Raw genomic sequence first — 72089 nt, 5'->3', positions numbered from 1 at the left:
ATAGAACTCTTCATTAGACTGTCGGCTAAATTTGAGTTCTTTCTCTTCCTCAGAACTTGTTCCGTGAACAAAGTTCGTATTTTTCTAATAATTTGGCTTTTCAAATTGTTTCTGATTTGTTTTTTCTTATAACCCAACCCAGCCTTCATGTTTTCTTTTTGTAACTAGGTTTGTTATAAAAAACCTTCTTACTCGTTCCAGCAAATCTTGAAATTTCAGATTTTTCAATTTCTATCAATTTAAACACTTTGTCAATCTTATCCGAAATCACATTTTGAATCGGGAGTTCAATATCTGAGAACAATTTCTCTGATTCAATCATGGTATAAGCCAATCCTTTTGAATCATCATTCACATGTGTCTCAAATTTTGAATTTTTTAGATAACTTTCATGAAAACTACCCTCATTTTCATCCTGTGACTCAGACTTATCTGTTTTAGTAGAATCATCTTGCAAGACACTTTCAACGACCTTACTTACCACCTCTGAATCACTAATATCATCAGATTTGGAATAGGTTACGTTTATATTATCTGGCAATTGATCAACCATGTTGAAAGCTTTTTCCACCTTCTTGTCATCATAGAATGTGATTTTTTCTTCAAACGGTGGTGGTACCTGATGATATTTTGAGCCAATTCCTTTCTTGTTTTTCTCAGAATCTTTATCATCCAGTTTTAGGTTGAAAATACGTTCAAGAACATATGATGAAGCATGATAACTATGCAATATGTTATTATCTTGTTCTAAATCAGCCATTTTACGTTTAAGCTCAGCAACTTCTTCAATATAAGAATTTACAACTTGTTGTTTTATTTTATATTGTCGCTTAAGCGTATCTAATGTTTTAGAACAATGTTTTAATCTCGATTGAACAAGTTTCATTTGACTTTTCAAATCTTCATATGACTCTTTTGTAATATGATATGCAAGTTTTATTGAATCATATTCTTTTTTCATTTCTTGAACTACATTTTCTTTTTTAAAACACTCTTCAGTCATTGCTGAACAATTTCGTTTCAAAATCTCATTTTCTTTTTTTTTAACTTTACATTTTTGTGTCAGCTTTTCATTATTATCGATCAAAACCTTTTCATTTTCAAACATTTCTTTACGTTTATCTTTGAATACTCTTTCAATTTTAGAAAATTCAATATCTCTTGTTTTGAATTTTTCATCTTTTACAATACTAGCACTACACGTTTTCATGCATTTCTTGCATTGTTCAACAGTTTTATGTAACACGTCAGAAGATTTAGTTGAAATATTTACCTTAGTAGTTGGCGCCTCGGCTTTTTCTGCTGTCTGCTTCTGATCAGCTTCTTTCTTCTGTGGATCCTCAGCAACAGCTTCACCAGCATCAGCTACACCAACCGACTTTTCCAGCTTCTCATCAGCTTTCATCTGTTTCTCTTCATCAATTTTCTCTTTCATCTTCAAATTCTCTTCATTCTGCTGTTTTTCAGTAACAGCTTCTTCTGCTAATTTCTGATTTTCTTCTCCAGCTGCTTCTTCTTCTATCACCTCTTCATCTTTTTCTTCTGCAGCCTTCTTCAAATATTCACCAAATTTTCAACATTCTTCTTCATTCTCTCTTCATCTCTCTGTCTCAGGCTCGCTGTCATGACATCCATGATTATCTTGTCCAGCTTTTTAACATAATTTTTTATCTTTTTCGATATTTGAATAGTATTCGCCGGACAGAGGAATTACTATAAGAACATCATTATAAACCACTTTGCTTGGATGGACAACCGGTTCTCCTTTGTTATTGATGTAACACTCTCGTTTCTTGTCCCATCTTCGATAATTCCTAGCTTCTTCATACTCTTGCTCCATTTCTTCGATTCTGTAATCTACAATACATCTTTCTCTGTATGTTTTCTCTTTCAGAATCTCTTCTTTTGTTCTCTCCTTCACTTCAGCAACTAAAGCATTCTCTTTCACTTCAGCAATCAATGTTATTTTATCATCTTCCGGTATATATTTGCTCTAATCGAAACCTTCATCATCATGAACCGCCCTGGGTTTAGAACTACCATCACGAATTGTTAACATCGCTTGTGATTTCTCTTTTGATGAACTTCCAGCAATTCGCTTTAGACTTTCTCCAGAAGTATACTCACCGGTTTTATGATAAATTGCCTTTTTATAGTAGTCATCATGGAAAGGATTACCATGATCAGCTACTTCTCGGTTAACACACTCCCTTTTGAAGTGACCCTTCTGCTTACATCGAAAACATGTGACTTTAGACTTGTCAAACCTAAGCTTTGTGCTTAGCAACCCTCCAAGATCCTGTCTTCCTATTATCTCCATAATATCAATCAGTTCCATCTCCTCTGGATCTATCTGGTCATAATCTTCTTTTGTTAACTCAGGATTTCCAATTCTCCCTGCTACCAGACTCTCGTACGATTCCAGAATCGATGCAAGAAAACTCATGTGTTGTTTAGCTGCATTGATGCTCATTATTGGAAAATTTTTCAGCTTTAAAGCAATGTTGCAGAGAATCTCATCAGGATATTCTGGGTTTGAAGCTGTTGAAGATGAATGATACCCTGGATTGTAACTTGGAGAACTTTTCTGTGAGTCTGTCGATGTTTCGACACTGAAAGCTGTACCGATTTTTGGTGACTGGCTAGTCTGCACTGAAGATACATTTCCTCTGTAATAAAGACCCACATTTTGCTTATACGAAGAGCTGCTCATTTTGCTTTGTTTTTGCAATTCAAGATCATGTCTCTCAATTTTCTCAATCAAACCATCCAAAGTAATCTCATCAAACAACACATCATTTTTCAGAATAAAAACAATGTCTACCACTGATCAGCACGTGGTAACGCTTTAATGATTTTGTCAATAATTTGTTCATGTGTTTTTACTATTCCAAACCTATCAAGCTCAATTTTATGGTGACAAAATCTTTCAATCATTTGTCTCACAGATTCACCTTTTATCCCATCAAATAAATCAAACTCTTTTTAAGCATTGATGTTTTATTGTTTTTAATTTGTTTTCCACCCTCAGCTTTCACTCTTAACGCTTCCCACACAGATTTTGATGAACCATCGTGATTAAGCAAAGCAAAAATGTCATCTCTGATCGATTATTGGATTAAAGTAATCATTCTTTGTTCATTAGAAAAATTCTTTTTGTGCTCAACTGATAGACTTTTAAGTGGAATTTCTTCAATTTTTGTCATTTATCGGCCTGCTATACCCAAATTCCATACAAAAGCAACTCTCATGTGCATATGCTTTAGCCCAGCTAATAAACCTTCCTTTCCACCAAGTGTAATCTTCAATACTATCAAGTTTTGGTGGTTTAGAGTTAGTTCCGTAAAAATTACCATGATGAATACTTTCAGTTATAGCTTTAGAAATGCTTTTTGGTGCAACAGTTGATGTTTTCGAAGACTCTGAAGTATAAGCTTTGTAGAACGTGTTATAGAACTCTTCAGCCATAATAACCTGCAATACACAATCAACACTTGATTAAATCTGAATATCAAACACCAAACACCCTGCGTTTGTACGAGGCTTAGATGTACGAAGCTATACTGTTGGGTTCGTACAAAGGTGGGTTCGTACAAAGCCAAGCTTTTCAACAAGCCACAAAATATTACACTACCTTCGTACGATGGTGGTATGTGGCTTCGTACTAAGTTACTATGCGAAGAACATGGTTACGTTTTTTAAGGCTTTTCACTGATTTGAATATGATTTCGTTGGAATTTTGATCTGAAACTTTGTAGGGTTGTTTAAAAATGTTTTTCACACAACATATTCAAAAATCAGCCGATATTAACAGTTAAAACTGTGTAGATCTGAGTTTAAAGTTTGAACACAATGTAGAAGAAGTGTAGAAGAAGATATCAGTAGAAAATGATGATTTTGCTCTGATTCTAGTGTAGAAACTTTAATCTTCGTGTCTCTGATGCTTGCAAACAATCACCCGCTCTGATACCACTTGTGTATTCAAACCCTGGATAGAATCTTCAACCGATGAATGCGTACCGACACGTGATATGTGCGGAATCCAATCACTTGTGTGGATGAGAACACGATAAAGTAATTATAACTGTTTTCCTTACTCATTTGACAACGTTTACACCGTGAAAACAAACCGGTAGAGCTTCGCCTCAAGAATGCTCAAAGATTACAAATGACAAAGACCAACCACCTATATATAGGCATGGGATCGCACAAAGCTGCCAAGCCTTCGTACGAAGCTACTGAATATTACCTTCGTACGAAGCCAGCTTCGTACGAAGGTAGCTTAGTATGAAGGTAGCTTCATATGAAGCTGCCATTTCCCACATGATCTTCATACTTTGATTTATTCAACACCCGTCTTGTCTCATTTGTTTTAGCTACATTACGTGATTGACGCAAGCAATAGACATATGCACTCACATGTACCATTCACCCCCACACCTGAATTGCACTGCATCAGAATCAAAGAGGTCCGGCTCAGTCTTTTTGAAAGTCAGTGTGCCCAAAAACTCTATATTATACTGATGGATTAATCGGAACCGAGTCTCTAAGAAGATGCGGAGTGGACCAGTGACGAGGGCATCATATCTTTCCCGATGCCCTACTGTTTCAAGTGTTTCATAGAAGACTTGTCTCGGAGGATCTTCATGCCAAGCTTGCAGAATTTCAAACCGATATTGGTACTCAAGCTCAGAGGATTTGAACCTGAGGTGTCACACCCCGATCTCCACGTGTCATCGGTGGGCCCGGTGTGGGGTACAGTGACGTAGTTGGCATCGTCATAGACAAACAACACAATATAATAATGCACAGCGGAAGCAGAATAGATACATTTCAACTTTAATTAAAATGACATAATAAACATCATAAGTAGTTGAAACGGATCCACAGGCGGATCAAATAAAAATAAGATAAAATTTGTTCAACAGTTTATTTGTCGTCCGAGCTTGCGAGACTATAGTGGACGCTCTTAGGAAACAGCCAGCCTAGTTCGTATAGTACCTGCACTTAACCTTTTGGGAAAAATACGTCAGTTTACACTGGTAAATACAAATCGACTGACTCATTTTGAAAATGATTGAAAATTGATTTAAATGCACAAGGCATAAATATTTTTATTAACTTGGGATAATTATGCAATATAAACTTGTGAACGAATTACATGCACTCGTATCTTTGGTGGCCCGGGATCTACTGTCCGGGCTAAAGATTAAATGACACACCACGTTAAAGAGTTATACACGCCGAGTGTACGCCTACACCCCGTGCTCTGGTCGGGGCCATCTCGTAAGATAATGCCAAGGATATCCGGGACACGGTCAATAACCCCCCAAAGCCTAAAGTAAGACAAGACTGTTTAAACGAGTCGCACAAGCTATTCAAGACTGTACACCCATAAGGCGCAGGACTTGTGCGCCCGATCAAGCGGTATTTTAAATACCGTACCCCAAGCCCGTATAGGGAAAATAAGTCAAAATGTATTTACCTGAGCAAGTATGTAACACAAACGGTAAGTGTGGTAGCTTTTACTGGGCCTCCTAATCTGGAACAAAGGTTTATAATAACCTATCAGATTCCTAACGGGTCTTTTATTTAAGCCTAAGCTTTGACCGGTTAGTTTTAAGGACGATACGGTACAAGCGCATGATTAAGCGAAAGACCGGATAGAATGTGATTTAGACCCGACAAGTTTGAATACTTGTATAATATGGGTATACTAAATACATTCTGGATTTTGAGATAAAAATGATAACGTTTGACCCGTTTCGGTCAATTTACGCAAACTAGTTACGTAAACCGAACCGAACGCATAAAGGGCGCTACGGGTAGCCAAAAGAGTCAAATGCAAGTTCCCTGAGATAATATGCTTTAAATATGATATAACATCAGTAAGTTATGTTCTATATTGCCCGAAATAAGTTTAAACTCAATTTATGCCTTATAAGGGCATTTTGGTCATTTAAAAGATATAAAAGAGTCAAATTAGAAATCTGAGTTTTGTGTCTGGTTTATACAGTAAATATACTTTATTTAACTTATTATAACAGTAGGGTATGACCCATATACCAAACTTAACATTTAAAATCAAACTATGCACCGTAGGGGTATTTTAGTAAATTCACAAGGGCTAAAACTGCCAAAACTGGAAACCTGAGTTCATATACTTATACTTACTGTTATTATATGAAAATATACCAATTACATCAGTAGGTATAAGTCTTATATGTTTAAAATGAGTATAACGCTTACTATGCGCTAAAAATGCTTAAAATGCGATTTAACGCCGTTTCCGGGTTTTCAAAATAAATCTGGGATTTTTATATTTCCAGAATACTTAAAATAATTTATTTAACATATAAAATCAGTAGGAAAAGGTTTCGGGTCAAAAGAGTGCATAAAACTCATTTTATGGCCTAAACGGTCAAAACCGACATAAACCGAAATAACTAAGCGATCTAAGATACGACCAGCCAAAAATTAAATAAAAATCATCTAAAATCCCAAAATATTATATAACATCAGTGGGTAAAAAGTTTTGTATCAAAACGTGGCCTGAAATGGGTTATATGCGAAAAGGGCCGTTTATGTAACTTAAGAACATAGTTTTACGCTAATGGCCATAACTCAAAATCTGGACCACCAACTGATCCGAAATTTTCGGTGCAAGTTTATATATTAGAAATAAAGATTTCTACTCTTTCACTTTTCCAAAAATCACGTTTTATATCAAAAAGGGCAAAATAGTCAACTTTATGCATAAATCGGAAACATGCAAATGAATCGGCTAAGTATAGACTCAAGCAACAAATTTCCAGAGAGTTTTACCAAAATAAAAATGGTCTAAAAATACTCTCCAATACAGATCTCAAACATGCATGTACGAATCCGAATCGATAGTCTACGAAATAGTCGTTTTACAAGACTTTCGGTTCCGATTCGTATTTATACTAAAGATTGTCGAGTTGATCATGGTAAAACACATTGTTATATTCATTAATAAGCTATTTATGATGATCAAACAGATTGCATGTCCTTTACATTACCATCTAAGCTTATTTTTGCAAAAACCATTTCTGTTGACTTTTTAAGAATGCCTTTGACTCGACAATTAGCATGCAATAAGTGGGAATCAGAGAATACCCTTTAGAGGGTTTGTTTCCCACATAAATACCAACATATTTGTGGTTTCAATTCGAGAAATGACTGAATAAAACTCGTTTAATCAGAAAGTCAAAGTATAAGAACATTCAGTTTGACTTTTACTAATAATCGATGCAAGAACGAATTAGAGACTGAATTAGAAGCTTACAAAGGTCCTATGGAAGCTTAGTTAACACTAGGAGTCGGCCTTGATGTTCAGATTAGCTCCAGAAGTCTGCCTTGAAGGTTCTTGAGAGTTGAGAGCTTCTTATTACTATCACAAGTTCTTGAGAAATGAATGAATGATCTGATTTTAAGTGGAAATCAGATGTTATAGTGAATTCTCAGTAGGCTAGGCATGCAAGGGCTCTCATTGGTGATTTATGGAGGTGATACCAGCTGGTTACCACTTCAAATTCGGACCAGAATTGCAATTTTCGCGAATTTATGTTACTGGCAGCCCCACGCGGCCCGCTTGGGTCAGTCCAGCCGGGTCGCCTGACCCCTGATCAGCCAAACTATTTTCCATTTTGACAGCTTTGGTCCCTGAACTTGTACGCGATGTTTCGGCTGCTTATTTTGACTCGTAAACCCCCAAACTTGGTTTTTAAGAACCTTAGGACATTTACCAACATGGTAATGTCCTCGGATAACTTTGCGCTCAACCAAAAAGCCATGAAATTCGACGTTGACGCTTTTAGCCCCTCAAGTACGGTTTTGGCCATAACTTTCTCATACGTTGACGAAACTTCATGAAATTTTTACCACATATTCTAGTGAGTATATTTTAGCATTATAAAGCTTCGGGTCTGCCAAAAGTTCACTCAGAGGTATAAATTAAACATGTTGACACTTTTGGCCCCTATAGTTTGTAATACCTCACTTTTGTGTAATTTCCGCGTCGTATGATCCATGAACTATACGTTTAAGGTTATAAACATTATGTAGGGTTATCATAGAGTCTAATTATCCATTGTTGACACTTTGGACCCTTACGTTCCATAGTTTTCACTGTTTGTCACTTTTAGTCCCTCTAAAGTATGTTTTCACATACCGGAACCTTATGACACGTGTCAAGACATTATTGGACGAAAATTTTCGAGGTGTTACATCCTCACCCCCTTAAAAGAAATCTCGACCCCGAGATTTACTGAAACAAATGGGGATATTTTTCCTTCATCGTGGATTCCACTTCCCACGTGTATTCGGGTCCTCTACGGGCATCCCATTTGACCTTAACAATAGGCACGTGCTTCCTTCGAAGCTTCTTCACCTGTCGATCCTCAATCGACAAAGGTTTTTCTACGAATTTCAAACTCTCATCTATGTGTATATCCGTATGCGGTATAACCAGTGATTTGTCAGCGAAACACTTCTTCAAATTACAGATGTGGAACACATTGTGAATAGCACTAAGCTCTTCAGGCAAGTTTAACTTATAAGCGACTGACCCGACACGTTCGATAATCTCGAAAGGTCCTATATATCTCGGGCTTAGCTTGCCTTTCTTTCCAAATCGCATCACACCCTTCCATGGCGATACTTTAAGCAATACTTTATCACCTACATCGAAGTGAAAGTCCTTGCGTTTAGGATCCGCATAACTTTTCTGCCTATCCCTGGCAGCTTTCAAACGATCGCGAATCTGAACGATCTTGTCTGTCGTCTCAAAGACGATATCTGGTCCTGACAGTTGGACTTCTCCAACTTCTGCCCAACAAATGGGCGATCTACACTTTCTATCGTATAGGGCCTCAAAAGGCGCAGCCTTTATGCTGGAATGGTAGCTATTGTTGTAGGAGAATTCAATTAGTGGTAGGTTCTTATCCCAACTACCACCTAAGTCGATCGCACATGCACGAAGCATGTCTTCCAAAGTTTGAATAGTACGCTCACTCTGACCATCGGTCTGAGGATGATAAGCCGTACTAAAATTCAAACGAGTGCCCAACGATTGCTGGAAACTCTTCCAAAAATGCGACGTATATCTAGTATCTCTATCGGAGATAACAGATATAGGTATACCATGTAACGCTACAATCTTATCGACGTATAATTGGGCTAACATATCTGAGCTATACGTCTCCTTGATGGGTAGAAAATGAGCTGACTTAGTCAGTCTATCTACTATGACCCATATGGTATCATTTCCCTTTTTCGTCTTCGGCAACTTGGTGATGAAATCCATTGTCACCATTTCCCATTTCCACTTGGGAATTTCAGGTTGCTGAAGCAAACCTGACGGCTTCTGATGCTCAGCCTTGACTTGCGCACAAGTCAAACATTTAGCTACATGCTCAGCTACTGACTTTTTCAAACCAATCCACCAGTAGTTTGCTTTCAAATCCTGGTACATCTTATCAGCTCCAGGATGAACGGAATATTTAGAGCTGTGGGTTTCCTGGAGGATAACGTCCCGAAGTCCTCCATAAACTGGAACCCATATTCGTCCGTTTAGTCGTAGCATTCCATCTTTGTCGTAGGATAACTGCTCCTCAGTTACTCCTAACTTTTCTGCAGGATAGTTAGCTTCCAGCACAACTTCCTTCTATGCAGCTAACACCCTTTCATTCAAATTATTTCTTATTTCAATGCGCTTGGCATTGATTCTGATTGGTTTCACCCTTTCCTTTCTGCTTAAGGCGTCGGCAACTACATTGGCCTTGCCTGGATGGTATCTTATCTCACAATCATAATCATTTAAAGTTTCCATCCATCGCCTTTGACGCATGTTCAATTCCTTCTGATTGAACAAATGCTGAAGACTCTTGTGATCCGAATAAATTATACACTTGGTTTCGTACAAGTAATGTCTCCATAGCTTCAAAGCAAATACAACTGCACCCAATTCCAAATCGTGGGTGGTGTAATTCTTCTCGTGCACCTTTAGCTGGCGAGAAGCGTAGGCAATGACTTTGCCTTTCTGCATGAGTACGCAACCCATGCCAGTATGTGATGCGTCACAATACACCACAAATTCCTCTATTCCATCAGGCAATGTCAACACTGGCGCATTGCTCAACTTCTTCTTCAGGATGTCGAAGGATTCCTGCTGCTTAGGGCCCCAATCAAACTTAATCTTCTTACAAGTCAACGATGTTAGGGGCGCAGCAATTCTTGAAAAGTTCTCGATAAATCGCCTATAGTATCCTGCCAATCCAAGGAAACTGCGAATCTCGGTAGGAGTCTTCGGCTCCTGCCAGTTCATGACTGCTTCTACTTTAGCGGGATCTACTTGGATACCACGCTCGCTTACTACATGTCCAAGAAACTGGACTTCTCGAAGCCAAAATTCACACTTTCGAAAATTTGGCATAAAGCTTCTCTTGATGCAGAAGTTTGAGAATACAACGAAGGTGTTTCTCATGGTCAGCTTGGCTCTTCGAGTAGATAAGGATGTCGTCAATAAAGACGATAACGAACTTATCTAAATAGGGTTTGCAGACACGATTCATGAGATCCATGAATGCGGCTGGTGCGTTGGTGAGTCCAAAAGGCATCACTAGGAACTCGTAATGTCCATAACGAGTCCTAAACGCTGTCTTGTGCACATCTTCGTCTTTGACCTTTAACTGATGATAACCTGACCTCAGGTCAATCTTAGAGAAATAGCTTGCTCCTTGCAGCTGATCGAACAGATCGTCGATCCTGGGTAACGGATACCTATTCTTGATAGTGACTTTGTTAAGCTCACGATAATCGATGCACAGACGCATCGAACCATCCTTCTTTTTAACGAACAAGATTGGCGCTCCCCAAGGAGACGAGCTAGGTCTAATAAAACCTTTAGCTAACAAATCTTCCAACTGCGACCTCAACTCCTTCATCTCCGTTGGTGCCAATCTGTATGGTGCTCTCGCTACAGGTGCTGCGCCTGGTATGATATCTATCCGAAACTCTACTTGTCTATCTGGTGGCAAACCAGGTAGCTCTTCAGGGAATACCTCAGGATATTCTGAGATAATAGGGATATCCTCAATCTTCGGCTTCGGCTCATCAATGGTAACTTGTGCCATATAAATGACACATCCTTTCTGCATGCATCTGGATGCCTTGAGCATGGACACTTGCTCAGGCAATCCATGCTGGGTGTCTCCTTGAATAGTAAGTGACTCACCAGACGGAGTCTTTACTATTACCTGCTTTCTGCTGCAGAGAATCTGGGCTTGGTTACTCGACAACCAATCCATGCCTATCACTATGTCGAATCCAGCTAACTTAAAGGGAAGCAAGGATAACGGGAAAGAATGATTCCTAATGGATATAACACATCCATCTAGAACAGTCGAGGCGGTTTCTATGGTTCCATCGGCTAATTCCACCTCATATTTCACACTTAAGGTTTTAACAGGAAGGTTCAACAATTTACAGAACTTATCATCTACAAACGACTTATCAGCTCCTGAATCAAACAAGACTCTAGCAAAAACATCATTTACAAGAAACGTACCTGTAATGACGTTGTCGTCAAGAACGGCTTCCTTGGCGTCCATTCTGAAGACTCTCGCATTAGTCTTCTTCCCATCATCAGCTTTCTTCGCATTCCTTGGGCAGTTTGGCCGAATGTGCCCTTTCTCGTTGCAACCAAAACAAGTTGCATCCTTCATTTTCTTGCAATCCACAGCTTTATGATCTGTGAACTTGCAGATCCCACAACGTTTCTCGAAAGACTGGGATTTTGCTTCCAAACGACACTTCCCAAAATGGTGTCTTTTGCAGTTCTTGCATCTGGGTTTTTCACCCGACTGATCTCCTTTCTTGAACCCCGACCCTTTCCTATGGTCGTTGTTTCCCTTGTGTCGTTTCTCAGATCTTCGTGAGGTGTCATCCTCACGTTTCCTTTTGTTCTCCTCTGTGCTCTTCATAGCTCTCAATCTGACAACATCTTGAGTGAGGGAGAGGGATATATCGGCTACTGATCTAAATGTAGTAGGCCTTGAAGCCTTGACGCTTGCCTTTATCTCCGGTGCCAGACCCCCAATAAATCGAGCAATCCTTCGCGGCTCCGGGGTCACCAGATAAGGCTCTAACCGAGATAAAGTGTTGAACGTAGTAAGATACGCTTGACAATCGAGATTCTTCATAACCAGAGATACGAAATCCGATTCAATTCTTTCGACCTCATGCTTCGGGCAGAAATTCTCCTTGATCAGGGCCACAAACTGTTCCCATGACAAACCGTACAGTGTGGCCTTACCGGCAGCTTGTAGGAGTGACTTCCACCATGCTAACGCATCTCCCTTGAACGACTGGGACACGTACTTCACGACGTCCCTATCAGCACACCCGCTGATATCAACCACAGTATCCATCTCATCGATCCACGTCATGCAATCTACTGCTCCTTTTTCCCCAGTAAAATCTCTGGGTTTGCAAGATACGAAATATTTGTACGTACAGGACTTGCTGTGCGTATCATGTTTCAGCTTGACTTCTTGCTTAGGAATACTGCTGTGGTTGGAGGAGTGGTTATCATCCTCATCTTTCTTCGGCTCACTCTTTTTAGAAGGTGGCTTACTATGAGCCTCAGAATGAGTCTTGGGCTTTACGTGCGTTACTGTTCGGGTCCTACTCCGAGTACCGCTAGATTCCCTGAATTGCCTATCCATAGCTTTGGCAACAGCGTTATCTATCAGTGCTTGCAATTCTTCACCAGTGACGTGAATCCTGGTATTATCTGGGTGTTCTCCAGAATGATTGTTGGTTTCCTCCGATTTGGCCATTGTAGCTTTAAGCTACAATAAAGGACAAGGTCTAATTTAGAACCTAACAGTATTATCGCTCTAGACGATTTATTAACCATGGTATTAATAACCATAATAGTTAATTTAATTTAATTTCATTCAAGGCTTTTATTAGCAACTATGTTATGGAATGAAATGTATATTGGCACAATAGGCCTAGTCACTTCGGATAATTACTAAATTATAAATTTAGATTTTTATAGGATTAGCATTGTATAATTAAACAAATAATCCTTTACTAGGCAGGGAGTCATAATCCACAACTGCCACTATATGACATAGTCATAACCCGTAGGTATCAAGTCATAAACAGACTTGTGTACAGATATTATCTGTAGATAATTTATTAAAAAGGGTGACATGTGTGATTTTACGAATCACGCTTAGTCAAGAATGTTAACATGTTTTCAGATGTTAACAGAGATTTGAATCTTTTCAACCAGGTTTTACCATATTGGCTAGGCCTGTAAATAAGGCATTCAAGCTAGGTTCTACCTTACTAAGATTCTTATTAAAATGGCAAATCAAATAAAAATTGATATTTTCCATTTATTTTAATATTATATTCATGCACATAGATAAAATGAGAAATTCAAATTAACCATTTCAAATTTTTAAATAAAGTAACTAGTACATCTTTGCCCTAAACGGGACTTTAATTCAAATAACATGAATAACATGCCCGCGCAGGGGCTAAACAAATAACAACAACAACAACAAACAAAATAAAATAAACCCACGCAGGGGTTAACAGAACAACATACCCACGCAGGGGTAGAATAAGGAAATATACCCACGCAGGGGTAGAATACCGGAATAGATGTCCACGCAGGGACATGAGTAAAAGAGCTAACAACAAAGGATTCAACGATCCTTCTTACTCTTACCTTTGAGCAAATCAAACATCTTCTTGAACATGCCATCGTTGCGTCGGCGATCGGCTCACATCTCATGTTGCAAATCACGTCGTACACTGTTTATTCCTTGCAGGATTTCCTGAACCTGCGGCGGCGACATCATAGGTGCCGGCGGTGGTGGCTGGTACTGCTGTGGCTGCGATGGCTGCTGGTAGCCCTGCGGTGGCAAACCAAAAGCTGATGGTCCCGTAGCCCAGGGACCTCCAAAAGTACTCTCCTGGTTGAGAGGGTTGTAGCCTGAGGCTAACCAATAGGGATCTCCCGTATAATCATAACCGAGAGGGAAAGTCGGCTCAAACGGGTTAAACTGCGCTGCGCTGGCGTAAGCCGGAATCGGCTCTCCGAAGTTCTGCGGCGGCAGAGGCGGAATCCGCGCAGAAGTGACCTCCGAAACGGGATGCGGAGACTCCCCCATCTTGGACTCCTCATGAAGAGGTGAGTAGCGGCTGCTACCAATGTGCGGAGGGGTACCAATGCGAATCCCTCCTCGCGTAGTCATACGCGCATTCCTCCGTGGCCTCTGAGGCGGAGGAGGCAAAACTGGTGGTGGTGGTGGCGACGGAGTGATCACGTCACGCCAGAGGGCCTCAGATAGGTCCTGCTGCAAGGGCGGCTGCTGAAGCTGCTGCTGCTGAGAGTGGTGCTGCGAGTGCACCGGTGAACCATGGCGAGACTGGAGCATCGGAGAGTTGTGGTGGCTGGGGGTGTAATACCAATCGTGCTGCCTGAACTTCTCCTCAAAGCTATCAACACCATTGTAGGGTGATCCCCTAAATGGTGACCCATCCGATATCTCGATAGGATGGTTGGGCGTACCTGACGGTGGCAGTGAAGGGTCAGTGTCCTCGTCAACCTCCATCTCGTGACCACCAGAGAAGTGGTCTTCCGGTCCTAGTGGGTTATGACCCACCGGCTCATCCAAGAAAGCGTCAGGGTTGTATAGGCCCTGATAAGCTGGTGCTGGGTAGTGGTGGGGTGACTGATGAAGAGGTATATAAGATCCATGGGAACCATGGGGCCCATTTTCAGAGTGGGGCCCAAATGATTGGGGTAGTGATGGCGAAGTGCTCGCAGATACCGAGTGCCTGGCTGGCTCGGCAAATGATCTCCAAAGATCGTTGGCTGTAGTGTTGTGCGAAGCTGATGGGGCTCGCCTGTGTGAGGGTCCTGCCTCATGGTCATGCGATGTGGCGAATCCTCCTCGTCCTCGCATACGTGGCGGCATGATGATCCTGTCAAAAATCAAACAAGTTGCACAACAAAATATATAAGACAAAGCTAATAATAAAAATAATGATAAAATAAACGAAATGTCGAACATTTCCTAAGTTCATTGTCTAGACTCGAAAATCGAGGATTGTGCAATTGTGTAACTGAGATTAAACACAAAAGACTAGTGTTTAATTCACTCAGCGTTGGCTCTGATACCAACCTGTCACACCCCGATCTCCACGTGTCACCGGTGGGCCCTGTGTGGGGTACAGTGACGTAGTTGGCATCGTCATAGACAAACAACACAATATAATAATGCACAGCGGAAGCAGAATAGATACATTTCAACTTTAATTAAAATCACATAATAAACATCATAAGTAGTTGAAACGGATCCACAGGCGGATCAAATAAAAATAAGATAAAATTTGTTCAACAGTTTATTTGTCGTCCGAGCTTGCGAGACTATAGTGGACGCTCTTAGGAAACAGCCAGCCTAGTTCGTATAGTACCTGCACTTAACCTTTTGGGAAAAATACGTCAGTTTACACTGGTAAATACAAATCGACTGACTCATTTTGAAAATGATTGAAAATTGATTTAAATGCACAAGGCATAAATATTTTTATTAACTTGGGATAATTATGCAATATAAACTTGTGAACGAATTACATGCACTCGTATCTTTGGTGGCCCGGGATCTACTGTCCGGGCTAAAGATTAAATGACACACCACATTAAAGAGTTATACACGCCGAGTGTACGCCTACACCCCGTGCTCTGGTCGGGGCCATCTCGTAAGATAATGCCAAGGATATCCGGGACACGGTCAATAACCCCCCAAAGCCTAAAGTAAGACAAGACTGTTTAAACGAGTCGCACAAGCTATTCAAGACTGTACACCCATAAGGCGCAGGACTTGTGCGCCCGATCAAGCGGTATTTTAAATACCGTACCCCAAGCCCGTATAGGGAAAATAAGTCAAAATGTATTTACCTGAGCAAGTATGTAACACAAACGGTAAGTGTGGTAGCTTTTACTGGGCCTCCTAATCTGGAACAAAGGTTTATAATAACCTATCAGATTCCTAACGGGTCTTTTATTTAAGCCTAAGCTTTGACCGGTTAGTTTTAAGGACGATACGGTACAAGCGCATGATTAAGCGAAAGACCGGATAGAATGTGATTTAGACCCGACAAGTTTGAATACTTGTATAATATGGGTATACTAAATACATTCTGGATTTTGAGATAAAAATGATAACGTTTGACCCGTTTCGGTCAATTTACGCAAACTAGTTACGTAAACCGAACCGAACGCATAAAGGGCGCTACGGGTAGCCAAAAGAGTCAAATGCAAGTTCCCTGAGATAATATGCTTTAAATATGATATAACATCAGTAAGTTATGTTCTATATTGCCCGAAATAAGTTTAAACTCAATTTATGCCTTATAAGGGCATTTTGGTCATTTAAAAGATTATAAAAGAGTCAAATTAGAAATCTGAGTTTTGGGTCTGGTTTATACAGTAAATATACTTTATTTAACTTATTATAACAGTAGGGTATGACCCATATACCAAACTTAACATTTAAAATCAAACTATGCACCGTAGGGGTATTTTAGTAAATTCACAAGGGCTAAAACTGCCAAAACTGGAAACTTGAGTTCATATACTTATACTTACTGTTATTATATGAAAATATACCAATTACATCAGTAGGTATAAGTCTTATATGTTTAAAATGAGTATAACGCTTACTATGCGCTAAAAATGCTTAAAATGCGATTTAACGCCGTTTCCGGGTTTTCAAAATAAATCTGGGATTTTTATATTTCCAGAATACTTAAAATAATTTATTTAACATATAAAATCAGTAGGAAAAGGTTTCGGGTCAAAAGAGTGCATAAAACTCATTTTATGGCCTAAACGGTCAAAACCGACATAAACCGAAATAACTAAGCGATCTAAGATACGACCAGCCAAAAATTAAATAAAAATCATCTAAAATCCCAAAATATTATATAACATCAGTGGGTAAAAAGTTTTGTATCAAAACGTTGCCTGAAATGGGTTATATGCGAAAAGGGCCGTTTATGTAACTTAAGAACATAGTTTTACGCTAATGGCCATAACTCAAAATCTGGACCACCAACTGATCCGAAATTTTCGGTGCAAGTTTATATATTAGAAATAAAGATTTCTACTCTTTCACTTTTCCAAAAATCACGTTTTATATCAAAAAGGGCAAAATAGTCAACTTTATGCATAAATCGGAAACATGCAAATGAATCGGCTAAGTATAGACTCAAGCAACAAAATTCCAGAGAGTTTTACCAAAATAAAAATGGTCCAAAAATACTCTCCAATACAGATCTCAAACATGCATGTACGAATCCGAATCGATAGTCTACGAAATAGTCGTTTTACAAGACTTTCGGTTCCGATTCGTATTTATACTAAAGATTGTCGAGTTGATCATGGTAAAACACATTCTTATATCTATTAATAAGCTATTTATGATGATCAAACAGATTGCATGTCCTTTACATTACCATCTAAGCTTATTTTTGCAAAAACCATTTCTGTTGACTTTTTAAGAATGCCTTTGACTCGACAATTAGCATGCAATAAGTGGGAATCAGAGAATACCCTTTAGAGGGTTTGTTTCCCACATAAATACCAACATATTTGTGGTTTCAATTCGAGAAATGACTGAATAAAACTCGTTTAATCAGAAAGTCAAAGTATAAGAACATTCAGTTTGACTTTATCTAATAATCGATGCAAGAACGAATTAGAGACTGAATTAGAAGCTTACAAAGGTCCTATGGAAGCTTAGTTAACACTAGGAGTCGGCCTTGATGTTCAGATTAGCTCCAGAAGTCTGCCTTGAAGGTTCTTGAGAGTTGAGAGCTTCTTGTTACTATCACAAGTTCTTGAGAAATGAATGAATGATCTGATTTTAAGTGGAAATCCGATGTTATAGTGAATTCTCAGTAGGCTAGGCATGCAAGGGCTCTCATTGGTGATTTATGGAGGTGATACCAGCTGGTTACCACTTCAAATTCGGACCAGAATTGCAATTTTCGCGAATTTATGTTACTGGCAGCCCCACGTGACCCGCTTGGGTCAGTCCAGGCGGGTCGCCTGACCCCTGATCAGCCAAACTATTTTCCATTTTGACAGCTTTGGTCCCTGAACTTGTACGCGATGTTTCGGCTGCTTATTTTGACTCGTAAACCCCCAAACTTGGTTTTTAAGAACCTTAGGACATTTACCAACTGGTAATGTCGTCGGATAACTTTGCGCTCAACCGAAAAGCCATGAAATTCGACGTTGACGCTTTTAGCCCCTCAAGTACGGTTTTGGCCATAACTTTCTCATACGTTGACGAAACTTCATGAAATTTTTACCACATATTCTAGTGAGTATATTTTAGCATTATAAAGCTTCGGGTCTGCCAAAAGTTCACTCAGAGGTATAAATTAAACATGTTAACACTTTTGGCCCCTATAGTTTGTAATACCTCACTTTTGTGTAATTTCCGCGTCGTATGATCCATGAACTATCCGTTTAAGGTTATAAACATTATGTAGGGTTATCATAGAGTCTAATTATCCATTGTTGACACTTTGGACCCTTACGTTCCATAGTTTTCACTGTTTGTCACTTTTAGTCCCTCTAAAGTATGTTTTCACATACCAGAACCTTATGACACGTGTCAAGACATTATTGGACGAAAATTTTCGAGGTGTTACATGAGGACCTTGTGCCGTGCCATCCCTGCAAGAAAGAACCAGTAACACAATTGATACATTGAAAATTATGTGAAAAATTGAAATCAGGTGGTCTAGACACGGCCCCGTGTCAAATCGTCTGTTTCTTCAAAAATTAAGGTTTTCAAGCCGGCTTCGAAAAATTCAAAATTTTTGGTCCATTAGGTGCGGTTTGCCCCGAAAATCAAACCCCAACTATCAATTTTGCATAAAACACTCGTTTACCCTTTCGATTTTAAGTTTTTTGGTCAAGAACAAGGGTTTGAGTATAACTATTTGAACAATCCGATTTCCCCAACAACGTTCAGTGATTTACTTCTCAAAATACTAGTACTACCTACTACTAACAAGATCTAAACAAAAACTCGATATTGGCACGGGTCTAGTTCAAGAACCCTAGATTAAACCTGAATTTTTGATGTTATACTACATGAAAATCGTTAAACTAACTAACTATGATGTTAGAATCATACCTCATAGTCGGATTTGGTCAGTCGATCGTTGAACTCTGGCGGAAAATGGTCAGGAACCGGAGTCTCTAGAGAAACGGGTCGTGTTTTGTGTTGAAAAAGTGAAGACAGTGCCTTATATAGTCTATCTGTACATCGGCCATGACCCCATGCTGATGTAGCATGGCCCCGTGCCGTGTTTTATTAAAACTTATGTGTCTGGGCACTTGGGCACGGGGGCGTGCTAGGTGGGCACGACCCCGTGTTCAAAGTGCCAGTAACTTTATTTTATTTATTGTGCACGTGTGTGTGATCGTTTTTCCATGGTTCCTTTTGTACTTACTTGTTTCTCGTCAAATCTTCAAGGATGATGCTTACCAATTGCTCCTACAAGATGATTAAAAAGAAAAACATGCATATTTATAATTAACATTTGATCGCTTTTCGATCACGTATCTACCTCTTGAAGATCCATTTCAACTTCCTCATCCTCAATGAAGCCTCGGTAAAACTTAAGCCTTTGTGCGTTTACCTTGAAAGGTTCTCCATTTGGAGGCTTAATTTGTACCGCTCCATGTGGAAAGATTTGGGTGATAGAAAAAGGTCCCGTCCACCTTGACTTAAGTTTTCCCAAAAATAATCGAAGCCTCGAGTTAAACAATAGCACTTGATCCCCCTCCCGAAATTATTTAGGTTTGCTTACTTTATCGTGTATATTTTTCATGCGTTCCTTATAAATTTCGGAGTTATAGTATGTTTGATTTCTCAATTCATCTAATTCGTTTAACTGATAGAATCGATTTTTACCGGAAGTTTCTTGGTCTAGGTTTACGTTTTTAACGCCCAGTAGGCCTTGTGTGCAATTTCTACCGGGAGGTGACAATTTTTCCCATAGACGAGCTTATATGGGGTGGTGCCTCTTGGTGTTTTGTATGCGGTTCGGAAAGACCATAAATCATCGTCTAGTTTATGTGACACATGTGCCTCCACGGCCATCAAAAAAAATACCAAATCAATGAAATATTGTGTTTCATAGTTGAGATTTGTAAAAATATGTGTATCGTTTGCACATATCAATTCTTGTTCGATTTCGACTCTAAATCGCTTTCTGGAAAGTTATACGCGCACTGATGCATAAATATAACCAGTTTAATGCAACAAACACTCCAGAATAGTGACATAGGCTTAACATACCTTAAATAACCTTTACATAACTCTGAAATAAGTTTTGGAAGGTTTGGTAAGCCGAAATCAAGTTTATTCGCTTACAGGGACTAAATTCGACAAACTGCGAAAGTATGCCGATTTATACTGTAACGGACATTCCGAAACATGACCATAGGTTAAACATGCCCTAAATATCATTTACATAGCTTAGAAATAGGCTTTAAGGGGTCCGGTATGCTAAAATATAATTTTTGGTCATTCAGGGACTAAAAGCATCAAAAAGTGCATAAGTTTGCATTTTCGCGCATAACTTACGTTCTGAATACATCCGGACATCCAAAAATTTATGTAATCATTAAAATATTTTATTTTAGTGTTTGGCATGATAAAACTTCATTCGTTTCGCAATTTGGATCGTTTTCGCGTCTGTTACGACTTCCGTCGTAATTAACTGAACAACGTAACCGTACGGCCAAACGAACTGACATCCGACATATTTTTGAGCATATTTTAAGTTCCCTATACTTTAACTTCATATTTTTGAGCATATTTTAACGAGGCTTAAATGTGTTAAAACGCATCAAAAATCAAGTTCGGAGACTCATGGGCCTGTTCTGCGAATTGTTGAAACTTACTGCCAGCAAATAGGTGCCATACGGACTGTATGGGGACCTTTACGGTCCGTAAGCTGATCCCAGACCAGCAGAAACCATTTTTCTTAAAACCCAGCTACTCCTTTGTTTTGCACATGGTTTCTTTTATCTTGTGGGCTAGTTTTGGATGCCCCTAGGTTTGTAAAACAATGGGCACACATGGAGGGTTGAGATCGAAACTCAGATTTCAAGAAACGATCCTAACGGTTCTACGAAATCTATAAATACCCCCCATGAATTCACTTCCAATCCACACTTGATCAGATTTGTTCTCTAAGTTGAAGTGTAAACACTTCATACCTGAGAATATCTAGATCAAAACTTCCATTCTTGGACCTTTTGTAAGTATTCTTTCGTTCTTTTACGCGTTTTTATCGTGAAAGTCAAACTTTGTTTGACTTTCTGCATTGACCAGTTTATGGTCAACACGAAGTTCGTTTAAACTTCGCAACGTGAGCGTAATCACGATGGTTATAGTCCCTAGTGACTATACCTACTGATTACCACGTTGTTTAGGTGTAGTGATGAGTCATAGTTTCGGCCAAAATGCGTATTCTTGCGTATTTTGTAACCAAACTACTTTAGGGTATCAAAACCGTTTGTTTTGATACCAAACCTGTTTTCAAACCTCGTTAAACATGTTTTGACATGTTTAACTCGTCACTATTAGATTTGTGTTTATATAGGGTCGTAAAGGTAAGCGATCTAAACAATCGCTTATACTTTCGAACCCGACCCGTTTGGTCGATCATTAGGATCCGACCAAACACATTAGGTGACCATAGTTGTTTAGGGAATACCCTTCCGAGGTTATACCTTATGGTCACTTCGTTTAAATACTTGTATGATAGGTAGTTTATATGCCTTAGGCAAATGACCAAAATGCCCTTTTTATGCATAAATTCATTTTAAGCGTATGTAACATAAATTTTGACATCTAAACTGATTAGGCAACATTTTTAGACTTGTTAAGGCATATATTACTTATCATAGGACTAGTTAGGCGGTCCGAACGCGTTTTACGCGAACGACGTGTTAAAGTAACGTAAGCTACCTAAACGGGTCGTAATGGGTCGTAAGCACCTCGGTTAGGTTTCATTTTAGTATGTAGGCGCTGTTAAACCATATCATATGAGTTCCAATACTCATTTAGTTTACGAAACCTCATACTATCCAATCTCCCGATTTAGGTCCAGTTATTTATGTAGTTATCTATATAGGGTGCCGTTTAATTCCGTGATCCCTCTAGCTTTGCTTGGTTGTTGTTCAAGACTTCTAAGCACCCTCAAGTGAGTACATAGTCCCCTCTTTTAGGTTTTCAAATGTTTTGGGGTGAAACACATGTGCCTACTTGTTACTTTCGTGTTTTCCATGTTTTCATATCATATACTTGATATGTTCATTAGTACACTATTAGTACATGATTTCATTTTGTTTTTGCTACGTATGTCCATTTAGTGCATACTAAGTACATTATTTTACATTACATTTCATGCTATGTATGTCCATCTAGAGCACACATAGTACATTGTTTTACATTGCATCTCTGTTGCATATGTTCTCGTAACATATGAACACATTGTTTTACATTTCAACCTTGTATGTTCACTTAGCATACTAGATCATTATTTTCATAAAACATGCTTACATTTGGTGTATCATTTTGTTTGTTTAACGGAACTAAATTACATTCATTAACAACGATCATGCCGCTCAGTAGTATGTAGTGGTACCATAGGACTTGACAAATCCCGTTCTTAAAATCCTAGGTTTGTTTGGGTGGAAGGAATGACCGAATCCGAAAACATTTTTTTGATAACCTTCACTCTAAGGTTATCCTTCTGTCTCAAGGCTTGAATGTAGGCGTTTAACATTACCGCATAGATGTTGTATCAGTAAAGGATGCATTATCTTACAAAACATAACTTTTGATTATATTTTTATCAAATACATTGTTTTGTACATTTCTTTCTTATAGGGTTGAATAAATGCTTTTAATCAATAAATGCTTTTATTCACTCTACATAACATTTGTTTACACATTACATGATTTACATATGATGGTTTTCACATAAACATTTGACATTTGACTATACATAAACATTTTACAATGATGGTTTGTTTGGGGTAAGTGTTTTAAGTAACGAGACGTGTGTAATATGATAAAAGCATGGTGGATACGCCGCTGGTACTTCCTATAGATAAGTGCTTTTATGGTAATACATATCATAGCGTTATTTAAACCATTTCAATTTTGACATAATACATTTTACACTTATAACACATCTTCATGAAACATTGTTTTACAAAACAACATATTTTATACAAACTCATTTTACTTGGTTATTCATATAACCTTACATTTTTCTTTACATCGCTTTTCAAATGACTTACAAAAGAAAACATTTTACAAGGATCATGACTAACTTTTCTTAAACATTATTCTTTAAACTTATAAGTCATGAATCCTAAATCAATAAAACCTATGTATTTCACATGCATTTTTATGTTGGCGTACCTATTTTCACATGTGTTTCAGGAAATGATGCATAGGATTGATCAAGATACACTTAGGCGGACTTGGGCCTTAGTGACATTAAAAGATGCAAGACTAGTTAATTATGTTATATTTCTTTGTTGTTAAGACATTGTAACTCTTTTAATCTATAAAGCAAGATTTCAAATTTCTATGTGTTATGAAACAATGATTCTGTTACAACACTCCCCAACGTTTCCGCCACGATTTGTTGTTTTACGTAGTCGAGGTGTGACAGAAGAGTTGGTATCGAAGCTCATGGTTATAGGGAATTAGGTTATTAGTAATGCTTTGACCTAGTCTATAACCTTCCTAGGACCCTAACACAAGATTCTTGTGTTTAGATCATAAAACAATACCGTCACCTATCCTTAGGAGACGACCACAAAAGGAACATAAATTTCAAAACCGCTTTGAAAACTAATCATCTGTTCTAGGATGATTGATTACTAGGTTTTGAACCCTCTAAGTATTCAAAATCTCGTCAAAGTTTGGGTCTTATAATGTGAAAACGTGCAAACTGGAAGGGTGAATGCCTGTACCCTGAGTTTTCTGTCTAAGGCTAGAGTGTTAGTACAAATCCGCAGTATCGGACCAGTCACTCTTACCTGGGAACTCTTGGGGTGAGTGTTCACTTATAGGCGAGCATGTCTTCAGTGATACATTAATATGACCTATTTACTTTGATTAGTCACCATCTCATTTGTTTGCCTTAGGTAACAAACAAATGATCGCAATTTCTATGCGTTGTCACTTTGTTTTGATTTTCCAATAACATTTCACTTGTTTCTTCTTATTCCTTTCATTTCTCCTAGAATGTCTCTTCATCACAACGACGCTCAAATGTCCAAGCAGACCGCCAAATTTGCCCAGCGAATAGGCGAAGTAGTCCTGAAGACTTTCAAATTTGCTACGGCCATGTATCGACTCCAGAATGAAGCCACACAAGAGTCATCAAAGGAAATAGAAGCCAAGCCTTCACCAAAACTGAAGAAACGTAAAGCTTCAAAGAATTTTCGAGTCGTTGCATCAAATCAAGCAGGACCTAGCCAGGTGGCAACACCACCTGCTAAGAAGCAATACAAGGGAACGACACCGTTATGCAACTAATGTAATGGGCATCACCAAGCTCACTTACAGTGTCGTCTGTGTGTATCATGTGGGCGAATTGGTCACCTGGCAAGTGCTTGTCGAACTAACCCGAACCAAGGTGGTCCAAATCAACCACAAGCCAACCCTGTCCAAGCTCGCTTTCCACCTGGATCGTGCTACAACTGTGGCAAGATGGGTCATTTCGTGAATAAATGCCCAAAGCTTGCTAATGCAAATCCAACCCACAGATGAGCAGTTGGCTAATTCGAAGATGTTGCTGTCTTATGCTTTTGTCTCTTCTATTTTCTTGTAATGTGAAACAATCTGTTTTGTTTATAAATAAATTGTTGTTCACAATTCTGATATACAAGTGTAGTTACATGTGTGTATGGCATTCCCCTATGATACCTACGACAAGGAACTGCGTTCTTATAAACTACTCTTGTGGTTCTCCCATTCAAGTGATCGCTCATAATTTCCTCAAAATTCTTAAGTACTCATTTCGTTCTAAGAAACGAAGTACAAGAAATAAAGCGAAATTTATGAATAATCGTGATCTTTGCACATCTGTGCCTTTGAATCCTTGGTTAGATAACTAAGGGTATTTTCAAATCTCATACCCATTACGTTCTGATTTTTCAACATGCATAACATAAGTTTTCAAAACAACCTTCATGATTTCAAAAACATTTTATAGATAGTCGAAAACATTTTTAATATAGTGTATTTACTTAACATATCAAATGCATGATTTCAAAAACATTGTCTATGTTTTCAAAAACAACCTCCATGATTTCAAAAACATTGTCTATGTTTTCAAAAACAACCTTCATGATTTCAAAAACATTGTCTATGTTTTCAAAAACAACCTTCATGATTTCAAAATGTTTCATATAGTTTGAAAACAATATTAACACAGTATAATTACTTATATCAAGTGCATGATTTCAAAAGCCTCATTCATGTTTTCAAAAACCTTATACATAATTTCAAAATGCATCTCGCATGATTTTAAAACATTTAATAAATATATTTATCTAATACACCTACTTTATAATTTCAAAAGTATTATGTAAGATTTCAAAAACATTAAACATATTCCTAAAAGAAACCCCATGCATAGTTTTCAAAAAAAAATTTCTCATACATTGACTTAACTTTCAAATTCTGCTTCATATGTCGCCTTGACATATCTAGCATCTCAAGTTTATAAGCATTTTTACTTCATGTTTTGACTTACGCACATCCAGTGCAAGGTTTCAAAACATCTTCAACTTCTAAAATCCATATGGGATCTTTTTATCTTTACAAATAGATCCTTGTGGATAATTATCATTCAAATCAGAGTCGTTAATTGGATTCCTTGTATGCCTTAATTCGAACATTTTGATTCCTTATAATCGAAATCGAATTTTTAAAATCTTTCTATCTTTATAGTTAGATTCTTGAAATATTTAAAGCACCAATTGATTTGCGTGAAGTGTGTTATATTTTTGATATATAATTAAGCCCTTTTTACACTTTTAGCCAAGTTTTAAATTTATAAAACACGATATTCACTAACACTAAACACACATATGGGCAAGTGCACCCATCGTGGACGTAGTATAGTGTTGGTAAGATACCGAGGTCGTCCAAGGACACAAGAGCTTTTAATACCGGTTTATCCTCAACGTCTAATCAAATCAAAAAGGTTAGAAAAATGTTTTAAACTAAGAAAAATAAAAACTAACTAAATGCTGAAAATAAAAATAAAAAAATAAAAACAGATAGACAAGATGAATCACTTGGATCTGACACGTGTATTAGTATAACCTTTGATTATTTTCGCACTTTTGCACTTGTTTAAGAGATTATCTTAGTTATTGTAGTAGGCCCCTCTTTTGAAGGCGACGTTACCCTCAACCCAGTAGTTTGAGTCAGCAAGGATACAATCCTAAAGGGTCGGATTATTGAAAGATAATGAATTAAGTTATTAATGCAAATTGTGGTAGGCCCCGCTTTTGGCGGTGACGTTACCCTCGGCTAAGTAGTCTGAGTCAGCAGGGATACAGTCCTAAATAGCCGGGTTATAGTATTAATAGTAGTTAACTTATGAGGGGGTCAAAGAGTTTGGATCCCCGCCATCCAATACCTATGGGCATTGAAGGAGATCCTACTAAATTTGACCCAGGTCCCAAGCAGGACCTCTAAACGCTGAACAAGGGCAAGACCCTTACCAAACCGTTCCCTTAACCCCCGACCAGGTAGCCAACATACCTCCATATAGACCGTGGAGATATGAATGGTGAAAATCTTTTATTTTATATAGACAGTAAAATAATGCCAAGACACCACGGACAAACGATAAGGAAAGATCACCTTCAACATAAGTAACTAGTTATTAAAGTCATTAATACAAAACCAAATAAAAAGTGCAAAAGATTAAAAATAAAAAGTATTATACTAAACACTTGTCTTCACCAAGTGATGTAAGAGACTTAGGCAAACATGGCCTTGATTGTCAAGAACTCTTACGATCAATCTTGGATCCCGAGACGACTCACACACTCTACGATGGACAATGGATGATGGTGGTGGATGATGGTGTTATGGTGGTGGTGGGTGGTGGATGAGGTGTGAGAGAGGTGGTGTGCCAAGGGATGAGAGAGAATGAAGCCAAGCTCCTCTATTTATAGGCTGAACAGAAGGCTGGACACGGCCCCGTGCTCGCTGGACACGGCCCTGTGCCCGCCTGACACTCTCTCTCCTCATTAATTGTAATTGCGAATTACAATTAATGCGCCTGCTGTACTTTCACCACGCCCCCGTGCTCGCTGGACACGGCCCCGTGGTGGGCAATGGAAGCTTCTACTGGTTTGTCTTTTCTGCTGCTTCCTGGGCACGCCCCCGTGTTCGCTGGACACGGGGCGTGTTCAGACTCTGTTTCTTCTCCTTTGCCTTGGGAGGTGCCGTTGAGGGTCCGGGCAATCCACTTTTGTTCCTTTTTCTTGTATTTATGGTAGAATTAGCTGTCTTTTTGCTTCTTTTGTGATTTTGAGCTCATTTCATCCTGAAAATACAAAAGGAAGACAAAAACACTCTTTTTCCAACATTAGTACTAAAAAAGGGTTAGTTTTATGCCTTAATTGATGTGATTTATATGTTGCATTTTACACACATCAAATACCCCCACGCTTGAACTTTTGCTTGTCCTCAAGCAAAACTCTTTAAATGTGGCTTACACTCCCAAATGGAATAGGTAGAAGAGAAGTTTTTTTTTAGCTTGTCCTAGAGTGTCGGGAATCCAAGGTTTTTATAGGCTTTATTTTTATTTATTTACAATCCTATTCGTTATGATTTATTTTGAACTTTTCATAAGATAAATTACTTATTTGGGCATAGCATGCCTTATTAAAATTCCATTTATATACAAGTTCACATACCTCACGGGAGATCACTCAACACTCGGCCGAAGGTGTATATTTTAGTGAATCACTCGAGAGCGGCACGGAACTTACGTCTTTCCATAGGCTTGCCAAGCAATCAATCCTCCTCCTTTTTAACTTTTTACCTTTGTAAATATCAAGAGGACTTTTTGGGTGAAGGCTTGGGTTTAAAGGTGGGTGGTTGGTTAGTGGTTAGTAAAAAGGGCGAAAATCGTAACAAGCGTCGGTTTTCGTGAAGTACCTTATTTTTAGTGACTTTTTATTTTTGAAGTATTTCTCCAAACAAGCTTTTTATAGCTTTTGTTTGTTTTTGACTTCATCATCATATTTTTTTTTCCGTCACATAAAAAGGCGATTTTTACGAAAAAGGGAACTTGTTACTAAAAAAAAAATAAATAAAAAGGTTTTTGGTGGGTAAAAAGGGTTTTGGGGTAATGAAATGAAAGGTTTAGGTTCAAAGGGGCTATCTAGGGGGATTTTGGGTAGGTAAAAAAATGAAAAATAATGGTTTTGAAAGAAAAGAAAAAAAATGGTTAGTCCTAATGCCTCCATCATTTACTTACTTGGGTTTAAGTTGGTAAGGACCGGGAATGTATCGTCGTGGCAAGTTCTAGATTTGTAAGGACCGAGCGGCTATTCACACAAGAAACGAAAAATGAGCATTTAATCTAAATATGTGTATTTTTATGCTCAATAAAGGCTCAAAACTCACTTTTGTGGGAATGGGTTTTTAATGTGACCAAGCATATATAATCGAATTTTAAACTAGACTTGTTATACCGTTTCATAATTTTCTTATGTTGGTTCCTTTTTTATCACGACGCTATCGGTTGTAAACTTGTAAAAATATAACCTTTTTAGAACTTGTTATTCCCAACTTAAACTAAGACAAGTAAAAAAAAATAAAAAAAAAAGTTTTTGAAAAAATTTGGGGTGTTTAGCGGTTCCAATAGAGTTTTGTGTAAGGCTTGTGTTTAGGATTTTGCAAAATTTCAAGGTTTTAGCATCCCCCCCACACTTAAATTACACATTGTCCTCAATGTGTCCAAAAATAATATTTTTGGTTGATTAGAATGTATAAAAGTGTGTTAAAAAGTAAAGATTTATGTTACTGGCAGTCTGGACACGGCCCCGTGTTCAGCGAACACGGCCCCGTGGTGAACTGCCAGTAACGAAAACTTACAGAAGGTGAACACGGGGGCGTGTCGGGTGAACACGGCCACGTGTCGGGCAAAAAATTGCAGGTCAGTAGCCAAACAGCAGATCTGGGAGATGGACACGGGGGCGTGTCGGCTGGACACGTCCCCGTGTGGACAGTCTGTTAGCCCGAAAAATAGGTTTTTCTCCCGGTTTCTCCATCCTGGGGCTGCAAGTGCTAGTGTTTAGCACTCTAACCCTTGCTTTGCACCTGTTTAATCATTCAATACCAACCAACCAAGCACAAACCATCCTAATTTACCATTGTCAAGCATTATCCAAACATAAAGTAAAAACAAAATAAAGATAAAAAGTGGTTAGGGAAAGTAAATTGTTCGACAAATGGCACGCAGGCCATGAATTGTTTGATAGATAAGAAGGGCATTCAAACCTGTGGGCTCATCACCAGCCAGCCCCTTGTTCCTCCAAGCCTCCTACTCCATGTCTTCATCACTACCATCACCTCCACCCCCTTGCCTCGCCATGTACTCCCGGATGCTACCGATATCATCTTGTATATCGTTAATGTTGCGTTCGATAGCTCTAACCCGGTGGTGTGTGTTGTTGGCGAGGTTGTAGGTGTTCCTTGAGCACATGAGGTTTTCCTGCAAAAGATCATGTAAACTTTCAAAGTTAGGAAAACCACCTCCTTGAGAGGAGGATTGGCCCGCATCGCCTTGGGGTGGATACTGAAAATGGGGATGTGGTGCATGAAGAACTAGAGCCTCCTGCGGGTTCCATGCATAGCCTTGCGTTCTCTGAAAGCTCACCGTCCCGTCCTCCGCTTCATAAAGCAAGTTCATGGATCGGCAAATGTGATAATCGACCCGTCCCGACCATGGACTCCTTTCGAAGGACCTTGGAATATTCGTGAAGTGCTTGAAGAGACGGTACACCCATCCTCCGAAGAAGATTGGTGTAGGAGCAGAAGCAAGGCGGTTCAAGTGCATGTTTCGCAGTAGGAGGTAAGGAACATCGAGAGGCTTCTGGTTGTGGATGCAGTGAAGGACAACAAAATCTTTCAACCCAACAACACCACTACTGTTGTGGCATTGGTTCAGCGAGTACGATAGGAGCCTGTGGATGTATCGGTATAGCGGGTCCCTCAGTTTGGTACTTTTGGTGCTGCTCGGGTTGTAGATTCCTTCACCTATTTGAGCCCATGCGGCTTGGCGTTCAGTTGCATCCAAGTCTCGTAACCCTCCGGTATTCTCTTCATTCCCCGCTTCTTCATCTTTGTATAGCCCAATGATAGATCCAAACTGTGCCATGGAGGTTCTATACGTGGTCCCTCCACATCGAAATTCGACCGCCTCGTGGTCAAACGGTTCGCTTCTCGAGTTGAAAATGAAGGTGCTATAGAACTCCATCGTGCATTGATGGACCGACCGTAGTCGGGTGGTCAATGCGACATGCAGTGGACCCCTCACAATGTTGTTGAAGCGGTCAAGTTGGTTCACCATGGTTAGCAAATCTGTACACGCCCGCCTTGGGTACTCTTCCGGTCGTGTTTGTAGAACCTCGTACCGTGCCCTAGCATCCAGTTCATTTGCGCCAAACCTTGTGAATTTCGACATCTGAAAAGAATACATAAAAAGTTAGTACGAAACAAGGAAAATCAGAGTGAAACTGCAAACAGTGGGCTGGACACGGCCCCGTGTTCAGCGGACACGGCCCCGTGTTCAGCGGACACGGCCCCGTGTCCAGGCGTCTGTAACCCAAAAATTCCATTTTTCGTCCCGGTTTCGAAAACCTGGAAATTTTTAGCCCAATAGTAGCGGTTTCCCCCGAAAATGAAACCCTAAGTGTCATTTTTCCCAAAACAAACCGTTTACCCTTTCAATTTCGTGTTTTTCGGTTCAAGAACAAGGGTTTGGGGTTTTATTTGGAAATCGGACAAATCTATCAACAATACTTGCCTAGTTACTTTCTACTACACTAATCTAAACTACTACTAACAAATTTCATCAAAAATTTTGAGTTCGATCCGGATGAACATGAAGAACCCTAGATTTTTCCCAATTTTTGATGTTTTAACTACATGCAAGTAACTAATCTAACTACTAATGAAGATAGAATCATACCTTGACGTTGTTAGATTCGGTGGTGACGTAGAAAAACTGCAGAAAATCGCCTCGAACCAGAGAGTTTTCGGATAAACGGGGCGTGTGGAATGGTGTAACTGATAGGAAAAGAGGGTTTTATCCCGAGCGGCGCCTCGACACGGCCCCGTGTCCAGCGGACACGGCCCCGTGCCGGGCAAAGTTTTTGAAAATTATATTTTTTTTATGTGCTCGTGTGCATGCCCCTTATTTCCGAAAAACGGTTAGAAGATTTACCGGTTTTTTAAACGTACACTTACCTGTAACATGTCGGGTATGAGTTTATTCGTTAACCGTTTGAAGTGAGATCTCCTCTTCCTCATCCTCAATGGATCCTCTGTAGAGTTTCAGCCGTTGGCCATTGACTTTAAATGGTGTCCCATTTCGAGTTTTAATTTCTACTGCACCGTGTGGAAAAACATGGGTGACGGAAAAAGGTCCTGACCACCTAGATTTTAACTTACCAGGAAATAATCGAAGTTGTGAATTAAACAATAGAACTTGGTCTCCATCCCGAAATTCATTAGATTTAATATATTTATCATGCAAATTTTTCATTCTTTCCTTATAAATTTCGGAGTTAGAATATGCATAATTCCTAAGCTCGTCTAATTCGTTTATTTGACAAAATCGATTTTTACCGGCATTTTCCAAATCTAAGTTTACGTTTTTTATTGCCCAGTAGGCTTTGTGAGCTATTTCTACTGGCAAGTGACAGCTTTTTCCATAGACGAGTTTATATGGGGTTGTGCCTATAGTGGTTTTATAAGCAGTTCGAAAAGCCCATAAAGCGTCGTCTAATTTATCGGCCCATTCTTTTTTATTTATTCCTACGGTTTTTTCAAGTATTCGCTTTAAACCTCGATTAGTCACTTCGGCTTGCCCATTTGTTTGAGGATGATATGCTGTTGAGACCCGGTGATAGACCCCATACCTTGTTAATATTTTTTCGAGTTGATGATTGCAAAAATGGGTACCTCTATCACTTATCAAAGCTTTTGGTGTCCCGAAACGAGAGAACAGCTTTTTCAGAAATTTTACCACTACTCTTCCATCATTTGTTGGAAGAGCCTCGGCCTCTGCCCATTTAGACAAGTAATCGACTGCCACAAGTATATATTTGTTTCCCTTTGAAGGTGGGAAAGGTCCCATGAAATCGAGTCCCCACACATCAAAGATTTCACAGACGAGAATGCCATTTTGAGGCATTTCGTTTTTGGAAGAAATATTACCTGATCTTTGGCATGCATCACATGTCTTTACAAGGTTTTGTGCATCCTTGTAAATGGTTGGCCAGTAAAATCCTGAATCAAATACCTTTCGTGCGGTACTTGCGGCACCATGATGTCCTCCGTATGGACCTTCATGACAATGATGGAGAATTCTTCGTGCTTCATTACCATAGACACACCTTCGGATGAGCTGGTCGGCACACATTTTGAAAAGATAGGGGTCTTCCCAAAAGTAATGCTTTACATCAGCAAAGAATTTCTTTCTTTGATGATGTGGCCATCCTTTGGTGACTACACCGCTAGCTAAGAAATTAGCGTAGTCGGCATACCATGGTTCTTGTCTACTCTCCATCATTTCCAAGGATTCCGTGGGAAATTTCTCGTTGATTTGCTCGTCCCTGGTTGTCTCCAAAGCTGGGTCTTCTAAGCGTGAGAGATGATCTGCAGCAGTGTTTTCTGCTCCTCTTTTGTCCTTGATTTCAATGTCGAATTCTTGGAGGAGTAGAATCCATCTTATCAAACGGGGTTTTGCGTCTTGCTTCTTGAAGAGGTACCTGATGGCTGCATGGTCTGTATAGACTATTGTTTTAGAAAGAACAAGATAAGAACGAAATTTATCAAAAGCAAACACCACCGCTAGTAATTCTTTTTCTGTAGTTGTATAATTTTCTTGCGCATCATGAGAGTTTTACTAGCATAATAAATTGGGTGGAAATGTTTTTCTTTTCTTTGTCCCAAGACTGCTCCAACAGCGAAGTCACTTGCATCGCACATGATTTCGAAAGGAAATTTCCAATCTGGCGCTATCATGATAGGTGCATTGACTAGCATTTCCTTGAGGGTTAGAAATGCTTGATTGCATTCCTTGTCAAAGATGAAGGGTGCATCTTTTTCAAGTAATTTTGTTAGAGGCCTTGAAATTTTTGAAAAGTCTTTGATAAACCTTCTATAAAATCCGGCATGTCCTAGGAAACTTCTGATTGCTCGCACGGAGGATGGAGGAGGTAATCGAGAAATAGTCTCTATTTTTGCTCGATCAACTTCCATTCCTTCGCTTGAGATTTTGTGACCGAGTACTATTCCCTCTGTTACCATGAAATGGCATTTTTCCCAGTTAAGGGCGAGGTTAGTTTCCTCACATCGGGATAGCATTCGTTCAAGATTATCGAGGCATTGGTCATATGAGTCTCCAAAGATGGAAAAGTCATCCATGAAGACTTCCATTGTCTTTTCGATCATATCATGGAAAATGGCGACCATACAACGTTGGAATGTTGCAGGCGTATTACATAGACCGAATGGCATGCGTCGATATGCAAAAGTTCCGTAGGGACATGTGAAAGTTGTTTTCTCTTGGTCTTCTGGTGCTATCGGTATTTGAAAGTAACCTGAAAAACCATCTAAGAAACAATAAAATTTATGACCGGATAATCTTTCTAACATTTGATCAATGAAGGGCAAAGGAAAGTGGTCTTTCCTAGTCGCTTCATTTAATCGCCTATAATCTATACAGACTCTCCATCCTGTGACGGTTCTCGTTGGTATTAATTCATTTTTCTCGTTAGTTATTACCGTCATACCTCCTTTCTTTGGGACTACTTGAACGGGACTTACCCACGGGCTATCGGAGATAGGGTAGATTAGTCCGGCGTCGAGTAATTTGATGACTTCATTCTTAACCACTTCTTGAACATTGGGGTTCACTCTTCGTTGTGGTTGAATTATCGTCTTGTAGTCATCATTCATTAAAATTTTGTGCGTGCATATGGAAGGGCTTATTCCTTTAATATCTACAAGCTTCCAAGCGATCGCGTTTTTGTGTTTTTTAAGTAGGTTAACTAATTTCTCTTTTTCTATATTACTTAATTTAGATGAAATAATTACGGGTAAACTACCTTCTTTGCCTAGAAAAGCATATTCCAAACCTTTAGGAAGTTCTTTGAGCTCAATGGGTGGGTCTTTAGAAGACACCTTATTTTGTGGCTCGTCTAGATCAAGAACCTTAAAAGTTTGTTCTATGGCTATCTCTTCCTCGACAAAGTGGTCCTCTTCGTTGGTTGTATCGGGTGGTTCAGCTTCATCTTCAATTAGGGGGTCATTGTTGCCAAAAGGATATTTCATTGAGCGCTCAAGATCTATGCTCCTTTTGAATGCCCCTAATTGAAGAGGTAGATTGTTGAATTTCCGGTTTTTCAAAGCTCTATGAGTTTGTACAAAAGGTTTTCCCAAGACTAAGGGGGCGTCATCTAGGATGACGAAGTCGGTTGGGATTACCATTTGATTCGTTTGAACCAACACATCTTCAACTACACCGATTGATTTTATTACTTTCCGATTGGATAGAAAAATGGGTATTTGAAGTGGAGTAAAATCACTAACACTTAATTTCTCAAAAATATAGTTAGGCATTATGTTAACGCAAAGATCCTTATCGATGGTGATATTACTAATAAATGAATTTTGAAAGAAACATGGAACCGGTGTAATGTTAATTTCAAAAGGGTCTTCTTTTATTAGCGAGGTTTGATCATTAGTTAACTTAACACTTACTAAGTCTTTGATTTTAGCACTAGTGTTTAACTCTTTTAAAAACTTGGCATGAGGGGTTATTAAACAATGATTTTCGAAAGTAGGTGACAAGAGGTTAATTTTTTCAAAATTAGACTCTTCTTGAATTTTAGCGTTATCGGACTCACCATTTTCGTTGTTTACCTCATGTGTCGGTTTTTCACTTTCTTGTTCTTCCATTTTTACATTTTCAACTATCTCTACGTTATTATCATTTTTTAGCTCTTCTCTTGCGCGGGATTCCTCTTCCCTTGCGCGAGATTCTTTTATGCAACGTTCGATAGTTTTAATGTGTTCTAATATCCTATTGGTCACTTCGGTGAGATTGAAAGAATTTGGATCCTCAAAGCTTGAATCCGGTTGTTCGATCCTTGGTTCCTCATAGTACTCATATGAAGTAGATGGTTCACACCATTGTTCTTCATTGTAAGTATATGAAGGATAAGGGTCGAAACTTTGTTCTTCATAGTACTCATATGAGGTGGGTTGTTCACGCCATGGTTCCTCATAATAAGAGTATGAAGGTGGTGGCTCATATGTTGAATCTTCAAAGCATGAGTATGAAGGCTCATACCTTGGTTCATCAAAATATGAGTATGAGGGAGGAGGTTCATACCTTTGGTCTTCATAGGATGTGTATGAAGTTGATGGCTCGTACCTGGGCTCCTCATAGTAGTTGTATGAATTGGATGGTTGATATGAAGTATTATATTGAACCGAGCGTGCGTTACGACAATTAGTGCAATAATTACCCCTATAATCATCCTCATCATAGGTGTAGTTGTAACATCTTGAGTATTGATCCATAAGAATCACTCAACAGACCACAACTGAGTCTCGGGACCAGAAAATAAAAATAAGACTGAAACAGAAGCTGGACACGGCCCCGTGTTGAGTGGACACGGCCCCGTGTTCAGGGACTGTATCTGGGCGTTTTAATTAGATTTACTGGTCACGTTGAGCACGGGGGCGTGTTCAGCGAGCACGGCCCCGTGTTCAGACTCTGTATCTGGGTATCTACTCTAAAAATATGCAGCACGGGGGCGTGTTCAGCAAGCACGACCCCGTGTTCAGGCTACTGTAAATGCAAAACTAAACTAAAATGCAGAAAAATGCGCGCGTTTTAAAAAGGTTTTGAAAAACTGATTAGGCCGTCGATTTTAAGCTTTCTTAAAATCCTTGTGTCCCCGGAAACGGCGCCAAAAACTTGATGTGCGTGAAGTGTGTTATATTTTTGATATATAATTAAGCCCTTTTTACACTTTTAGCCAAGTTTTAAATTTATAAAACACGATATTCACTAACACTAAACACACATATGGGCAAGTGCACCCATCGTGGACGTAGTATAGTGTTGGTAAGATACCGAGGTCGTCCAAGGACACAAGAGCTTTTAATACCGGTTTATCCTCAACGTCTAATCAAATCAAAAAGGTTAGAAAAATGTTTTAAACTAAGAAAAATAAAAACTAACTAAATGCTGAAAATAAAAATAAAAAAATAAAAACAGATAGACAAGATGAATCACTTGGATCTGACACGTGTATTAGTATAACCTTTGATTATTTTCGCACTTTTGCACTTGTTTAAGAGATTATCTTAGTTATTGTAGTAGGCCCCTCTTTTGAAGGCGACGTTACCCTCAACCCAGTAGTTTGAGTCAGCAAGGATACAATCCTAAAGGGTCGGATTATTGAAAGATAATGAATTAAGTTATTAATGCAAATTGTGGTAGGCCCCGCTTTTGGCGGTGACGTTACCCTCGGCTAAGTAGTCTGAGTCAGCAGGGATACAGTCCTAAATAGCCGGGTTATAGTATTAATAGTAGTTAACTTATGAGGGGGTCAAAGAGTTTGGATCCCCGCCATCCAATACCTATGGGCATTGAAGGAGATCCTACTAAATTTGACCCAGGTCCCAAGCAGGACCTCTAAACGCTGAACAAGGGCAAGACCCTTACCAAACCGTTCCCTTAACCCCCGACCAGGTAGCCAACATACCTCCATATAGACCGTGGAGATATGAATGGTGAAAATCTTTTATTTTATATAGACAGTAAAATAATGCCAAGACACCACGGACAAACGATAAGGAAAGATCACCTTCAACATAAGTAACTAGTTATTAAAGTCATTAATACAAAACCAAATAAAAAGTGCAAAAGATTAAAAATAAAAAGTATTATACTAAACACTTGTCTTCACCAAGTGATGTAAGAGACTTAGGCAAACATGGCCTTGATTGTCAAGAACTCTTACGATCAATCTTGGATCCCGAGACGACTCACACACTCTACGATGGACAATGGATGATGGTGGTGGATGATGGTGTTATGGTGGTGGTGGGTGGTGGATGAGGTGTGAGAGAGGTGGTGTGCCAAGGGATGAGAGAGAATGAAGCCAAGCTCCTCTATTTATAGGCTGAACAGAAGGCTGGACACGCCCCCGTGCTCGCTGGACACGGCCCCGTGCCCGCCTGACACTCTCTCTCCTCATTAATTGTAATTGCGAATTACAATTAATGCGCCTGCTGTACTTTCACCACGCCCCCGTGCTCGCTGGACACGGCCCCGTGGTGGGCAATGGAAGCTTCTACTGGTTTGTCTTTTCTGCTCCTTCCTGGGCACGCCCCCGTGTTCGCTGGACACGGGGCGTGTTCAGACTCTGTTTCTTCTCCTTTGCCTTGGGAGGTGCCGTTGAGGGTCCGGGCAATCCACTTTTGTTCCTTTTTCTTGTATTTATGGTAGAATTAGCTGTCTTTTTGCTTCTTTTGTGATTTTGAGCTCATTTCATCCTGAAAATACAAAAGGAAGACAAAAACACTCTTTTTCCAACATTAGTACTAAAAAAGGGTTAGTTTTATGCCTTAATTGATGTGATTTATATGTTGCATTTTACACACATCACCAATCAAAATCCACTAATTGGATACCTGGTGTACTTTAAATACACATGCACGGTTAGCAGAACAAATTAACAAAATGATAACAAATTTAAAATCAAGTTAAACAATTATGTGATTATGTGTTTATGCATTTTTGTGTTCTTGTTTTCATTATCCAAATCCACGTAAAATCTTCCATATCTTTATGTGAAAGATTCACAGTAGGATATCCAAAGGTACTATCTTAAATCCTTAATGGGCTTCTACATAATCGTTAAGACCCTTGGATTATATAGTACCATTCCATCTTTCAAAGAGACCCCTTGAGTGGTCTAAGTCAAAAGATTGATTCAGAATCTCTGGTTAAGAATGACATGTGGTGATATAGCTGAACAGACTCCTTGGTAATCTATTTAAATCATTTATTGATTTAATTAAAAGGATCCTATGGTGGTCTAGTCACAATCGTCAAAAGCTCGTTCATTATTTTCTTCATCTACACATTATAAGATGCACTACGTGACTATGCAAGGAATTACATAATTATGGATGCATACATAATTACAAAGTTCAGTGCACGGAAACCACAGTAAGACTTATCATGTGTAAGAACCTATAGTGGCAACAATAACAAAACGCGAACTACGTAATGAAGGTACGGTGGACGCACCAATAAAACTTTATATACTTGTATATAAGTGTCCCTCTCACATTGCAAGCATGATGTTATTTAAAGTTACTAGAAGTTAAGGACTCTAACCAGTGTTGTTTGATCTTTTTAACTTCATGTTTCAAGCCCTCAGAAGTTTCCTCTAAAATAAATTTCAGGACGAAATTTCCTAAAGTAGGGGAGACTGTGACACCTGTACCTCCACGGCCATCAAACAAATACCAAATCAATGAAATATTGTGTTTCATACTTGATATTTTTAAAAATATGTGTATCGTTTGCACATATCAATTCTTGTTCGATTTCGGGCTCTAAATCGCTTTCTGGAAGGTTATACGCGCACTGATGCATAAATATAACCAGTTTGATGCAACAAACACTCCGGAATAGTGACATAGGCTTAACATACCTTAAATAACCTTTACATAACTCAGAAATAAGTTTTGGAAGGTTTGGTGTGCCGAAATCAAGTTTATTCGCTTACAGGGACTAAATTCGACAAACTGCGAAAGTATGCCAATTTATACTATAACGGACATTTCGGAACATGACCATAAGTTAAACATGCCCAAAATATCCTTTACATAGCTTAGAAATATGCTTTAAGGGGACCGGTATGCAAAAATAAACTTTTTGGTCATTCAGGGACTAAAAGCATCAAAAAGTGCATAAGTTTGCATTTTCGCGCATAACTTACGTTCTGAATACATCCGGACATCCAAAAATTTATGTAATCATTAAAATATTTTATTTTAGTGTTTGGCATGATAAAACTTCATTCGTTTCGCAATTTGGATCGTTTTCGCGTCCATTACGACTTCCGTCGTAATTAACCGAACAACGTAACCGTACGGCCAAATGAACTGACATCCGACATATTTTTGAGAGTATTTTAAGTTCCCTATACTTTAACCTCATATTTGAGCTTTAAAATGAGGTTAACGGGGCTTAAACGTGTCAAAACGCATCAAAAATCAAGTTCGGAGACTCAGGGGCCTGTTCTGCCAATTGTTGAAACTTACTGCCAGCAAATAGGTGCCATATGGACCGTATGGGTACCTTTACAGTCCGTAAGCTGCTCCTAGACCAGCAGAAACCATTTTTCTTAAAACCCAGCTACTCCTTTGTTTTGCACATGGTTTCTTTCATCTTGTGGGCTGGTTTTAGATGCCCCTAGGTTTGTAAAACAATGGGCACACATGGAGGGTTGAGATCGAAGCTCGGATTTCAAGAAACGATCCTAACGGTTCTACGAAATCTACAAATACCCCCCATGAATTCACTTCCAATCCACACTTGATCAGATTTGTTCTCTAAGTTGAAGTGTAAACACTTCATACCTGAGGATATCTAGATCAAAACTTCCATTCTTGGACCTTTTGTAAGTATTCTTTCGTTCTTTTACGTGTTTTTATCGTGAAAGTCAAACTTTGTTTGACTTTCTGCATTGACCAGTTTATGGTCAACACGAAGTTCGTTTTAACTTCGCAACGTGAGCGTAATCATGATGGTTATAGTCCCTAGTGACTATACCTACTGATTACCATGTTGTTTAGGTGTAGTGACGAGTCGTAGTTTCGGCCAAAATGCGTATTCTTGCGTATTTTGTAACCAAACTACTTTAGGGTATCAAAACTATTTGTTTTGATACCAAACCTGTTTTCAAACCTCGTTAAACATGTTTTGACATGTTTAACTCGTCACTATTAGATTTGTGCTTATATAGGGTCGTAAAGGTAAGCGATCTAAACAATCGCTTATACTTTCGAACCCGACACGTTTGGTCGATCATTAGGATCCGACCAAACACATTAGGTGACCATAGTTGTATAGGGAATAACCTTCCGAGGTTATACCTTATGGTCACTTCGTTTAAGTAGTTGTATGATAGGTAGTTTATATGCCTTAGGAAAATGACCAAAGTGCCCTTTTATGCATAAATTCATTTTAAGCGTATGTAACATAAATTTTGACATCTAAACTGATTAGGCAACATTATTAGACTTGTTAAGGCATATATTACTTATCATAGGACTAGTTAGGCGGTCCGAACGCGTTTTACATGAACGACGCGTTAAAGTAACGTAAGCTACCTAAACGGGTCGTAATGGGTCGTAAGCACTTAGGTTAGGTTTCATTTTAGTATGTAGGCTTTGTTAAACCATATCATATGAGTTCCAATACTCATTTGGTTTACGTTTAGGTCCGGTTATTTATGTAGTTATCTATATAGGGTGCCGTTTGATTCTGTGATCCCTCTAGCTTTGCTTGGTTGTTGTTCAAGACTTCTAAGCACCCTCAAGTGAGTACATAGTCCCCTCTTTTACGTTTTCAAATGTTTTGGGGTGAAACACATGTGCCTACTTGTTACTTTCGTGTTTTCCATGTTTTCATATCATATACTTGCTATGTTCATTAGTACACTATTAGTACATGATTTCATTATGTTTTTGCTACGTATGTCCACTTATTGCATTATTAGTACATTATTTTACATTACATTTCATGCTATGTATGTCCATCTAGTGCATTCTTTGTACATTATTTTACATTACATTACATTTTATGCTATGTATGCCCATTTAGAGCATACTTAGTACATTGTTTTACATTGCATCTCTGTTGCATATGTTCTCGTAACATATGGACACATTGTTTTACGTTTCTACCTTGTATGTTCACTTAGCATACTAGGTACATTATTTTCATAAAACATTCTTACATTTGGTATATCATTTGGTTTGTTTAACGGAACTAAATTACATTCATTAACACCAATCATGCTGCTCGGTAGTAGGTAGTGGTACCATAGGACTTGACAAATCCCGTTCCTAAAATCCTAGGTTTGTTTGGGTGGAAGGAATGACCGAATCTGAAAACATTTTTTTGATAACCTTCACTCTAAGGTTATCTTTCTGTCTCAAGGCTTGAATGTAGGCGTTTAACATTACCACATAGATGTTGTATCAGTAAAGCATGCATTATCTTACAAAACATAACTTTTGATTATATTTTTATCAAATTCATTATTTTGTACATTTCTTTCTTATAGGATTGAATAAATACTTTTAATCAATAAATGCTTTTAATCAATAAATGCTTTTAATCAATAAATGCTTTTATTCACTCTACATAACATTTGTTTACACATTACATGATTTACATATGATGGTTTTCACATAAATATTTGACATTTGACTATACATAAACATTTTACATTGATGGTTTGTTTGGGGTAAGTGATTTAAGTAACGAGACGTGTGTCATATGATAAAAGCATGGTGGATACGCCGCTGGTACTTCCTATATATAAGTGCTTTTATGGTAATACATAGCGTAGCGTTATTTAAACCATTTCAATTTTGACATAATACGTTTTACACTTATAACACATCTTCATGAAACATTGTTTTACAAAACAACTTATTTTATACAAACTCATTTTACTTGGTTATTCATATAACCTTAAATTTTTCTTTACTTCCTTTTCAAATGACTTATAAAAGAAAACATTTTACAAGGATCATGACTAACTTTTCTTAAACGTTATTCTTTTAACTTATAAGTCATGAATCCTAAATCAATAAAACCTATGTATCTCACATGTATTTCTATGCTGACGTACCTATTTTCACATGTGTTTCAGGAAATGATGCATAGGATTGATCAAGATACACTTAGGCGGACTTGGGCCTTAGTGACATTAAAAGATGCCAGACTAGTTAATTATGTTATATTTCTTTGTTGTTAAGACATTGTAACTCTTTTAATCAATAAAGCAAGATTTCAAATTTCCATATGTTATGAAACAATGATTCTGTTACAACACTCCCTGACGTTTCCGCCACGATTTGTTGTTTTTCATGGTCGGGGTGTGATTGTCAATTTGCCCAATCTTTTTTATTTTGACCTACGGTTTTTTCTAAGATTCTTTTTAGCCCTCGATTTGTTACTTCGGCTTGATTGTTGGTTTCAAAGATGGTAGGCGGTTGAAAGACGGTGATAGACCCCATATTTTGTTAAAATTTTATTTAATTGATGATTGCAAAAATGGGTACCTCTAGCACTAATGAGTGCTTTTGGAGTACCGAAATGAGAGAATAATCATTTAAGAATTTTACCACAACTCTCCCATCATTAGTTGGAAGAGCTTCGGCCTCGGCCCATTTGGACTTGTAATCAACCGCTACAAGAATGTATTTGTTCCTTTCGACGGTGGGAAAGGCCCCATAAAATCCATACCCCAAACATCAAAAATTTCACAAATAAGAATGCCATTTTGAGGCATTTCGTTTCTTGATAAGATATTACCTGTTCGTTGGCATGTATCACATGTTTTAATTAAATGGTATGCATCCTTATGGATGGTTGGCCAATAAAGTCCCGAATCGAGTACCTTTCGTGCGGTGTTTGTGACTCCATGATGTCCTCCATATGATCCATCATGACAATAGCGAAGAATTTTTCTTGCTTCTTAACCATGGACGCATCTTCGGATGAGTTGATCGGCACATATGTTAAAAAGATATAGGTCTTCCCAAAAATAGTGTTTTACATCGGTAAAGAATTTTTTTTGTTTGTTGATGTAACCAACCTTTGACTAGAATGCCACTAGCGAGGTAATTAGCATAGTCGGCATACCATGGTTCTTCTGGATATTCGACCATCTCCAAGGATTCAGTGGGGAACTTTTCATACATGTGTTCTTCCTGAGTTAGCTCCAAAGCAGGATCTTCTAAGCGAGATAGATGATCGGCGGCGGTGTTTTCTGCTCCTCGTTTATCTTTATTACAATGTCGAATTCTTGAAGGAGAAGAATCCACCGGAGCAAACGTGGTTTGGCATCTTGTTTTTTGAAGAGGTATCGAATGGCGGCATGGTTCGTATAGACTATTATTTTAGAAAGAACAAGATAGGAACGAAATTTATCAAAAGAAAATACTACGGCTAGTAAGTATTTTTTGGTTGTTGTATAATTTTCTTGAGCATCGTTAAGAGTTTTACTTGCATAGTCTATTAGGTGAAAGTGTTTTTCTTTTCGTTGTCCTAAGATGGCCCCAATAACAACCCTAAAAATGACCCAAAAACACCCTCGTAATCGAAAAACCGAACTCGTGTATCGTTATTCAAGTTGAAAAAGGAAAAAAATAATAACTCAGTGTCTGTCGCGGCCCACGACAGACTTAAGAAAACCCTTCGCAGGGACACGTTTAGGGACACGTGTTGTCCACGTGTCAGCCTACATCCATGACCAGTCAAAGCTAAGCCTAGCTATAGGGCTATGGGGGCCCGTGACGGGCTTAGCCCTTGAGCTCCGCGGGGCGTGACGGGACCAGAAATCAGGTATAAACAGAGCAGTCATCGCACAATTCAAATTCGCTCAATTCTTTCTTTCTCTCAACATATATGAACGGAAATAATACCCCAAAATCACAAAGCTCTGCCCCGTTGTAAGTGTTTTAACCCCTGATCACTAATTCAATACCCTGTCCGATTGATCTTGAACCCAACAACAGATGCCAAAGCGCTGCCTGATAAAGGCTATGCTTTGTAAACTACGTTGGGGTTCTGATCTCGTGACATATTGATAAAGTTGAATTGGGTTATTATAGTAATACGTGTGCATTGTATATATTTATTAGGAACTCAAGAAAATTATCTGAAAATATTTCAAGGAAGCTTATAGTAAAACATAAGTTTACAATGTGAGTCATTCTCCTTTTTATCACACTTTTGTGATACACTTATATTTAAAATGCTTTTCAAAACCCTAAATGTTTATCAGTTATACTTACAGTGATTAAGTTTTTATATTCTACAATTTCTGCCAGTATGTGGGGTTTTGTATACACTACTATTCAAGCATTGCTATTGGACAAAGAGTTAGCCAATAGTAATATGACCACTGTCATTGTAACTGCCAACGTGACAAATACTGAATAAGTTATGGTATATATAAACAAATGTAAAAACCCTTGATGCTGTAAAGTTATAACAATGTGTCTTTTTATAAAATGGAATGTACTCGCCAGTATTTCTTGCTGATAAAATAATTTTAAAACGCGTTTCAGGTAACTTGATGTGAAGCTATTAGAAGCCAGCTATGTAGCACTGAAGGCTTAAAGAAAGTGGCTATAAGGTACCTAAATAAAAGAAGAAATTTATGTTTTCAACAACTAGGGTTTATCCCTGTAAATACATTATAAATGAAATATAGGTTTTAGCCCATTTGTTTAATATAAAAAGTTTGGACTTTTGCAAACTCTGAAATTATTCCCTAACTACGATCCTGATGTTTTAATTCCGCTGCAAAATTTATAAACACCGATACCATCAGTCAGGCTCGCGGCACCCGCTCCCAGGGTAGAGTCGAGGCCTGCGACAGAAGGTGGTATCAGAGCCACTGGTTTAAGCCATTTAGGTGTTCTCTTAATGCCTAAATTTTAACAATTTTGTTAGGAAATTATGTAACTAACTTATGTGTTCTTCTGTGTAAATAAATCTTAATATGTATATTATGATTTTATGTTATTTTGACAATTTTTGGGTTCATAGTATGAGTGATCAAAATACATCTGACGCCTATCGTCACCTGTCCCACTCTCCAATGGATGAGGGACCATCTGAGCCAACCTCCGGATATGTAGCTGATTCCGAAGAACCTTTTGTTTTTAGAGCCAAATCTGAGGAAGCCTTTCCACCAAAGAAAAGGGGATGGTTTAATAAAGAGAAAAAGGAGAAACCAACAAGCCACAATAACCATAGCTGAGGGAACTGCCCAGATTCCAGTAGATAGACCTTTGTGGGAAGAACTAGATAGGAGACTAGCCAATCTTGATATGTTTAGAACAACAGAAAATGAGCTTGTCCTTAACCGTATAGCAGCACCAGAACCACAGCTATTACCCTTATACCCCGAGCAACCCATAGCACCCGTACCAATGTACCCAAAACCAACTCAAGAAAACCTACTGCTAATACCAGCTAGAAATACCCATGTTACCAGCGCCAAACCCTCTAGAACAATGGTGGACAAATGACTGGTCATTTCAAGATATAATGAATGACCCCTATCCCTACATGCCATACGGAGAACCCGAATCAGCTTACAACGAACCCATACCAGCCCAAATGCCACCCATAAGTCATGAAAACGTAGCAGAACTTCGCTACTATTGTGAAGATTTGATTCAGTAAGGAAACATGATACGCCGAGAGAGAAATGCAATACTAAAGAACCATTGCCTACTACACTATATATATATATATATATATATATATATATATATATATATATATATATATATATATATATAGGACAAATTGGTTCTCGCGGTTCTCACAATAAAGGTGGTTCTCGCATGAACCTTACCCTATATATATATATATATATGAAAAAGAGTAGAACGTCACAATGTTCGACGATTTTGGTTCAATATGCTTTAGTATCTATTGTTTAGTTTATTCTGTGATATTAACACCTGATAAAGTTTACAATTCAGATGTCAAACGAAGTAAATCAGGAATTCCAGAATAATAATGATAACGGGAACCAAGTGGATAAAAGTGCTATAGAACCCATAGTAGCTCAAGGAATCATAGATGCCATGCCATTTATTATCGACTCTCTTAATAAAAAGGCAGAAAATAATAATACCATAATAGTTAGTAAACGTACTCATGATGAGCCAAGTCACAGTGTGAATGGAGATAACAGACTTCTCATCAAAGCCCCAATTCCAAAAAGAATGAGAACCATCTCATACGGTTGTTCTTACAAAGAATTCTTATCATGCAAACCAATAGAATTCTCAGGCAACAGAAGGACCCAAGAAGAATGCTAGAGCATGCGTACTGACAGCCGAAGAAGTTAAGATGATTCCTGATGTAATTACCGGTACGTTTTTAGTTAATGATGCTTATGCGAAAGTATTATTTGACTCTGGTGCAAACCAAAGTTTTATAAATACTTCTTTCTGCAAATTTCTCAACCAACCATTAACTAAACTTCGCCAAGACTGTACGGTGGAGACGGCAAATGGAAATTCTATCATAATAAGTGAAATCCTTCGGAAAGGAAAGATAGAAATTTTAAGTCATAAATTTACAGCTAACATGTTACCAATGGATCTAGCCGGATTTGACGTGGTATTAGGAATGGATTGGTTGGTAGCCAATCGTGCACGAATTTTGTGTAAGGCTTCGCATGGTTGTACTTTCCTGTTTTAGCAAGCCTTGTTGTACTTTTCATTTTTAGACACTTGTACTCTCGTTGTATTCTATTTCGTTTCAATTTGTAATCCGAGACAGTTGATCATAATGAAAACACAATTATTTTTTTTATCATCTTTATGCTATTCATGTTAGACTTATGAGAAAACTTGTAACCATAATTCATATTTTTAACGGTATATTATATATGATTCTTGGTTCCTAGTTACACTTTGATGCTTGACACTCGAAAAATCAATTAAAACACGTAAAATAACCAAAATTGGAAAATAAAATATTGAAATAAGTCCATTTGTGCTAAGTTCATTTGTGCTAAGTCCATTTGTGCTAAGTCTGTTTGTACTATGTCCATCTGCGCTAAGTCCATCCACGCTAAGCTCATCCATCCGAATTATTCGGAAACCATAATTTCTCCCAAATCCTATAAATAGGCATACTACTCCACTCCTAAACTCGCCCAACTCTTTGCAAACACTCTCAAGCCCACATTGTGACCAGAATATGCTGTAAGAATCTTTCCCTCACTTCCAATACGTTCCCTTTCGTTTTCTTGTAATTTCTTTAACTTTTTACAAGACCCTTTGATTCAACCCATCTCGAAGATGGTTTCCACTCGTTTTGCCTAGGCAAACTGCTGTGGAACATCACTCATACGAGATTGGATCAAGTTACAAAAACCTAAAACATTCTACATTTGAATTATAATTTTCTTTTCGAAAATCATACGATCTTGACGGAATCTGGAACCCGTCAGACCCTCAACTCATTTCATGGTTAAGGGAGTGCATTGGGGTTCATTTCCATCAAGAAATGATATATTTAATAGATCAAACACATGTTTTAACAAGAACGGTAGGTTCACACGAACAGACTATGTCCATCCGCGCGAACGGACAACCTTTTACATTTTCTGCTTTGACTTTTATTTCTGTTTTCACACATGTCCATCATCATTTAATCATTTTATTTACTATTTTGAACTATTGTACAATCTAATCAGTTGAATCAGACCGTATCAGTCGATCCGTTTTTACTGGCAAGGTCGATCTGCACGAATGGACTATGTCTATCCGTGTGAATCAACCTGTTACTCGTTCTATATCGTTTAATTTCTATATTTTAACATTCTGATCCGACGCTCTTCCACAGAAATATACATATTCTCCAATTTAACTATTTCAGCATAATCTCGAGACTCCATCAACCCCACTCTCGGTTTTCGGGGAAATCTACGCAAAACTATGAGTATAGTCGATCTCATTTTCGTTTTAAACACTTTGGGTGCAACATGTACAATATACAAAACACACGACACTTGAACTTATTTTAACCACACTTTATCCACATTTAACATGAAAACATGTGATACTTGTTAGTCTTATATGCTATGTGTACACTTGTATCTATATGCTCATTAACTTTACTAGCCTACATTGACAATTATAGCGTTTTAAGATTAATGCACCACCCTTGAGTCTTAGGGTATTGTTAAGTAAAACATGTTAACCCCCTCTTCATTGCGACGATGTTGGGAAGGCACGACTGCGTTCGAAACTTGGGTTTGACATATAGTTTACTTAGTCCAGCATATTTGTAACTTATACGCATTATTCATGTTGGATATGAGCATGTTAAACTTTTTTTATTCTTATTATGCTATGTATCAAAACTTGTATACTCGCCAACATTATTGTTGATCATTATTTTATACATGTTGTAGGTTGATAGACAAGATGACAAAGAAACAAGCTAGGGTGAACGTAGAAACACACCTTAGAAATAAACAATATTTAAATTTTGTTTGTTTGATACAATTTGGTCATTTTTTGAATCTTGTATGACATTTTTAGCATTTATGAAATTTGATTAAATTATATTGCCACGATTAGTGTTATGATGCTTTGAGCGATTTGTTCGTCTCATCCCGATGTTTCCGCTATCGGTTGTGGTTTGACATTTTGTGTGATCAAAAGTCTATAGAAGTTTTTACGTCAAATAGTGAAAGGATCACAATTAAGGGAGACAAGCCGACAAGATCAACAAAGTTCATCTCTATGATGAAAGCTGCAAGCTACGCATGAAAAGGAGGAATGGTGTATATGATTTCAGTAATCATTAACAATTAAGGAAAAGAGTTAAATGATATTCCAATTGTATCTCAATTTTCAGATGTCTTCCTAGAAGAACTACCAGGATTACCGCCAGATTGCGAGGTTGAATTTAGAATTCACCTGATTCTAGGAATGGCACCAATTGCTAAAGCACCCTATCATCTAGCACTAATGGAAATGCAAGAGTTAAAGAAACAGTTAGACAAATTATTAGAAAAAGGTTTTATACAACCTAGTTCATCAGGGGAACACCGGTGTTATTTGTCAAGAAGAAAGATGGATCGATCAGGATGTGTATTGATTACAGAGAATTGAATAAGGTTACGATTAAAAATCGGTACCCACTACCAAGAATCGATGATCTATTCGATCAACTTCAGGGAGCCCGATTCTTTTCCAAGATCGACTTACGCTCAGGATATCATCAACTGAAAGTAGAGGAAGAGGACATTCCTTATACTACTTTCAGAATAAGGTATAGACATTATGAATTTGCAGTTATGCCATTTGGTCTAACCAATGCCCTAGCCTCATTTATGGACATGATGAACAGGATATGTAAACCATACCTGGATAACTCATAATTGTTTTTATAGATGATATGCTAATTTAATCCAGAAGTAAAGAAGAGCATGCGGAACATTTACACCTACTTCTTACATTATTGAGAAAGGAGAAGCTTTATGCTAAATTCTCAAATGTGAATTCTGGTTGTAAGAAGTGAAATTTCTTGGACACTTAGTTAATCATGAAGGAATTCATGTGAATCCTACGAAGATCGAAGTTATTACCAAATGGAAAGTCCCTGAATCACCAACAGAAGTAAGAAGTTTTCTTGGATTGGCAGGATATTATAGACGTTTCATTCAAGATTTCTCTAGAATAGCCATTCCATTAACCAAACTAAATTGCAAATCAGTTAAGTTTGAATGGGGACCAAAGCAGGAAGAAGCATTCATGATTTTGAAGCAAAGATTAACTAACGCACCAATACTTGCTTTGCAAGAAGAAACAGAAGACTTTGTAGTCTATTGTGATGCATCCAAGTTAGGATTTGGGTGTATGTTGATGCAAGGTCACAAGGTAATTGCTTATGCCTCCAGACAACTAAAGAAGCATGAAGAAACTTATACAACACATGATCTAGAGTTAGGAGCGATAATTTTTCCCTTAAAATTTGAAGACACTATCTTTACGGTAGTAAGTTCATCATCTTCACAGATCATAAAAGTTTAAGGTATGTTTTTTGGCAAAAAGAATTAAACATGAGGCAAAGACGTTGGATGGAAATCCTTAGCAATTATGATTGTGATATCCAGTATCATGCAGGAAAAGCTAATGTAGTGGCTGATGCTTTAAGTCGAAAATACCATGAGAAGCCAAAAAGGATATGTGCTCCCAGATTAAACCTGCAAGTAGATTTAAATGAAAATTGAAAAAGATACAAAAAACAACAATCAAGGATGATGCTAAAGGTTTAAAAGGAATGATTAAAGAATTATAAAAAGGTGCAGATGGAATTTGGAGATTCCATAAGAAAAGGATTTGGGAACCTATCCGAGGGAACCTACGAAGCCAAATTCTAGAAGAAGCCCATAATTCCAAATATACGATGCATCCTAGAAGTGACAAGATGTACCAAGATTTGAGAAAGAACTTTTGGTGGATAGGATTGAAAAAGGATATAGCAAATTATGTTGCTAAATGTTTAACCTGCTCACAAGATAAAGCTGAACATCAGAAGCCTTCAGGATTACTTCAACAATTGGAAATGCCGATTTGGAAATGGGAATTGATAACAATGGACTTTGTTACCAAATTACCCAAGACATGAAAAGGTAATGACACAATCTAGGTGAGTGTAGACAGATTGACTAAATCTGCCCATTTCTTACCAATGAAAGAAACTTTCAGTATGGAACAATTAGCTAAGCTGTATGTGAAGGAAATAGTTTCATTACATGGGATTGCTCTATCTATTGTACCCGACAGAGATAGTCGTTTTACTTCTCATTTCTGGACAAGTTTCCAAAAGGTAATGGGAACCCGATTAAATCTAAGTACAGCTTATCATCCTCAAATAGATGGACAAAGTGAAAGGACAATTCAAACTATGGAAGATATGGTTAGAGCATGTGTGATAGATTTTGGAGGAAGTTGGGATAACCACTTACCTTTAATAGAATTTTCTTACAACAATAGCTATCATACAAGCATCAATGTTGCACCATTTGAAGCACTCTATAGACGGAAATGCCGAACACCAATATGTTGGGCAGATATTGGAGAAAAGCAACTGTGTGGTCTTGAAATTGTACAAGAAACAACGAATAAAATCATTCAAGTCAAGGAAAGACTGAAAACAACACGAGACCGTCAAAAGAGTTATGCAGATAACTGACGCAAGCCACTAGAGTTTCACGTTGGAGACAAAGAACTTTTAAAAGTTTCACCATGGAGAGGTGTCGTAAGATTTGGTAAGAGAGGAAAGCTAAGCCCAAGGTATGTTGGACCTTTGAAATTATCAAACGAATTAGATTAGTAGCTTATCAGCTACAATTACCTGAAGAAATGGCAGGAGTACATGATGTATTTCATGTATGCAACCTAAATAAATGCGTAGCAAATGAATCATTGGTGATACCTCTTCAAGACATAGAGGTAAATGAAAAGCTTAAGTTTGTGGAAAAACCAATACAAATTGAAGATAGAAAGATCAAGAATCTGAAACACAAGAGATCTGGATAAAGTAAAATGGGATTCGAAGAGAGGACCAGAATACACATGGGAGCTAGAATCTGAAATGAAAAGGAAGTATCCTTACCTATTCCAGTGAATCTCGAGGACGAGATTTAAAACAAGGTAGGGAGTATATAACAACCCTAAAAAATTACCTAAAACACCCTAAAATTGAAAAACCGAACTCGTGTATCGTTATTCAAGATGAAAAATGAAAAAATAACACCTTAGTGTCTGTCGCGGCCCGTGACAGACTTAAGAAAACCCTTCACGGGTCGCGACAGCCTTGTATCTATCCGGACAGGTTTAGGGACACGTGTTGTCCACGTGTCATCCTACATCCATGATAAGTTAAAGCTAAGTCTAGCTATAGGGCTATGGTGGCCCGCGACGGGCTTAGCCCTTGAACTCCGCGGGGCGCGACGGGACCAGAAATCACGTATAAATAGAGTAGTCACGGCACAATTCAAATTTGCTCAATTCTTTCTTTCTCTCAACATATAAGAATGAAAATAATACCCCAAAATCACAAAGCTCTGCCACGTTGTAAGTGTTTTAACCCCTAATGACTAATTCTATACCCTGTCCGATTGATCTTGAACCCAGCAACAGATGCCAAAGCGCTGCCTGATAAAGGCTATGCTTTGTAAACTATGTTGGGGTTCAGATGATGTATTGATAAAGTTGAATTGGGTTATTATAATAACACGCGTGCATTGTATATTTTTAATAGGAACTCAAGAAAATTATCAAAAAATATTTCAAGGAAGCTTATAGTAAAACATAAGTTTACAATGTGAGTTATTCTCCTTTTTATCTCATTTTTGTGATACAGTTATATTTAAAATCCTTTCAAAACCCTAGATGTTTATCAGTTATACTTACAGTTATTAAGTTTTTGTATTCTACAATTTCTGACAGTATGTGGGGTTTTTGTATACACTACTATTCAAGCGTTGTTGTTGGACAAAGAGTTAGCCAATAGTAATATGACCACCGTCACTGTAACTACCAATGTGACAAATACTGAATAAGTTATTGGTATATATAAACAAATGTAAAATCCTTTAATGTTTTAAAGTTATAACAATGTGTCTTTTTATAAAATGGAATGTACTCGCCAGTATTTCTTGCTGATAAAAGAATTTTAAAACACATTTCAAGTAACTTGATGTGAAGCTATTAGAAGCCATCTATGGAGCACTGAAGGCTTAAAGAAAGTGGCTATAAGTTACCTAAATAAAAGAAGAAATTTATGTTTTCGGCAACTAGGGTTTATCCCTATAAATACATTATAAATGGAATATGGGTTTTAGCCCATTTGTTTAATATAAAAAGTTTGGTGTTTTGCAAACTCTGAAATTATTTCCTAACTACGATCCTGATGTTTTAATTCCACTACAAAATTTGTAAACACCGATACCATCAGTCAGGCTCGCGGCACCCGCTCCCAGGGTAGGGTCGGGGCTGCGACAGCCCCAACTGCAAAGTCGCTTGCGTCGCACATGATTTCAAAAGGTAGTTTCCAATCGGCTGCTATCATGATTGGTGCATTAACTAGCATTTCTTTTAAGGTAAGAAAAACTTAATTGCATTCCTTGTCGAAGATGAATGGTGCCTCTTTTTCAAGTAATTTTGTAAGAGGTCTAGAGATTTTGAAAAGTCTTTGATAAATCGCCTATAAAATCCGGCATATCCAAGGAAACTTCGAATGGCTCGAACGGAGGACGGTGGAGGTAATCGGGAAATAGTGTCTATTTTTTCCCGATCCACTTCCATTCCTTCGTTTGGGATTTTACGACCGAGTACTATTCCTTCAGTTACCATGAAATGACATTTTTCCCAATTAAGGGTGAGGTTAGTTTCCTCACATCGGGATAGTATTCGTCAAGGTTATCGGGGCGTTAGTCAAATGTATCTCTAAAGAAAAAAAAAATCATCCATGAAAACTTCCATGGTTTTTTCTATCATATGGTGGAAGATAGCCACCATGCAACGTTGAAACGTATTGGGGGCATTGCATAGAACAAAAGGCATGCGTCGATAAGCGAAAGTTCTGTAGGGACATGTAAAAGTTGTTTTTTCTTGGTCCTCCGATGCTATGGGAATTTGAAAATACCCGGAGAAACTGTCACACCCCGATATTTCCACGTATTACCGGTGGGACCGGTGGGGAGTATCGTGACGTAGTTGATATCATCATAGTCAAACAACACAAATTATAAATGCACAGCGGAAGCAAAAGAAACTGAATCACATTACGACCAAATAATAGTAATATCAAAGTATCACAAATGGACTGTAATGGATCCACAGGCGGATCAAAAGAAAAAGGAAAACTGTTCAACAGACTTTAACATCTAGAGCTTGCGATACTTGATTATTGATGCCTGGAGTAGCCAGCCTATTTCGTATAGTACCTGCACTTAGCCTTTTTGGAAAGTACGTCAGTTTACACTTGTAAATACAACATAACTGACACATTTTGAAAATAGTTTGAAAATTGTTTTGAAAGCACTTAGGCAGAAATATCTTTTATAACTTGGGACAATTATTAAAAATAATCTTGTATACAGTTTACTTATTTGTCGTCCGTCAGGGCCGGTTTGTAGGGCCGGACAAGATTAACTGACACACCACAGGTATAATGCCCACAAGGTTGATTCCTTTAAGAGGATTACCAGTTTTTACATAATGCAACTGTTAGGTGTACGCCTACACCCCCTGCTTAGGTCGTGGCCATTTCTTTGAATGATGCCAAGGATATCCCGGACATGGTCATTTAACCCCCAAAGGCCATACACCAAATAATACAGATTAAAACAGGTTATGTAAATACATCAATCACAATCCGATTTGAATGACTGCATACCCGACCAAGCGGTATTATTATAATACCGTATCCCAAGCCCGTATAGGGAAAATAAGTTAAGAGCATTTACCTGAGCAAAGTATAAATCAAATACAGCAAGTGCACGTAGCTTTCACTGGGCTCCTAATCTGAAACGAAGGTTTTTAATAACCTATTAGAATCCTAACGGGTCTTTAATTAAGCCTGGACTTAGACCAGTTAGTTTTAAAAAGAGGATACGGTCCGAAAACGCATGATAAAGCGAAGACCGGTTTCGAATGTGGTTTTGACCCGTCAAGCTTGTATGCTTGTTTAATATGGGTAAACTAAACACATTCTGGATTTTGAGACAAAAATGATATGGTTTGACCCGTTTCGGCTAATATATGCAAACTAGTTACATAAGCCGATCCAAACGCGAAAAGTGCGTAACGAGTAACCAAATGAGTCATATACAAGTTTCCAAAGTTAATATGCCTTAAATATGTTGTGACATCAGTAAGATATATTCTATTATTCCCAAAACGAATTTTAAACTCAAACTCTGCCCCGTAGGGGCATTTTGGTCATTTTAAAGGTTATAAAAGAGTTTAAATATTAAAATGAGTTACAGGTCTGATATAATCAGTAAAAATACTTAATTATTAAGTTAGAACAGTAGGGTATTATATATATGTGAAATTTATCATTTATAACTAAACTATGCACCATAGGGGCATTTTGGTAATTTCACATAGGCTTAAAAGGTCAAAACTGGAAATCTGAGTTTAAAACTTTTGCTTACTGTTAAAATATAAAAATTTACTAGAAAGATCAATAAGCATCAAACCTTTTATGTTTAAAATGGTCTTAATTCATACTATACGTTAAAAACGCTTAAAAAGGCGATTTGGAGCTATTTCCGGGTTTTTAAAGGAAAGCTGATATTTTTATTATTCCAGAAGGCTCAAAATACTTTATTTATCATATTAGATCAGTAAAAAAAGGTTTGGTATCAAAAGGATTTGTAAAACTCGTTTTATAAGCCAAAAGGGCCAAACCGGCAATTACTGAATCAAGCTTAGAACTCTATGTTATGGTCAGCCTAAAAATAAATAAAAATCTTCAAAAATCCCAAAATAATATATTACATCAGTGGGTAATAAGTTTGGTATCAAAAATTGGGATTAGATAGGCTATATGCTAATTATGCCATTTAATAACTAAAAAGCTTCTTATTTACACTAATGAGCATAACTCCTAATCTAGACCTCAAACTGACGTCAAATTTTAGGGACAAGTTTATAAATCAGTAGTGAAGGTTTCTATTCTTTCACTTTTTCAAAAATCACATTTTAAGGTGAAAAGGGCATAATAGTCAACATTTAAGCATTTAACGGAAACATGCAAATGAATCGGATAACTAATGAACCAAGTTGTATAATCTTAGAGGGTTATACTTATAGGTAACTTGGTCCTAATAAAGCTCTAAGGCATTTCTAAACTATGCTTAAACGGGTCAGACCTGAAAGTCAAAGCAGAAGTCAAACTATGTGACTTTCGGTCCCGAACCGAGCCAAAACTGAAAATTGTCGGGTTGAACATGTTTAGACATGTTCTTACATTAATTACCAAATTATATTAATGATAAAACAGGTTGCATGGCTTCTACATTGCTAATTATGTGTTAATTTGAAAATAATCTTTCTGTTGACTTTTTGAGATTAGCTTTGAGCCGACAATTGACCTAGTTATAGTGGGAATCATAGGGTGCCCTTTTAAGGGTTTATTGCCCACATAATTACCAACTCATAGGTACTTTCAATTCGAGATTTTACTGGACAAATTTAGAATAATGACGAAGTCAAACCTTAATTACGACGGTTTGACTTTAGGCTAATAAACTAGGCAAAACTGAATTAAGAAAGGTTAATGACACTTACCAAGGTCCTATGCACGACTAATGATCACTAGGAATGGGTCTTGAGCTCCAGGAACCTCCAGAAAATGAGTTGGAATGATTTTGAGTGTGTGAACCTTGAACTAGCAACAAGGACACCTTATATAGGAACTTTAATTCATCAAGATCTTGACAAACAAGTCTATGGGATGATTCCTGATCATCCCAAGTGTCCCTAGGCCCTTCTAAACCATCAAACAAGCCCCAGGTATAAAAAACCAAGCTTCTAAGTCGGTTAAACGGCTTTAACAGGCACCTGCCTGTGTTTTCTGATGCTGTAAGGGTCACGCGGCCCGCGTAAGGTCTATAGGGGACTTACCGGCCGGTATGAGGGTCGGGTCCAGGTCACAAGTTTCACTTATTTCCAATTTCAGCCCCTGGTCCTTCTATACATGGTTTTCACTTTATTCTTTGCATTTTCACCCCCTTAACTTGACTTTTAAGGGTCTTAAGACTTATCCAAACTTCGTTAAGTCCTCGGTTAACTTTGTGATCACCCGTAAAGCCTTAAATTTCAACGTTGATGCTTTTAACCCCTCGTATATGAATATTGTCATAACTTTCTCATACTTTAACGAAACCTTGTGAAATTTTTTTCACTTATTCTCGTGAGTATAATTAATCAATACAAAGCTTCGGGTTTGCTAAAAGGTCACTCAGAGGTATACTTTAAACATGTTGACACATTTAACCCCTGTAGTTTGTAATTCCTCACTTTCTTTCACAATTAGCTTCGTATGATCCATGATTTATTCGTTTAAGGGTATAAACATTACGTAGGGTTATTTAAAGGTACATTTATCCATTGTTGACATTTTGAACCCTTTTACACACATAGATTCCTTGTTTGTCAACTTTAGTCCCTCTAAATCAATCCTTTACACGTTTAAAGTCTATGACACGTGTCGATACAATATTGGGCATGAATTTTCGAGATGTTACATCCTCACCCCCTTAAAACAAATCTCGACCTCGAGATTTACTGAAATAAATGAGGGTACTTTTCTTTCATTGTGGACTCTACCTCCCACGTGTACTCGGGACCTCTACGGGCATCCCATTTAACCTTTACAATAGGCACATGCTTCCTCCGAAGCTTCTTAACCTATCGATCCTCGATCGACAAAGGTTTTTCCACAAATTTCAAGTTCTCATCTATGTGCACATCTGTGTGTGGTATGACTAGCGATTCATCGGCTAGACATTTCTTCAGATTGCAGATGTGGAATACATTGTGAATACCACTGAGCTCTTCAAGTAAGTTTAACTTATAAGCCATTGTTCCTACACATTCGATGATCTCGAATGGTCCTATATACCTTGGGCTTAACTTACCTTTCTTACCAAATCGCATCACCCCCTTCCAGGGTGATACTTTAAGCAAAACTTTATCACCGACCTCGAACTTTAGAGGTTTTCGCCTTTTATCAACCTAACTCTTCTTGCTATCCCTGGCAGCTTTCAGGCGATCACGAATCTGGACAATCTTGTCCGTCGTTTCAAACACTATGTCAGGTCCTGATAACTGAGCTTCTCCTACTTCTGCCCAACAATTAGGCAATCTACATTTCCTACCATATAAGGCGTAGCCTGAATGCTTGTATGGTCGCTGTTGTTATAGGAGAACTTGATCAATGGCAGGTGCTTATCCCAACTACCACCTAAATCAATTACACATGCACGAAGCATGTCTTCTAAAGTTTGAATGGTACGCTCACTCTGTCCGTCCATCTGTGGATGGTAAGTGATGTGTGTAAAATGCAACATATAAAACACATCAATTAAGGCATAAAACTAACCCTTTTTAAGTACTAATGTTGGAAAAAGAGTGTTTTTGTCTTCCTTTTGAATTTTCAGGATGAAATGAGCTCAAAATCACAAAAGAAGCAAAAAGACCACTAATTCTACCATAAATACAAGAAAAGGAACAAAAGTAAACTGCCCGGACCCTCAACGGCACCTCCCAAGACAAAGAGAAGAGAACAGAGTCTGAACACGCCCCGTGTCCAGTGAACACGGGGGCGTGCCCAGGAAGCAGCAGAAAAGACAAATCAGTAGAAGCTTCCATTGCTCACCACGGGGCCGTGCCCAGCGGGCACGGGGGCGTGTTGAAAGTACAGCAGGCGCATTAATTGTAATTCGCAATTACAATTAATGAAGAGAGAGAATGTCAGACGGGCACGGGGCCGTGTCCAGCGGACACGGGGCCGTGTCCAGCGTTCTGTTCAGCCTATAAATAGAGGAGCTTGGTTTCATTCTCTCTCATCCCTTGGCACACCACCTCTCTCACACTTCATCCACCACCCATCACCACCATAACACCATCATCCACCACCATCATCCATTGTCCATCGTAGAGTGTGTGAGTCGTCTCGGGATCCAAGATTGATCGTAAGAGTTCTTGACAATCAAGGCCATGTTTGCCTAAGTCTCTTACATCACTTGGTGAAGACAAGTGTTTAGTATAATACTTTTTATTTTTAATCTTTTGCACTTTTTATTTGGTTTTGTATTAATGACTTTAATAACTAGTTACTTATGTTGAAGGTGATCTTTCCTTATCGTTTGTCCGTGGTGTCTTGGCGTTATTTTACTGTCTATATAAAATAAAAGATTTTCACCATTCATATCTCCACGGTCTATATGGAGGTATGTTGGCTACCTGGTCGGGGGTTAAGGGAACGGTTTGGTAAGGGTCTTGCCCTTGTTCAGCGTTTAGAGGTCCTGCTTGGGACCTGGGTCAAATTTAGTAGGATCTCCTTCAATGCCCATAGGTATTGGATGGCGGGGATCCAAACTCTTTGACCCCCTCATAAGCTAACTACTATTAATACTATAACCCGGCTATTTAGGACTGTATCCCTGCTGACTCAGACTACTTAGCCGAGGGTAACGTCACCGCCAAAAGCGGGGCCTACCATAATTTGCATTAATAACTTAATTCATTATCTTCCAATAATCCGACCCTTTAGGATTGTATCCTTGCTGACTCAAACTACTGGGTTGAGGGTAACGTCGCCTTCAAAAGAGGGGCCTACTACAATAACGAAGATATTCTCTTAAACAAGTGCAAAAGTGCGAAAATAATCAAAGGTTATACTAATACACGAGTCGGATCCAAGTGATTCATCTTGTTTATCTGTTTTTTATTTTATTTTCTTTTTCAGCATTTAGTTAGTTTTTATTTTTCTTAGTTTAAAACAATTTTCTAACTTTTTGATTTGATTAGACGTTGAGGATAAACCGGTATTAAAAGCTCTTGTGTCCTTGGACGACCTCGGTATCTTACCAACACTATACTACGTCCACGATGGGTGCACTTGCCCATATGTGTGTTTAGTGTTAGTAAATATCGTGTTTTATAAATTTAAAACTTGGCTAAAAGTGTAAAAAGGGCTTAAATAAACATCTAAAAATATATTACACCTAACGCACATCAAGTTTTTGGCGCCGCTGCCGGGGACACAAGGATTTTAAGAAAGCTTAAAATCGACGGCCTAATCAGTTTTTCAAAACCTTTTCAAAACGCGCGCATTTTTTTCTGCATTTTAGTTTAGTTTGCATTTACAGTAGCTTGAACACGGGGCCGTGCTCGCTGAACACGCCCCCGTGCTGCATATTTTTAGAGTAGATACCCAGATACAGAGTCTGACCACGGGGCCGTGTTCACTCAACACGCCCCCGTGCTCAAAGTGACCAGTTAATTTAATTAAAACGCCCAGATACAGTCCCTGAACACGGGGCCGTGTTCACCCAACACGGGGCCGTGTCCAGCTTCTGTTTCCGTCTTATTTTTGTTTTCTGGTCCCGAGACTCAGTTGTAGTCTGTTGAGTGATTCCTATGGATCAATACTCAAGAGATTACAACTACACCTATGATGAGGATGATTATAGAGGTAATTATTGCACTAATTGTCGTAATGCACGCTCGGTTCAATATAATAACTCATATCAACCATCCAATTCATACAACCATTATGAGGAGCCCAGGTACGAGCCACCAACTTCATACACATCCTATGAAGACCAAAGGTATGAACCTCCTTCCTCATACTCATATTTTGATGAACCAAGGTATGAGCCTTCATACTCATACTTTGAAGATTCAACATATGAGCCACCACCTTCATACACTTATTATGAGGAACCATGGCGTGAACAACCCACCTCATATGAGTACTATGAAGAACAAAGTTTCGACCCTTATCCATCATACACTTACAATGAAGAACAATGGTGTGAACCATCTACTTCATATGGGTACTATGAGGAACCAAGGATCGAACAACCGGATTCAAACTTTGATGATCCGAATTCTTTCAATCTCACCGAAGTAACTAATCGGATAATAGAACAACTTAAAACTATCGAACGTTGCATAAAAGAATCTCGCGCACGGGAAGAGGAATCCCGCGCGAGAGAAGAGTTAAAAAGTAATAATAACGTAGAGATAGTTGAAAGTGTAAAAATGGAAGAACAAGAAAGTGAAAAACAGACACATGAGTTAAACAACGAAAATGGTGAGTCCGATAATGTTGAAATTCAAGAAGAGTCTAATTTAGATGAAATTATTCTCTTGTCACCTACTTTCGAAAACCATTGTTTAATAACCCCTCATGCCAAGTTTTTAAAAGAGTTAAACACTAGTGCTAAAATCAAAGAAATGGTAAGTGTTAAGTTAACTAATGATCAAACCTCGCTAATAAAGGAAGATCCTTTTGAAATTAACATCACACCGGTTCCATGTTTCTTTCAAAATTCGTTTATTAGTAATATCACTATTGATAAAGATCTTTGTGTTAACATAATGCCCAACTACATTTTTGAAAAGTTAAGTATTAGTGATTTTACTCCACTTCAAATACCCATTTTTCTATCCGACCGAAAAGTAATGAAATCAATCGGTGTAGTCGAAGATATTTTGGTTCAAACAAATCAAATGGTAATCCCAACCGACTTCGTCATCTTAGATGATGCCCCCCTAGTCTTGGGAAAACCTTTTGTACAAACTCACAAAGCTTTGAAAAACCGGAAATTCAACACTCTAACTCTTCAATTAGGGGCATTCAAAAGGAGCATAGATCTTGAGCGCTCAATGAAATATCCTTTTGGCAACAATGACCCCCTAATTGAAGATGAAGCTGAACCACCTGATACAAACCACGAGGAAGACCACTTTGTCGACGAAGAGGTAGCCATAGAACAAACTTTTAAAGTTCTTGGTCTAAATGAGCCACAAAATAAGGTGTCTCCTAAAGACCCACTCATCGAGCTCAAAGAACTCCCTAAGGGTTTGGAATATGCTTTTCTAGGCAAAGATGGTAGTTTACCTGTAATTATTTCGTCTAAATTAACTAGCATAGAAAAAGAAAAATTAGTTAACCTACTTAAAAAACACAAAAATGCGATCGCCTGGAAGCTTGTAGATATTAAGGGAATAAGTCCTTCCATGTGCACGCACAAAATTTTAATGAATGATGACTACAAAACGGTGATTCAACCACAACGAAGAGTGAACCCCAATGTTCAAGAAGTGGTTAAAAATGAAGTCATCAAACTACTCGACGCCGGACTAATCTACCCTATCTCCGATAGCCCGTGGGTAAGTCCCGTCCAAGTAGTCCCAAAGAAAGGAGGTATGACGGTAATAACTAACGAGAAAAATGAATTAATACCCACAAGAACCGTCACAGGATGGAGAGTCTGTATAGACTATAGGAGATTAAATGAAGCAACAAGGAAAGACCACTTTCCTTTGCCCTTCATTGATCAAATGTTAGAACGATTATCCGGTCATAAATTTTATTGTTTCTTAGATGGTTTTTCAGGTTACTTCCAAATACCGATAGCACCAGAAGACCAAGAGAAAACAACTTTCACATGCCCCTACGGAACTTTTGCATATCGACGCATGCCATTCGGTCTATGTAATGCGCCTGCAACATTCCAACGTTGTATGGTCGCCATTTTCCATGATATGATTGAAAAAACCATGGAAGTCTTCATGGATGACTTTTCCATCTTTGGAGACTCATATGATCAATGCCTCGATAATCTTGAACGAATGCTATCCCGATGTGAGGAAACTAACCTCGCCCTTAACTGGGAAAAATGCCAATTCATGGTAACAGAGGGAATAGTACTCGGACATAAAATCTCAAGCGAAGGAATGGAAGTTGATCGGGCAAAAATTGAGACTATATCTCGATTACCTCCTCCATCCTCCGTGCGAGCAATCAGAAGTTTCCTAGGGCATGCCGGATTCTATAGAAGGTTTATCAAGGACTTTTCGAAAATTTCAAGACCTCTAACAAAATTGCTTGAAAAAGATGCACCCTTCATCTTTGACAAGGAATGCAATCAAGCATTTCTAACCCTCAAGGAAATGCTAGTCAATGCACCTAACATGATAGCACCAGATTGGAAATTTCCTTTCGAAATCATGTGCGATGCAAGCGACTTTGCTGTTGGAGCAGTATTGGGACAAAGAAAAGAAAAACATTTCCACCCAATTTATTATGCTAGTAAAACTCTAAATGATGCACAAGAAAATTATACAACTACAGAAAAAGAGTTACTAGCGGTGGTATTTGCTTTTGATAAATTTCGTTCTTATCTTGTTCTTTCTAAAACAATAGTTTATACAGACCATGCAGCCATCAGGTACCTCTTCAAGAAGCAAGACGCAAAACCCCGTTTGATAAGGTGGATTCTACTCCTCCAAGAATTCGACATTGAAATCAAGGACAAAAGGGGAGCAGAAAACACTGCTGCAGATCACCTCTCACGCTTAGAAGACCCAGCTTTGGAGACAACCAGGGACGAGCAAATCAACGAAAAATTTCCCACGGAGTCCCTGGAAATGATGGAAAGCAGACAAGAACCATGGTATGCCGACTACGCTAATTTCTTAGCCAGCGGTATAGTCACCAAAGGATGGCCACATCATCAAAGGAAAAAAATTCTTTGCTGATGTAAAGCATTACTTTTGGGAAGACCCCTATCTTTTCAAAATATGTGCCGATCAACTCATCCGAAGGTGTGTCCATGGTAATGAAGCACGAAGAATACTCCGTCATTATCATGAAAGTCCATACGGAGGACATCATGGTGCCGCAAGTACCGCAAGAAAGGTATTTGATTCGGGATTCTACTGGCCAACCATTTACAAGGATGCACAAAACCTTGTAAAGACATGTGATGCCTGCCAAAGATCAGGTAATATTTCTTCCAAAAACGAAATGCCTCAAAATGGCATACTCGTTTGTGAAATCTTTGATGTGTGGGGACTCGATTTCATGGGACCTTTCCCACCTTCAAAAGGAAACAAATATATACTTGTGGCAGTCGATTACCTGTCTAAATGGGCAGAGGCCGAAGCTCTTCCAACAAATGATGGAAGAGTAGTGGTAAAATTCCTAAAAAAATTGTTCTCTCGTTTCGGGACACCAAAAGCATTAATAAGTGATAGAGGTACCCATTTTTGCAATCATCAACTCGAAAAAATATTAACAAGGTATGGGGTCTATCACCGGGTCTCAACAGCATATCATCCTCAAACAAATGGGCAAGCCGAAGTGACTAATCGAGGTTTAAAACGAATACTTGAGAAAACCGTAGGGATAAATAAGAAAGAATGGGCTGACAAACTAGACGACGCTTTATGGGCTTTTCGAACCGCTTATAAAACCACTATAGGCACAACCCCATATAAACTAGTCTATGGAAAAAGTTGTCACTTGCCAGTAGAAATCGCTCACAAAGCCTACTGGGCAATAAAAAACGTAAACTTAGACTTAGAAGTTGCCGGTAAGAATCGATTTTGTCAAATAAACGAATTAGAAGAACTTAGGAATTATGCATATTCTAACTCCGAAATTTATAAAGAAAGAATGAAAAATTTGCATGATAAATATATTAAAACTAATGAATTTCGGGTTGGAGACCAAGTTCTATTGTTCAATTCGCGACTTCGATTGTTTCCTGGTAAGTTAAAATCTAGGTGGTCGGGACCTTTTTCAGTCACCCATGTTTTTTCACACGGTGCAGTAGAAATTAAAACTCGAAATGGGACACCATTTAAAGTCAATGGCCAACGGCTGAAACTCTACAGAGGATCCATTGAGGATGAGGAAGAGGAAATCGCACTTCAAACGGTCAACGAATAAACTCATACCCGACATGTTACAGGTAAGTATACATTCGAAACCGGTAAAATCATCTAACCATTATTCGGAGATAAGGGGCATGCACACGAACACGAAAAAAAAAAAAAAAAAAAAAAAAGTTTTCAAAAATTTCACCCGGCACGGGGCCGTGTCCGCTGGACACGGGGCCGTGTCCGCTGGACACGGGGCCGTGTCGAGGCGACTGTCGGGATAAAACCCTCTTTTTCTATCAGTTACACCATTCCACACGCCCCGTTTCGCCGAAAACTCTCTGGTTAGAAGCGATTTTCTGCAGATTTCGAACGTTACCACCAAACCTAACAACGTCAAGGTATGATTCTATCCTTCTTAGTAGTTAGATTAGTTACTTGCATGTAGTTAAAACATCAAAAATTGGGGGAAATCTAGGGTTCTTCATGTTCATCCGGATCGAACTCAAAATTTTTGATGAAAATTGTTAGTAGTAGTTTAGAATAGAGTAGTAGGGAGTAAATAGACATGTATTGTTGATAGATTTGTCCGATTTCCAACTAAAAACACAAACCCTTGTTCTTGAACCGAAAAACACAAAATTGAAAGGGTAAATGGTTTGATTTTGGAAAAATGACACTTAGGGTTTCATTTTCGGGGGAAACCGCTGCTATTAGGCTAAAAATTTTCAGGTTTTCGAAACCGGGACGAAAAAATGAAAATTAGGTGTTACAGACGCCTGAACACGGGGCCGTGTTCGCTGAACACGGGGCCGTGTCCAGCCCACTGTTTGCAGTTTTCAACCTGAATTTCCATGTTTCGCACTAACTTTTGCTGTATTCTTTTCAGATGTCCAAATTCACACGGTTCAATGCCAGCGAACTTGACGCCAGGACTCGCTACGAGGTCCTACAAACAAGGCCCGAAGAGTATCCAAGGCGGGCATGTACCGATCTTCTGACAATGGTAAACCAACTGGACCGCTTCAACAACATAGTGACGGGTCCACTGCACGTCGCATTGACTACCCGACTTCGGTCGGTCCATCAATGCACATTGGAGTTCTATAGCACGTTCATCTTCAACTCAAGACGCGAACCGTTTGATCACGAGGCGGTCGAGTTTCGATGTGGGGGTACGACTTATAGAACCTCCATGGCGCAGTTCGGATCAATCATTGGGCTGTACAAAGACGAAGAAGCGGGGAATGAAGAGAATACCGGGGGATTGCGAGACTTGGACGCAACAGAACGCCAAGCCGCATGGGCTCAAATCGGTGAGGGGATCTACAACTCAAGCAGCACGAAGAGTACCAAACTGAGAGACCCGTTATATCGCTACATCCACAGGCTCCTCACATACTCGCTGAACCAACGCCATGACAGTAGTGGCGTTGTTGGGGTTAGAGATTTGGTTGTCCTTCACTGCATCCACAACCGGAAGCCTCTCGATGTTCCTTACCTCCTACTGCGGAACATGCACTTGAACCGCCTTGCCTCTGCTCCTACACCAATCTTCTTCGGGGGATGGGTGTACCGTCTTTTCAAGCACTTCGCGAACATCCCGAAGTCCTTCGAAAGGAGTCCGTGGTCGGGACGGGTTGATTACCATATCTGCCGGGCCATGAACCTGCTCTATGAAGCGGAGGACGGGACGGTGAGCTTTCAGAGGACACAAGGCTACGCATGGAACCCGCAAGAGGCTCTAGTTCTTCATGCACCACCTCCACAGTACCAATACCCTCCCCAAGGCGAACAGGGTCAATCCTCCTCTCAAGGAGGCGGTTTTCCTAATTTCCAAAGTTTACATGATCTTTTGCAGGAAAACCTCATGTGCACCAGGAACACCTACAACCTCGCCAACAACACACACCTCCGGGTAGGAGCTATCGAACGCAGTGTCAACGATATACAAGATGATATCGGTAGCATCCGGGAGTACATGGCGAGGCAGGGAGGCGGAGGTGAAGACAGTGATGAAGATATGGAGTAGGAGGCTGGGAGGAGCAAGGGGCTAGCTGGTGATGAGCCCACAGGTTTGATTACCCTTCTTTTCCATCGAACAATTCATGGCCTGCGTGCCATTTGTCAAGACAATTTACTTTCCTTAACTACTTTTTAACTTTATTTTGTTTTTACTTTATGTTTGGATAATATTTGACTATGGTAAGATTAGGATGGTTTGTGCTTGGTTGGATGGTATTGAATGCTTGAACAGGTGCAATGCAAGGGTTAGAATGCTAAACATTAGCACTCGCAGCCCTAGGAGGAAGAAACCGGGAGAAAACCCTATTTTTTTCTGGCTAACAGACTGTCCACACGGGGACGTGTCCAGCCGACACGCCCCCGTGTCCATCTCCCAGTTCTGCTGTTTGGCTACTGACCTGCAGATTTTTGCCAGACACGTGGCCGTGTTCACCCAACACGCCCCCGTGTTCACCTTCTGTAAGTTTTTCGTTACTGGCAGTTCACCACGGGGCCGTGTCCAATGGACACGGGGCCGTGTCCAGAGCGCCAGTAACACAAATCTTTGTTTTCAAACACACTTTTACATATTCTAATCAACCAAAAACTTTATTTTTGGACACATTGAGGACAATGTGTAATTTAAGTGTGGGGGGGGATGCTAAAACCTTGGAATTTTGCAAAATCCTAAAACAAGCCTTACACAAAACTCTATTGGAACCGCTAAACACCCCAAATTTTTTCAAAAACTTTTTCATTTTTTATTTTATTTACTTGTCATTAGTTTAAGTTGGGAATAACAAGTTATAAAAGGGTTATATTTTTACAAACTTACAACCGATAGCGTCGTGATAAAAAGAACTAACATAAGAAAATTATGAAACGGTATAACAAGTCTAGCTAAAATTCGATTATATATGCTTGGTCACATTAAAAACCCATTCCCACAAAAAGTGAGTTTTGAGCCTTTATTGAGCATAAAAATACACATATTTAGATTAAATGCTCATTTTTCGTTTCTTGTGTGAATAGCCGCTCGGTCTTTACAAATCTAGAACTTGCCACGACGATACATTCCCGGTCCTTATCAACTTAAACCCAAGTAAGTAAATGATGGAGGCATTAGGACTAACTATTTTTCTTTCAAAACTATTATTTTTCATTTTTTTTTTACCTACCCAAAATCCCCCTAGAAAACCCCCTTTGAGCCTAAACCTTTCATTTCATTACCCCCAAAACAAAATTTTTTTTACCCACCAAAAACCTTTTTCATTTTTTCACCTTTATTTTAGTAACAAACTCGGTTTTTCATAAACATATCCTTTACGTGACAAAAAAAAAAAAAAAAAAAAAAAATTGAAGTCAAAAACAAACATAAGCTACAAAAAGCTTGTTTGGAGAAATACTTCAAAAATAAATGTCACCAAAAATAAGGTATTTCACGAAAACCGACACTTGTTACGATTTTCGCTTTTTTTTACTAACCACTAACCAACCACCCACCTTTAAACCCAAGCCTTCACCCCAAAAGACCTCTTGATATTTACAAAGGTAAAAAGTTAAAAAGGAGGAGGATTGATCGCTTGGCAAGCATATGAAGAATGTAAATCCGTGCCGCTCTCGAGCGATTCACTTAAAAATACACCTTCGGCCGAGTGATTGAGTGATCTCCCGTGAGGTATGTGAACTTGTATATAAATGGAATTTTAATAAGGCATGCTATGCCCAAATAAGTAGTTTATCTTATGAAAAGTTCAAAATAAACCATGACGAATAAGATTGTAAATAAAATAAAAATAGAACCTATACAAACCTTGGATTCCCGACACTCTAGGACAAGTTAAAAAACTTCTCTTCTACCTATTCCATTTGGGAGTGTAAGCCACATTAAAAGAGTTTTGCTTGAGGACAAGCAAAAGTTCAAGTGTGGGGGTATTTGATGTGTGTAAAATGCAACATATAAAACACATCAATTAAGGCATAAAACTAACCCTTTTTAAGTACTAATGTTGGAAAAAGAGTGTTTTTGTCTTCCTTTTGAATTTTCAGGATGAAATGAGCTCAAAATCACAAAAGAAGCAAAAAGTCCACTAATTCTACCATAAATACAAGAAAAGGAACAAAAGTAAACTGCCCGGACCCTCAACGGCACCTCCCAAGACAAAGAGAAGAGAACAGAGTCTGAACACGCCCCGTGTCCAGTGAACACGGGGGCGTGCCCAGGAAGCAGCAGAAAAGACAAATCAGTAGAAGCTTCCATTGCTCACCACGGGGCCGTGCCCAGCGGGCACGGGGGCGTGTTGAAAGTACAGCAGGCGCATTAATTGTAATTCGCAATTACAATTAATGAAGAGAGAGAATGTCAGACGGGCACGGGGCCGTGTCCAGCGGACACGGGGCCGTGTCCAGCGGACACGGGGCCGTGTCCAGCGTTCTGTTCAGCCTATAAATAGAGGAGCTTGGTTTCATTCTCTCTCATCCCTTGGCACACCACCTCTCTCACACTTCATCCACCACCCATCACCACCATAACACCATCATCCACCACCATCATCCATTGTCCATCGTAGAGTGTGTGAGTCGTCTCGGGATCCAAGATTGATCGTAAGAGTTCTTGACAATCAAGGCCATGTTTGCCTAAGTCTCTTACATCACTTGGTGAAGACAAGTGTTTAGTATAATACTTTTTATTTTTAATCTTTTGCACTTTTTATTTGGTTTTGTATTAATGACTTTAATAACTAGTTACTTATGTTGAAGGTGATCTTTCCTTATCGTTTGTCCGTGGTGTCTTGGCGTTATTTTACTGTCTATATAAAATAAAAGATTTTCACCATTCATATCTCCACGGTCCATATGGAGGTATGTTGGCTACCTGGTCGGGGGTTAAGGGAACGGTTTGGTAAGGGTCTTGCCCTTGTTCAGCGTTTAGAGGTCCTGCTTGGGACCTGGGTCAAATTTAGTAGGATCTCCTTCAATGCCCATAGGTATTGGATGGCGGGGATCCAAACTCTTTGACCCCCTCATAAGCTAACTACTATTAATACTATAACCCGGCTATTTAGGACTGTATCCCTGCTGACTCAGACTACTTAGCCGAGGGTAACGTCACCGCCAAAAGCGGGGCCTACCATAATTTGCATTAATAACTTAATTCATTATCTTCCAATAATCCGACCCTTTAGGATTGTATCCTTGCTGACTCAAACTACTGGGTTGAGGGTAACGTCGCCTTCAAAAGAGGGGCCTACTACAATAACTAAGATATTCTCTTAAACAAGTGCAAAAGTGCGAAAATAATCAAAGGTTATACTAATACACGAGTCGGATCCAAGTGATTCATCTTGTTTATCTGTTTTTTATTTTATTTTCTTTTTCAGCATTTAGTTAGTTTTTATTTTTCTTAGTTTAAAACAATTTTCTAACTTTTTGATTTGATTAGACGTTGAGGATAAACCGGTATTAAAAGCTCTTGTGTCCTTGGACGACCTCGGTATCTTACCAACACTATACTACGTCCACGATGGGTGCACTTGCCCATATGTGTGTTTAGTGTTAGTAAATATCGTGTTTTATAAATTTAAAACTTGGCTAAAAGTGTAAAAAGGGCTTAAATAAACATCTAAAAATATATTACACCTAACGCACATCAGTAAGCCATACTAAAATTTAAGCGCGTGTGTTGTGCGTGAAGTATGTTATATTTTTAGATGTATATTTAAGCCATTTTTACACTTTTAGCCAAGTTTTAAATTTATAAAACACGATATTTACTAACACTAAACACACATATGGGCAAGTGCACCCATCGTGGACGTAGTATAGTGTTGGTAAGATACCGAGGTCGTCCAAGGACACAAGAGCTTTTAGTACCGGTTTATCCTCAACATCTAATCAAATCAAAATGTTAGAAAAAGATTTTTAAACTAAGAAAATAAAAACTAACTAAATGCTGAAAAAAAAAATAAAAATAAAAACAGATAGACAAGATGAATCACTTGGATCCGACTCGTGTATTAGTATAACCTTTGATTATTTTCGCACTTTTGCACTTGTTTAAGAGATTATCTTAGTTATTGTAGTAGGCCCCTCTTTTGAAGGCGACGTTACCCTCAACCCAGTAGTTTGAGTCAGCAAGGATACAATCCTAAAGGGTTGGATTATTGGAAGATAATTAATTAAGTTAAAATGCAAATTATGGTAGGCCCCGCTTTTGGCGGTGGCGTTACCCTCGACTAAGTAGTCTGAGTCAGCAGGGATACAGTCCTAAATAGCCGGGTTATAGTATTAATAGTAGTTAACTTATGAGGGGGTCAAAGAGTTTGGATCCCCGCCATCCAATACCAATGGGTATTGAAGGAGACTCTACTAAATTTGACCCAGGTCCCTCGTAGGACCTCTAAACGCTGAACAAGGGCAAGACCCTTACTAAACCGTTCCCTTAACCCCCGACCAGGTAGCCAACATACCTCCATATAGACCGTGGAGATATGAATGGTGAAAATCTTTTATTTTATATAGAAAGTAAAATAATGCCAAGACAGTGAGACACCACGGACAAACGATAAGGAAAGATCACCTTCAACATAAGCAACTAGTTATTAAAGTCATTAATACAAAACCAAATAAAAAGTGCAAAAGATTGAAAATAAAAAGTATTATACTAAACACTTGTCTTCACCAAGTGATGTAAGAGACTTAGGCAAACATGGCCTTGATTGTCAAGAACTCTTACGATCAATCTTGGATCCCGAGACGACTCACACACTCTATGATGGACAATGGATGATGGTGGTGGATGATGGTGTTATGGTGGTGGTGGATGGTGGATGAAGTGTGAGAGAGGTGGTGTGCCAAGGGATGAGTTGCAATGAATCCAAGCACTCCTATTTATAGGCTGAACAGAAGCCTGGGCACGGCCCCGTGCCCGTCTGACACTCTCTCTCTTCATTAATTGTAATTCGCAATTACAATTAATGCGCCTGCAACACTCTGACCACGCCCTCGTGTCCGCTGGGCACGGCCCCGTGGTGGGCAGTAGAAGCTTCTACAGGTTTGTCTTTTGTGCCAAGGCTGACCATGACCCCGTGTTCGTTGGGCACGCCCCGTGTTGAGCTGGACACAGCCCCGTGCTCAGCTGCGCACAGCCCCATGCTCAGCTAGGCACAGCCCCATGCTCAGCTTTCTTCTTGTTTTTGCTTTAGGAGATGTTGTCGAGGAGTCGGGCATGCCACGTTTCTTCCTTTTCTTTGTATTTATGTTGGATTTGGCTGCATTTTTGCTTCTTTTGTTCGTTTAAGCTCTTTTAACCCTGACAATACAAAAGGAAGACAAAAGCACACTTTT

This window comes from Helianthus annuus, chromosome 6 (assembly GCF_002127325.2).
Source record: "Helianthus annuus cultivar XRQ/B chromosome 6, HanXRQr2.0-SUNRISE, whole genome shotgun sequence".
In the NCBI taxonomy this organism is placed as follows: Eukaryota; Viridiplantae; Streptophyta; class Magnoliopsida; order Asterales; family Asteraceae; genus Helianthus; species Helianthus annuus.
Note: the sequence above shows the minus strand (reverse complement) of the source record.